The sequence below is a fragment of the Saccostrea echinata genome, unplaced genomic scaffold (genome assembly GCF_033153115.1).
Source record: "Saccostrea echinata isolate AGI-Se365-2 ecotype Australia unplaced genomic scaffold, CSIRO_AGI_Sech_v1 ptg000034l, whole genome shotgun sequence".
NCBI classification, from domain to species: Eukaryota; Metazoa; Mollusca; class Bivalvia; order Ostreida; family Ostreidae; genus Saccostrea; species Saccostrea echinata.
The window spans coordinates 6794350-6866438 of NW_026889783.1; the positions used below are offsets into that span (position 1 = coordinate 6794350).

The 72089-nt window shown below is 34.6% G+C and overlaps 4 protein-coding genes across 4 annotated transcripts in view; 2 read left to right on the forward strand and 2 right to left on the reverse strand.

Annotated features, from left to right (window-relative positions):
- The first annotated feature begins 4434 nt into the window (after window positions 1–4434).
- LOC133199656 (transforming growth factor-beta-induced protein ig-h3-like) lies at window positions 4435–15568 on the forward strand. Its single transcript, XM_061335529.1, has 15 exons — window positions 4435–4607; window positions 6085–6159; window positions 9933–10055; window positions 10335–10429; window positions 10581–10777; window positions 11019–11213; window positions 11306–11456; window positions 11689–11826; window positions 11977–12195; window positions 12321–12457; window positions 12667–12834; window positions 13447–13545; window positions 14416–14562; window positions 14736–14826; window positions 15039–15568. The coding sequence occupies exons 1-15, from the start codon at window positions 4450–4452 to the stop codon at window positions 15269–15271; spliced, it is 2226 nt and encodes a 741-aa protein (XP_061191513.1). The 5' UTR covers window positions 4435–4449; the 3' UTR covers window positions 15272–15568.
- Window positions 15569–23973: 8405 nt separating this feature from the next.
- On the reverse strand, window positions 23974–31159 carry LOC133199456 (internalin I-like). Its single transcript, XM_061335257.1, has 11 exons — window positions 30973–31159; window positions 30474–30629; window positions 29894–30083; window positions 29535–29603; window positions 29129–29260; window positions 25720–25830; window positions 25273–25415; window positions 25053–25118; window positions 24865–24958; window positions 24645–24710; window positions 23974–24046 (listed from the first exon to the last, which is right to left on the reverse strand). The coding sequence occupies exons 1-11, from the start codon at window positions 31134–31136 to the stop codon at window positions 24002–24004; spliced, it is 1236 nt and encodes a 411-aa protein (XP_061191241.1). The 5' UTR covers window positions 31137–31159; the 3' UTR covers window positions 23974–24001.
- Window positions 31160–31693: 534 nt separating this feature from the next.
- LOC133199457 (glucokinase regulatory protein-like) lies at window positions 31694–42597 on the forward strand. Its single transcript, XM_061335258.1, has 20 exons — window positions 31694–31824; window positions 32248–32322; window positions 32424–32485; window positions 32614–32682; window positions 32829–32897; window positions 32981–33054; window positions 33225–33291; window positions 33377–33525; window positions 33861–33901; window positions 34072–34136; window positions 34243–34355; window positions 34541–34645; window positions 34727–34824; window positions 34938–35014; window positions 35572–35662; window positions 36359–36435; window positions 39119–39318; window positions 39908–39947; window positions 40360–40494; window positions 41824–42597. Exons 1-20 carry the CDS (start codon window positions 31800–31802, stop codon window positions 41953–41955), a joined length of 1764 nt encoding a protein of 587 aa, XP_061191242.1. The 5' UTR covers window positions 31694–31799; the 3' UTR covers window positions 41956–42597.
- Window positions 42598–48431: 5834 nt separating this feature from the next.
- The window catches only part of LOC133199321 (uncharacterized), a 59353-nt gene continuing 35695 nt past the window's right edge, over window positions 48432–72089 (reverse strand). Inside the window, exons 20-40 of the mRNA XM_061335133.1 lie at window positions 71757–71975; window positions 70914–71002; window positions 69310–69527; window positions 67098–67255; window positions 65274–65431; window positions 64087–64181; window positions 63790–63984; window positions 63268–63545; window positions 61980–62296; window positions 60615–60772; window positions 56268–56441; window positions 55723–55947; window positions 55515–55626; window positions 55142–55332; window positions 53977–54127; window positions 53011–53170; window positions 52397–52722; window positions 50613–50793; window positions 49542–49698; window positions 48694–48870; window positions 48432–48572 (exon numbers count right to left, since the gene is read on the reverse strand). Of these exons, the coding sequence (XP_061191117.1) occupies window positions 48432–48572; window positions 48694–48870; window positions 49542–49698; window positions 50613–50793; window positions 52397–52722; window positions 53011–53170; window positions 53977–54127; window positions 55142–55332; window positions 55515–55626; window positions 55723–55947; window positions 56268–56441; window positions 60615–60772; window positions 61980–62296; window positions 63268–63545; window positions 63790–63984; window positions 64087–64181; window positions 65274–65431; window positions 67098–67255; window positions 69310–69527; window positions 70914–71002; window positions 71757–71975 (3880 nt within the window). The remainder of the gene's footprint in view (window positions 48573–48693; window positions 48871–49541; window positions 49699–50612; window positions 50794–52396; window positions 52723–53010; window positions 53171–53976; window positions 54128–55141; window positions 55333–55514; window positions 55627–55722; window positions 55948–56267; window positions 56442–60614; window positions 60773–61979; window positions 62297–63267; window positions 63546–63789; window positions 63985–64086; window positions 64182–65273; window positions 65432–67097; window positions 67256–69309; window positions 69528–70913; window positions 71003–71756; window positions 71976–72089) is intronic.

The window sequence follows — 72089 nt, forward strand, 5'->3', positions numbered from 1 at the left end:
TCTGTTGGCTCGATTCATGTCTTACAAAGACCAGGAAACTGATAATTTTAATATTGAAACTTTAAATGATTTTACAGTAGACAGAATGAGTTACATGTAACAATTTGGATTTTTACCAATATTTTAAAATTGTCGTCCGGGAGATACTTGTAGATGTACAGGGTGAACTGTTCGAAATGAAAACTGGAAACCTAGTAAGATTTGTAGACTAATTTATTTCTCGCTGAGTCGGGCTATCAGAGATAGTGACCAAATTCCAACTGCTGTTTAAAATGATATTAAAAATGTCAAATATATATGAGTAGTATTTGTCACGCCACAGCGAGATCCAGATTTTCGTATGGAAAACTAGATTTATTAATCGTAAACTATACTTTAAGGGGCTGAAACATTGCTCCAAATAGTTTTCGACTAAATTCCTGTTTCACAAACTTGTGTAAAATATGCCTAACAGTGAAAACTATATAATTTACAAGAGCGGAACATGGTTTAATCTGTGAAATACAGTTTTACTATGGTTATCAACTCTAAACTGCAGTTAACGTTTGTGAATCATAGTTACTACTCTAAAATATGGTTTACAGCTTTACAAGATTCCAAATTCACGAGAATCGATAAACACTATTTAACTGTTTTACTTTTTAAAAAAACATAAAATGACAAAATCTATTTTGTGCATTTATATGCAAAACTATAGAGTCTGGTTACTATAGTTAGCAAAGGGTTCGTTCATTAATCCTACTTGCGAAAAACCCTAGTTAAGCTTCGTAAACTGTATTTTAAATTGATCGTGATTAACCTAAATAACAAATTTAATTAATGTCATATCTATATTCATTTTGAAAGTCAATTATATGTAATAACGTACTACGAAGCTTAATTTACTTTCATCATAATGAGTTCAGTTGATATGTATGAATGAGCATGTAAACGAACCAAAGTTTAAATATTATTCACACGTGTGTGTTCATTATTTTTTTAGGAGAATACCTTGAAATACAAAAAAAGCGTACATTTTGATATAATAAAAATTTAATTTAATCAATATTTTATCATGTAAGAATGATAACATATAAATTGCTTGGACATCAGGCTTTGCCTAACATAAGTTCTCTTCAAGAGGATCAAGAGTTACAAGTGTTTAGAAGCAATAATTAATTGAAGGGATTGGCAAATGTTGATAAGTGCATAAACAAATATACATCAGCAGAACAAAAAAAAAAAAAAATGGAAGAACTAGATAGAGAGAAAAAAGACCAAAAACAAGCATTCTAAGAGCATTGCATTAGTAATACTGGTCCTCCACCGGCATGTGTAATCTAGTTCCCCTAAAAAAATTTAAAAAGTCGCAACTCCGTAAAAAATCACACGACGTGCAGAAATCAAAAAGGCCATATTTCCACCAAAAGTCATCAAAGCGGATTGAAATGCATACTTGATCTGTAATGCATCAAGATTCACTCACATACCAAAAATCAACTCAATATCTTAAGCTTTTATGGGACAGAATTTAATAACCCGAAATGCCAGCAAAAATTAATCACACAGTTTAAACTTAACAACAAATTATTTACATTAATGTAGTATAAACTTACAACAAGAATCCAAATACATACAATAGGGCTGTGTTAATATATCGAATATTCAATACGTATCGATATTCAGGAATGTATAGTATCGAAAAAATAATTTCCAATACGTATCGGACAGGCAGTTTTCCTTATAATTTTGTATAAAAGCTGGGAATTTCAGTTACCAAAGATTATTTTTAACTGTTTTGAATTAAAACTGGTCAATGATGAAATAAACATGAAGGAGATAGCACATCTTAAATAACTATTACAAAATACATAGACAACTATATTTTAACATGTTATATTAGACTCACCCATTTTTTATCAAATATATGCATTAAATGTCATTTACAAGATATTTTTGAAAGACTTGATAAATAATCCAATATATTGCATATCGCTTTATAAAATATCGTATCGTATCGTATCGAAATATTTTGCTCAATACACAGCCCTAAGTCATACAATAGAGTGGCCGTTACTGTCCGTTACTGTACACACAATGTCCCAGTGAGAGTATATCCAACACTTATCCTACCCCAGTCTCTTTGGTACTCCATGCAGTCTTCTTTTTAATCCCATTCTTCTTATGCATACAATCGGCAGTGCATTTATACATTAACAGAAGAGAATGATCGTTATAACAGACTGAACGTTTTTAATAGACTGATCGTTATAACAGACTGATCGTTATAATCAGAACAGACTGATCGTTATAATCAAAACAGATCAAGAAAAATTTATGAATATCTTTTGGATATCCACTATCATCATAGGATTCAGCCCCACTTAATAGAATATTGCGCCCCGTTATTAGCAGATCTATTTTTGTATTCATATGAAGCAGAATTTATTCTAAAACTTATACATGAGAAGAAGATCACACGTATTTTGGCCTTGAACTCGACATTTAGATATTATCTATTAACAATATTTACTTTAATTCATATGTCGACTCGATATATCCTAGTGAACTTTTAATAAAAGATACCACAGATGTTTCATATTTGGATATTTTACTAGGAAAAGACGTTAATGGTAACCTAACAACAAAACTTTATGATAAACGTGATGACTTCAACTTCTATCACCAACTTCCCTTACTTATGTAGTACCTTATCACCTGCATAATAGGGTTTATATCTTCCAGCTGATGCGATACGCAAGAGCGTGCTCCAAGTGTGAAGAATTTTTAAAACGAGGCAAGCTATTGACAAACAAGTTGATGCAACAAGGATAACAACAGTCTCGTTTGAAGTCGTTTCGCAAGTTCTATTGTCGATACAATGATCTTATCAGCAAATAAAATCTATCATTGTGTCGAATGCTGACTGACGTTTTTCATACTAATTGTTAGGTCATTTTCTAAACACTGAATTGTCTACGGATTTTTCCCGATCATGACGATGAGCACACGGCAGGTGTGACCGGTCGACAGGTGGTGCTTACTCCTCCATGGTACCTGATCCCACCTCTGATGTTTTTTAAAGGTCCTTGTTTGCTCTGCTCCCGATTTGTATTGTTTCAATGGAATTTTGAGCTTGATTACTGTTCGTTATCTCCATATTTCGTGTGAGACTTTGAAGGTTAAATTGTTCATACCTCATACATAAACGTCATTTTGGGATTGAATGTTGACAAAAGTCGGAAACCATGAAAATTGTACATATGCATTCATTTTTGATTGTACACTTCAGTGGTTGAAGATGTCCATTCACTTGTTTCAGCATTGCCGAGACTTGAAACTTCCGTCGGTTTGCTGGTAATAATTCTAGTGGAGTTACAGGTTAAAGTTGTGTGACTGGAAGAGAAACTTATTCAGCTTATGTAATTTTGAGTAATCTAAAGAATCACATTTGGTATATCCCTGCCAAAATACTGATGATGAACTTTTACCCAGTACTAATTGTAACGAGGACTGTTACAGGTGTTCCCCAAATGACTTCCATATTCTCAAATTCTGTACCATAGAATCATTTTAAAAATTAGACATAATATTCGTAATATATACGTTCGTTTCACTTTCTAAGCATAAACCACTTCGATACATGTAAAAGGTGATGACATACATATAATTAGTTACAGATCCAACGTGAGTTTTAAATTCCTCTCTTATTGCTTACTTTGAGAGGAAAAACGGTCCTTGAAATTTGAAGCAATTAACTTTGGATTAGAGCATGACATCCGTGTCATACTTGTATTTCTTATTTATTCTGGTCTAATAATAGGTATTTCTTCCCAAAGGGAAAAAATAAAACTCAGTATCACAACTGTGCTTTATAAGAGGAGGGGAAATGGTTAATATTATACTTAGTATTCATAGAGTGCACAATAGAATTGCATAGTGTTGATCTGATTTTTCGCTCCTTCACAAATACTCACAATCAGTGGCAACAATTACATGTATATATTGTATTCACATATCTTTCACTAAGAAGTAATTTTTAATTCCGTATTACGTATTTATATTATTTGAAATGCAAAAGAGAAAACATCTATTGGTAAAGCTGACAATTGTTTTGATAAATGCACGTATGTCTCACTTTTTTTGCCTATCGTAAACACTCTCTTGCATAATCAAATATTTGCATAATACCATCAGCACTTTCATAAGTAAATACACACATCAAGAGGCCATCAGATCCTTGTTTTCCTCTTAAAACCCCAAAAGTTGCACTCTCCTTTGAGATGGGCTGATTCATAGAGCTGATGTTATAAAACACAGCTTATGAAACCAGTTTTCTTAATGTGCACTACCATCTGTATCTGGAAAATTCTTTGCTGCATGTTTTATTTTGTAAACACTTAAGTTAAGCCTCCTGTCTATTTACCCAGTAGCCATAACTGTAGATTGTCGGACATTCTTTTCATTGGGATGTCGCGGTTTTGCTTCTTGTTATGTTTTGTCCTTTTGCTTTTGGTGGCAGACGAAATCGAAAGCAGACGTCATCGACGTCACCGTAGCAGATTCGGACGCAGGCTCAGTGATGGACTCCGGGGTCTGAGAAGTCAAATACGTCGCTGGAACCATAGGTAAGAAAATCAACTAATAAGTGAATTCAATGTGGGAAAAGATTGAAAAGTATTGCTTGTGTGTATTTAAGGGAGCCGACTGGGGTTTTATTGTGTGAAAACTACTATAGAGAAACTCTTTAAAATTATACCATATGTACCTTACACTGACTTCAGTATACATGCCAAGTTTAGTGAACATCTACCGTCTGGTTATTTTTTAGGGACCATCTCAAAATACAGGTACATTTACTATAGGATTATATAGGAAAATACTATTTTTTCGCACTTCGGAGCAAATTATACAAATGCTACTTTCTACTTTTTGCTCAAATTATATTATTTGATGGGTAACACTTATATTGTACATTTTTGGCAAGAAACACAAAATTCTATCGTCTGGTTTCCAGAGGGGGCATCTCAAAATGTCAAAAATCGTGATATTTTCCTGTTTTATGGAGTGCAACAAAACATGACGGATACCACAGATTTACATAAAAAATAATAAAAATGATTGTGAGATTCTCAATTTCCTACGTTTAAAATTTCAAGAGCATCTATTTTATACTGTTTATTTTATGACATAATTAATTACCCCGCTTTAAAGAACTTCGGTTATTCATAACGTCAAAAACACGCTATTACGACGTCTATCTACTCATCATTTGAAAAACTGTTTAAAAAATCAGTTATTTAAAAACGTTATTAGATTTTTTAAACCTTAGATTTCCTAAATTTGTTAATTTTTATAAATTATGTAAAAATAGTTGCTTTAAAGAGTAAATACGCTTATTTTACTATGCTGCGCTAAGTATTGCGCAATGAAAACTCCAGTCGGCCCCCTTAAGATAATGAACCAAAAATTCGTATTTTTATGCCTACAGTGTATAATAATCTTTAGAATGTTATACAATGTATTTGTTCATAGCACATTTAAATATCTTAGTAATGATTAATCTTTATATCTAATTTTTACGGCAAAAGAGTTAAATAAATATAAAGAAAACAAAAGAATAAAGTAAAGCCCAACAATGAAAATCATCAGTCAACATTCGACTTATTGATAGATTGTATTTGCTGACAAGGTCATTGTATCGACTTAAACAAGACTGTTGATATTGATTTCTTGTTTCATCAATTTGTCAATAGCTTGCCTCGTTTTAAAAATTGTTCGTACATAGAACATGCTCAACTCCATATGCAAATGATAATGGTATACAGCGTGCAAAGCCCATACCGCTTGCAGAGAAAGTCGCCATGATAATTGACTAACGTATAATAATGTAACAAACTCTTCATCAAACATCAAAGGCATAAAGGTATAGATTAAATTGAAGAAAAATAAATAAGCGTGTCTCTGAATGAAGAATTAGATTTTTTACGAACCCTGGATTTTTCAGAAGCACATTTGATTTAACAATGCAATTTTTTAAACCTCATGGACACATGCGAGAAAGAGAGAATTTTAAGAAACATATATAATCCATCTTTTATATAGATGGCGTTTACCTTGGGCTGACATCAATTTTGCCTTTAACTATGGAAGTGGAGGATCCAGAGATTGGTGGGACGGGTATGTACTGCTTTACAGTTCATGTATAGGTTTACTTCCTTCAAGATGCATATATGTCCATGTGTTTTGTCCTTGAAATCATACTTTGAAGAACTTAAACTTAACAATACAACCTAAAGCATTATAGTATTTATTTTGGACCAAGAACTACGCACGCTAACTCTCGATTCCCGCCTACATTTTACACTCATTTAATTCGATACTAATGGCAATTTGACCGTAAAATCTTTGCTGAATGCAAAGGACAGTTCAATGGTAATTGACTGATAATTTTAATGCTAGTGTTAAATAGTTAACTACCCCTAATTCCAGCTCTGAAAATAAGGTGGTAGACGATATTTTCCATTGAAATCGGGCTTTAAATCATCAACACATTTTAAAGTATTCTTGGATTTGAATAAATATTCCTTTTAATCTTTTCTTATGTTTTACGCATATAAAATCAAACATATATTATTAATAAAATACAATACTTTAGTTGTAAAACGCTTTGAAATTGGTGAAAAAATAAGCATTTTTGTAGTTTTTTGTCTGTAAACATATGTTCCCCCCCCCCCCCCGTGAAACACAAAAAGCTCTGGTATGAATTTGTGAAATGACAGTCCATATTACCTGTAATAAGGAATTTTTGTTTCACGGGGGGGGGGGGGGAGATGTTTTAAAAATATTTTCCGTTTTCCATTGATTTCTATAGTGAAAAACACAAGTTTTACCCAAATTATAGAGTTATCACTCTTTGTTTTCCCAAAGAAGTAATGTTTTATGAAAATTCATATAAATATCTATATAAATATGAAAAATCATTCAAATATGTTAACTTTTGAAAATTGACTTGGAGGTAGGCGGGAGAACAATGCTATCGTTCGCAGTTCTTTGAACAAAGGATGACTGCACTTAACGCCTGTTTTTGGGTCTTTTTCGGTTGCTTCTGTTGCTTTTATATCTAAACCTTATTTCACTTTTGTATGTTTATTAAAGAATCCTGTCAATTTGGAACCAAATTTAAATCTTAAAATGATTTTAGTCTGTGATACAATAAAAGGATTCAATGTTTTTTGTCCTTACTGCTTTCCAAATATAGTGAATTTACACTTACCTCCCCTTGATTTAACATAAGATATGCATGAGAGGTGGAGCTAACATTGTAAGAATGAGTCTAAAATTAGACTTGATAAATAACAATGACATGTTTGGGAAAAAGAACGCGATCACTCTTTCCAATCTCCCTCTCCATTCTGTATGGCACAAATACTAGTACACTTCTGACAAAGGTTTCAAAACGAAATTAACAATATGAGCACGTCAGTATAATTAAAGCAGATTTTATATCAATGCCAGATGACTTATCGTGTTCGAACACAATGTCCTAGTTAGCACAAAACATGCTACCTTACAAGTCACGTGACGGAATTTAGTATTCACAAAGTTACCTGAGGTAAGAAATCACGTGGTGAATTATAATATTCAACATGTCACAATCCTTGGTTACAACACAGAGAGCGAATGTAAGAAGAAGCATTTTTTTTCTCTTTTTAACCATGAGCGCATGTTTGTCTATTAATCTCCTTTTGACACATTATTATTTATGCAAATATACAACTACTGTTAAACGTAGAACAATAGACAAACATGCGCTGACTATGTATAAAGTCCGTAAAAAAGTGGGCGTCCTCATTATCGAACAGAGATTTAAGAAATTGTGATGACCCCTGCCTTTGAAAACAGATTCGAACTTCGTAAATACACACTTTCATTAAACGTAATTAGATAAAGTTGTAGATTGGATGTTGACCATTCTTGCAATGAAAAGAAAAATGCTTGTTTTGAAAGTTTATTTTGTCGAAAATTTTGCATGTCCTTAAGTGCAGTCATCCTTTCAGCAGTTCTTGATAAATGTTTATTTTATTTACATTGTTAAATTTATGAAATGTATGATATGTCGGTTAAAATCATTAAAACTCCTCACATGTAACACTGAAAATTCTTTTGGCCAAACACTTGTTCCAATTCTTCCCCGATGACTCGTCCACCTCTCTGGGTTGGATTAGTTTGTAGTGGATTCAGAGCACTTGACACACCGCGAGTGTACTTCCTCCGTAGCTACCGTTTTCCCTTCACCATCAAAATACATTAGTATTGACGGTTAGATATACCTACTTTATATGATCTAAGAATGGTGTACTGATTTCGTAGAATCGTTCAGCTGACCTACTGATGGATCATGTATAAGTAATATCCAATGCTGTCCGAGGATCATCTATTTTGTTTATGTTTCACTATTTAGAGAAATCCATTTATGAACATAATTGGGATTCACAACGTAATGAATGCCAATCAGTTTCCTCACACTCTGATCATTTGACCTTTGAACTTTTAGCCATCATTCACGTATTTCATGTAACAAGTAAGAGACTGTAAAGTAAAGCAAACTTATATGTATATTGTTTAAAACTATCAAATTTTTGACCTTCATTTGTATAGACATGGTTTCCTTTTCATTTATCACTTCTTTAAAAAGTTTGAGACTGGTCATATCACGACTACATAATGCTGGGAGGAGATAATCAAACCATCTTTTATAAAACACGTCTTTTTAAAATAGCTGAAAATAGCTGAATACCTGAGCTGAAAGCTTAAGTGAGCTTTTCTAATCACATTTTGTCTGTATTCCGTCTGTCCGTCCGTCTGTCTGTAAACTGTTCATATTTTCGACTTCTTCTCTAGAACCACTGGGCCAATTTCAACCAAACTTGCTACAAAGCACTCTTGGGTGAAGGGGTTCAAGTTTCTTCAAATGAAGGGCCACGTCCACTTCCAAGGGGAGATAATTAAGAATTGGTGAAATTTTGGGGTCATCTTTTAAAAATCTTCTACCCAAGAACCATTGGGCCAGAAAAGTTGAAACTTATGTGAAACCTTCATTACATAGTGTAGATTCAAGTTTGTTCAAATCATGACCCCGGGGGTAGGGTGGGGCCACAATGGGGGATCAAAGTTTTACATAGGAATATATAGAAGAAAATTTTGAAAAATCTTCTTCTCAAGAACAACAATTAAAGTCACAATTAGTCATATTGGTATGGAATCATCCTAAGGTAGTGTAGATTCAGGTTTGTTCAAACATGACCCCCGGTGGTAGAGTGGGACCACAATGGGGGATCAAAGTTTTACATAGGAATATATAGAAGAAAATTTTGAAAAATATTCTTCTCAAGAACAACAATTAAAGTCACAATTAGTCATATTGGTATGGAATCATCCGGTAGTGTAGATTCAAGTTTGTTCAAATCATGACCCCCTCCCTATGCCCCCCTCCTTCCCAGTGGGGTGGCAGACATCTTTAAAATTCTGTTTTCAAGAACAGCAAAGCCATGATTAGGTAAATGAATATAGAAGCATCCTCAGAAAGTTTAGATTCAATTTCATTCAAAACATGGCACCTGGGGGTAGGGTATGCCTAGAACAGGCGATCAAAGCTTTACATATGAATATATAGGAGAAGAGAACAGCAGGACCATATTGACTCAGGTGAGCGTTGTGTCCAATGGGCCTCTTGTTCTCCTAACAAATCCGATTTGTACTCTCGCATTATGGATATTTCCAGAGAATTTTCTGGTCTGTCGCATCCTCAGATTTACCAAATCATTAAATCGTATAATGATCAAAATTCAAATGAATTCTAATCAATATCCCCTCCAGTAAAACAGAGACATTAAAGTCGTATACTACTAATCAGTCGTAAAACTGTTGTCAAGGTTTTTTTTACGTTGTAGTCCAAATGTTTGTACGGAAGAAGAGCGCAAAAATGAAACCACGTCAGATGATATCAGCAGTCATCATATGGCGACAACGGTCATGTGTGATGACAAGAAGACGTCCTATATATGTACTAAATCGTAAGTCCATCTTATCACATATCAACAGATCGAATACATGCTAGTGTATATAAAGAAAAAAAATATCATCAGATGTTTATAAGTGTGCATTTCATTGTATTAAATTCACATTCATTTTTTTCAAAAACACAAATATTTGGAATCATATTAAAATGTTAACGTGGATGTGCATATGTGATGACAAACTGTATTGATACATGAACATTCTTGAAAGACATTTGAAAAAAAAATGGAATTAAAACTATGTTAACATATTGAAACTGTCATTGTTTACAAAAGAATGACGATCAATGGGAAGAAGACAACACTTAGAGAGGTCAAAGAATGTTGCCATGGTTACAGCAGGATTTCAGGACAATACGGGTGTCCAACTTGTAAGAAAATCTTATGAGATCAATCAGTACTGAAATGACTTTTGTAAAGAATCTAGAATTTAGCGAGTAACTTGTACTGGTTTCTAGTCACATAAGTCTGTTGTAAAACTACAAACATTACTTTGTTCCCTTTTAAAATATCTTTCTGCAGATCGTCAGTTACATGATATCGTAAAGACAGCAGAGTCTATGAACTTGACAGAATTCCTTAGAGTCGCTAGGAGTGTTGGTTTGGAGAGTAAACTATATGAGAGCTCTGGAGCGAATTTCACTGTGTTTGCTCCAACCAACGACGCTTTAAAACAAACCCCGACTTTGTCTCCAACCTACGAAAACGTCATACTTAGTGTAAGCTGTTAAATTTCCCCTAGGTTCTCGATACAGTTACAGTTCATGTATTGTGTTTCACAGAAGTCTGAAGGATGGTAATTGTTCATTTCAAAAATACCTGTCGCGTTGAAAGAATAAGCAATCATAATTTTTGGCAAGGTTACATGTACAATAATTCTTGTCAGGAAATGTAAAGGACAAAAATAAATTTCTGTTGCATATGCATCACCTTCTTCTGTACGTGATTTTTTTCTATCAGGATATGAACTCTGTCATAAGAATCTCACCACCTGTAAGCACCCTGCTCGTCAGTGATGCTTCGGATCTTGTGTTGGGACACGTAACAGGAGGTATTCTGACCACCACAAGACTTGAGGACGAGCAGACGATAACCTCCGCAAATTCCAAATCTTCCACAATTAGAGTCAATTTCTATGACATGGTAAACGATGGTGTAAGTAGAGTCGATACTTATCATAAACGAAACTTACAAATATATTTGTTTCAATTTGTTTCCCTGATTTTTAAAACTAGTCTGATTTACAGATCATGACTGCCAATTGTAAACGGGTCACATCACGTGACAATCTAGCAACCAATGGTGTCATCCATGTTGTTGAGGATGTTCTGCAGCCAGTAACTAAATCACTGATGGACATCGTAAGCAGCAACCCTCAGCTCAGCTACTTAAAGAAAGGTAAGTGATATTACTGTCATTCTTAAGCAGCAGCAACACACAGCTCAGCTGCCCACAGGTAGTGATATCACTGCCATTCTTCAGCAGGAGAAACCCGTAAGCTCAGCTACAGATATTTAAGACTGCAGGGTGAACCTATCATACTTGTGCTTTGAGATAGTGTTTTACCTTTTTTAATGTATCTTATGAAAGATAATATATTTGTGATTTTTTGGTGCATGTTTACTTTCAGCTATTGGTCGCAGTGGTCTTGGTGTCAATCTTAGAGGTGATGGACAGTTTACCCTCTTTGCACCAACAGATAATGCTTTCCAGAAACTGGATGGAGGACTTTTACAAAGAATTCTAAGCGACCAACGTTGCTTAAAAAGTATTTTGTTAAAATATTCGAGTCATTAAACTTACTAATACTAAACCGACATTTCAGTTGCGTTATTGATTATGCTTCTTTTTCTTTTCAACATTACACAATACAATATGTAAAGAATCCTGTTTGCAATGGTTTCCCTCTTTTTTCCAGAAATTTTATTCCACCATCTTCTTCCAAATGTTATTTGCTCCTCGGCTGTGTCGGATAAGCACAAGTCTAGAACGAAAAATCAGTTGTCTAATTATCTCCGTTTGTCACGTGATCAGAATAACAAGTACTTCGTGGAAAACGCTCAGATTGTCGACCGTGACGTCATGGCTACCAATGGCGTGCTTCACCTGATTGATGATGTTATTCTTCCAGATGAAGGTCCAGACAATGATTATTAAATATTTCGAATCCTTCTTTTAATCGTACAGTAGCATGAGTGTTGCTTTTTAAAGTGGTTAGTGTTTCCGGATTTTATAATGAAACTTCTTAATTTTGATGTACAGCTTTAGGGGTACTTCATGCTCTACAGAAAAGAAACATTACTAGACTTCCGGAATTGGTTGTCGAAGCAGGTCTCAAGAAATCTTTTGAAACGGCTGACAATATTACCGTACTAGTGCCAACAGACGAGGCGTTCTCAGTAAGCTATGATCGATACTGCACTGGTTCTCAGTAAGCTATGATCGATACTGTACTGGTTGGGCACAGTAATATCTTTACAGCTTATAGATAATTGTGGAAGGCAATTTTAATTTTTCCGATTTAAAGTTTTTATTATTTCATTAGAACTATATGTATACATGGACAATACCAATTTAGTAATGTTGCCATAAAATTATCCGTCCACAGAAAATGACGGAGTTTGCTGCGAAAAGACTGAATGAGTCAGAGACAGCACTGGCTGATGCACTCCGTTATCACGTGATACCCACTACGTCTACGTGTCGCGCTTATGATGGGTACCAGTTTCCCACGTGGAACCCAAGAAGGAACCTTACTGTCCACAGAGATTTCTTGGTAAATTTACTTTAAACTATACACCGAACTTTGGATCTTTTCCCCACCATTGATAAAGCAATTTTCAATCAGTCACTGTAGAATTTGCCATTAATCAAGACAATAGTACAGTACACTGTGTTTTAAAAACAGATGTTAATTATCAATACATCTGAATCAGAGGCTAAAGAAATATTATTATCGCAACGAAGTTTGAGGAAGTTACCCAAGTAATACTTTGTATCGGGATCGATGTGCCCTTTTGGAGGAGATGCTGCCCGTTGCGGGTCCCTTTTCCCCCATTTGTGTTGTCAAAACTTAATACATTTTTATCTACCCCGAATTCTATAAACCAAGTCAAATTTGTCAATTAAATGATTTTGCATACCTTTGTAGAGAGAAAAATGTTACTTTTTAGAATTATATGATTAACTTTTGTGCAGTTTCATTTTGCACTTTTCATTGAGAAAGAAAAGAATGTCGACAAAATCAAGATGCATCATGTAGGCTACTGCTGGTTACAATTCAGATCTGGAAAGCCGCACATAATTGAATTGATCATTATTCAATATGCATGTAATTGTGTTTTGTATCCCTTTAACCACCTCTATATTTTTTTTTCAATACCACCAGTTTCCATTCCATGGGTACAATAGAGAGACTATACAGTGTGCTACTATTTTGAAATCCAACATCCAAAGCTGCAACGCCGTTATTCATCTCATAGACAAGGTTGGTAAGCTGTTTTATTATTATTTTTTACTGTTCAATGATTCATTTTTCTTACTCAGTATATCAAAATAATTGATTAGTTATCAAAAAAGGCTTTTCTCTAGGGATATTGCTACAAAGCTCTCCACAGCTTGAAAAAAGTAAGTAGTGACATTGGATATGTGGAATATCGCAAAAGCAAACACTGACTCTAAAGCAATGTCAGTATTTCAGGGAAGAAAATTTTATAGAAAATATATTCGTTTGAGAGGTTTTATTAAAAAAAATTGTAGGCGTTTCAACAATGATAACTATAAGGTATTTCAGACTTAATCCTAACTAAAATTTACTTTAGTTAGCTATAGTTAACTGTAGTTTACTAAAGTTAACTATAATAATAAAAACTTATATCCTATGATTTACTATGAAACTTTACTCTAGAACTTTTTCAGAGATTTTAAAACTTAAAATACCTTATATACGATAACAGTGGTGTAAAATTTTAAAATAATGTTTCAATATACAAGTAATGATTCCATTTATTATTAAAAATGTGCATGTATGAATTGGAGAACATAAGATATTATATTTTTGAATCCATGGTAAGAATGTTTCAAAATTGATTAACTATAGTAAAAACTTTGATTTAATATAGTAAAACTTTGTTACTAAATTAAACTATAGTTACATTGTAACTATGGTATTTTTTCTATGGTTAATTAATTGGATGTATCACTTTTGCAACATTTTTTTCTTTCGTCCATGAAATAACAAAACTCTTCTTTTATATGACAGAATGACATACACACAGACACATATACACAACCGAGACTGGATTATCCACAGATGACAGTACATGTATTTTTTTTTATTTCATCTTCAATGTTTCAGGTTTTGGTCCCACCAGTCGGTACCGTTGTTGATGTGCTTGAAGTGAACAGTCGGTTCACAGAATTCGTTCGCTTGTTGAAAAACTCCGGTCTAGCTGACCAGTTACAGGGAAAAGGGCCATACACAGTGTTGGCACCAACAAACGAGGTTAGATTATATATCCTTGAAAACAATTCCAATCTTTCATTAAAATGATTTTTAAGTTTGAGCACCTATTAATCTTCCTTATATTAAAGTACTAGTAGTAATATGTACTATTTACATAGAAACATTTACATTTTCTTCAAAATGAATTAAGTCATTTATTACTCAATTCCTAGGCATTGAAAGAAGTTTCAGAGAACGATTTGAAGGAACTGGAAAGTCGTAAAGAAAACTTGCAAAGTTTAATCAAAGACCATATCATTAAGGGTATACCTCTCCAAACATTCAATTTGTTAAATGTTTGATATAATAAATTTATAGGATTTTCTTTCTAATAATTAAATAAGTTCACATATATATATAACCGTCTTGTGTGGGAAAAAGGGAAACGTTAAAAGATTTTGGTAGCTATAATACACATACCTATAAGTAACGAATATATATGTATTTTGATTAATCATTGTGCTTTTTTTTCTTAGGACACCGTTGTTGCTCCCAAATTCAACGGTACAGTGACAGATTTAGTATATTCACCAGAAACTTGAGGTCAGTGTCAGGAATGACCATCGCTGTTGAGAAGTCCAGAGATCAACTCACCGTGGGCTCCGCAAGCGTTGTCGAATGTGACATGGTCGGGACAAATGGAGTTGTCCACGCTATCAACCAAGTCTTACAAGAAGAAGACTATTACGATCCCTTCGACTTCTGGTAACGCGTTTTCTGTTGAGAAGCACCACTGGCGAGCATTTTTTTTCACGAGTGTTTTACATCCATAGAAGCGAACGATTTAAAAAAAAAACATTTCAATAAAAATAAAAAATCTGCATTAAATATGTGAAGCAAAAAAAAAATCTGTGATTTTTTCGTTTCATGGCATACATTTTGATAGGAAAACCTTTTTGTTTACGTGTGTGTGTGCTTTTGTTAGATTTTATGTAACTTTTTATTGAATGTCCTTGATAACATTGACGATGGATATGCAAATAAAACATATTATTTTCTCTGTAAATCATTCACTCTCTAGCCGCACTCAATTTTGTTGATTATCTTATGTCGTGTGTTTCTCCAAAGCCGCGGAAAACATTCAGTGTATACTTCCTTACAATTAAACTTTTGACTCCTCGGCATCAACATCCTTCTATGTTAACCCAATCTCGTAAGTGTTTGTTCAACTAGATTTTAAATTAACTTTGGGTCGAATGATTTCCTGTGTTTAGTGTTCATCACTAAACTGATCACTAAACTCATCACTAAACTCGTCTACTGATCGAGAACCTTAGAACTGATTCAGTTTCTCTGTAAAGCAGCTTTTAGGATAACAAACTGATTTTCAATGCCTACCTCATCTAAAAGGTGTAGGAATGAGCTAATGATTAAGACTAGCAATGATTCAATATTGTAAATATCATATTTAAGGGTGGATTTTTTCCAAAATGCATTCACCAAAAATTATGAAATCATACATCATCTTGGTAAGGGGAAGACCCTTTGATTTTGAGAGGGGGTGGCCTATTTTGTTAATAAACATTCTGTCAGAGAAAATGTTGAAAATAAGAATCTGTCCTCAACTGGCGAGAAAATAAATATGTCCCTGTCTAGTGCTACTAATCCCCCTCCTAAGAAACTTAATTTGAAGAATTTGTATCTATAGTAGCTAGAAAAATAGTTGAGCAACGATTTTATTTGTCAATACGTTAATTGATTTGAAGAAATTGTTGATTGATACGTAATCAAAGAACGGAAATAAATTCATAAAGCCAGAGGAAAATGAGGTCATTTCATTTTCTTTTATTTTTGTAAATAAACATTTCGTTTTATAGATATCATCAATAATTAGATTTCATGTTTTCCTGAAAAAGTTCATGGGCTGCATAAGACAGCATCTGAAAGAAAATCAGATTCTTCTAAAGTAATACAGTACCATTGTTGCGAAAAACATGTCCAAAAAATTCAATACATAATCACATTAAAAGTGAGAAAGTGGATGTGCTCCGTCTCTGTGCATTTTGGATGAAATATGTAAACGCATCAATTTTGTTATTATCATATAGCGAAACACTAAATATAATCCCCAAATAAGAGTTCAGGAAATTGTCGGAAAAAATGTCAAACTCTGTGTTTACGAGGTGTAAAAGCTATCTACATCCTGAGAATGACATCGTAAATTCATATTTCACTTTTCAGTAGTACACACCTAGATTCATAAAATGGATAAGATGATGTCGACTGAAAGCTTAACACAGAAAGACTGTTTTGGATGACATCTTTTTATGCACCCTACCTCGTCATCTTTGCTATGCAAAGGGGTTTCGACAGCACCGCTCCCAATAAACGTTTGTTAGATGCAAAGCGGATCGAAAATGTTATGGCTAGCGAAGATTTACATACAATGGATTATACAATGCTTTAGTTACATGTACTAGGTATCTAATTGAGTCAATAAATTTGTCATTTTCTTTTGGTTTGGTCAAGAAACGAAATGTCTATCATCAAACACAGACTTGGGTATTTTTTTAACCCATATATTCGACTTCTTTGTCTTCATGTGTTGGTGCCCTCTGGACTCGAAGACTTTGATCTAGAACCTTACCCTGACAGTGTCTTTGGTGATAGAACTTACACTGACGGTGCCTTTGATGAGAACATAAGCCTGACGTTTCTTTGATATAGAAATTGCCCTGACGGCTTCTTTGATGATAGGACTTACCCTAACAATACCTTTAATGAGAACATTACCCTGACGTGTCTTTGATGCAAGAACTTACCTTGACAGTGTCCTTGTTACAAGAATTCACCGTAAAGATGTGTTACCTTGACGGTGTCTTTAAAGAGAGACCTTATTTTGACGGTGTATTTGATGTAGAATCTACCATGACGGTGTCCTTGTTACAAGAATTTACCCTAACGATGTGTTACCTTGACAGTGTCTTTGAAGAGAGACCTTATTTTGACGGTGAATTTGATGTAGAATCTACCATGACGGTGTCCTTGTTACAAGAATTTACCCTAACGATGTGTTACCTTGACATTGTCTTTGAAGAGAGACCTTATTTTGACGGTGTATTTGATGTAGAATCTACCATGACGGTGTCCTTGAAAAGAAAACTTACGCTGACGTTGTCTTTGATGAGAGAATTAACACTGACGATGTCACTGATAAGAGAACTTATTCAAAAGGAGTCTTTAATGTAGCACTTACCTTGACAAAGTTTTGTTGTAAAAATTTATCCCGACGGTATCTTTGAAGGTGTATTTGATAAGAGAACTAACTGGCTTACGTTGTTTTTCAACAGCACTTATCCTAACGGTGTCTTTGATGAAAGAACTTACCTTGATTCTGTCACTGACGGTGCCCTTATTGAGAAAACATATCCTAACGGTGTGTCTGATGAAAGAAATTACCCTGACGAAGAACTTGCCCTTGCGGTTGTTTGATGAGAACTTACCCTGACGATGTCTTTACGAATGAAATTACCCTGACATTATCTTTTATGAGAATTTACCCTGATCGTGAACTTGATAAAAACATAATAGGGAACTTACCCTGACATTGGCTTTGATGAAAAATTTAAAAGTATGTTTGATGAGAGAACTTACCCTGAGAGAGAACTCACTCTTACAGTGTCTTTGATGAGAAAACTTACTCTGACGGAGACCTTACAGTTCTTTGATGAGAATTTCCCCTGACAGTGTCTTTAACGAGGAAAATTACCCTGACATTGTCTTTGATGAGAACTTACCAGTCTTTGATGAAAACATACACTGATGGAGAATTTACCCTGACATTGCTAATGAGAACTTAAACTAATTGTGTCTTTGATGAGAGAGAATTTACTTTTATGGTGCATTTCGTGATAACTTATCTTGACGGTGTCTTTGATGAAAACGTAACCAATCTTATGAGAAAACTTACTCAGACCTAGAAATTACCCTGATTGTTAGATGTTTTAATGATAGAACTTATTTTCACGCTGTTTTGGTTGAGAAAATGTACCCGGACCGTGTCTTTTACGTAGAATTTCCCTGATCGGTTTCTTTGAAAAGAGAACTTACCCTGACTTGTCTTGGATGAGAAAACTTATCCTGTCAGTGTCTTTGGTGATCACACCTACCCTGTCGATTTCTTTGATGAAAGTACTACAATGACATTGTCTTGGTGAGATGATGTTTCCCGATATAGTCTTTTACGGTGACTATGACTATAGAACTTACCTTTACTCTTGGATGAGAGAACTTTCCCTGACTGTCTTTTTAAGAAATATTTACCTTAAAACGTCTTTGATAAGAGGATACCTTGACAAAGTCCTTATTGAGATAACGTTCCCTGACGGTGTCTTTGATGAGAGAAGTTATTTTGACGAAGCCTTTGATATAAAACACCTTGACGGAACCTCTGATGTAGTACTTACCTTGACGGAGCCTCTGATGTAGTATTTATCTTAAAAGGAGTTTGTAAAACTTACCCTGCCAGCGACTTTGATCAGAGAACTTACCCTGTAGATGTCTTTCACAAAGAAATTCCCTTATAGTGTTTTCGAGAATTTTAGAGAAAATTAATCTGATGAAGTTATTGATGAGAGAACCTAACCTGACGGTGTCTGTGATATTTAAACTTCCCTGAGAGTGTCTTTAATGAGAGAACCCTGACAGTGTCTTTAATGAGAGAACATTCCCTGACGGTGTCTTTGATGAAGAACATTCCCTGAAGGTGTCTTTGATAAGAGAACTTACCCTGACTGTGTCACTGATGAGAGAACTTACAATGACGTTGTATTTCATACAGAATTTACCATAACGGTGAATTTCAAGTAGGATCATGATGACAGAGTTCAATGTTCAACTTACGAGGGGTGATCAAAAAGTTCAAGAACTAATCGAATAACTTCCTTAAAAGAAATAAAATTAGATTTCGGTGTTTTATTATTTTTTTAAGTAGTCCTGTCCAATTTTAATGCGTGTCTGCCATCGTTCTGCCCATGCGCGAATCACAAGATCCAGGCGGTCACGTGACATACTCCGTAGCGCTCTGTTCACAGAGGCTAAAAGATGTTTCCGAGTCTTATATTTCATACCATGTAAGTTATTTTTTAAAACAAGAATAGTCCATTTGTCACAAATAGCCAAATCTCGGTAATAGGATGGGTGGATAAGGATAACTTTTCCCAGAATGTGCATGGTGACCATCAAAACCCGACTTCTCTGTCTTGGGTGCGTCGTTTTTCCATTGTGGATAACCCATGGGCGCCTTCTTTTTATCATATTTGATATGTTTAAAGTCTAAAGTGTACTGCATTTTAGGGATGTAATAATTATAATATTCTTAAGATACTCAGCTATACTTCTAACTGTAACTTTGCGACCTTTTATAACAAATTGCTTAACTAAGGACACATCTCTTCCCCAGCTTACTTTCACTGAGCACCAGAACAAACATCATTTTCAACCATCTCCCTTCCTTCACTGTAACAATCAATCCAATTAATGACTGAACTTCTGCAAGTCTTTTGTCTTCATAAACCTTGTACAAATTATTATATGCTACTGCAAAGGAATTTCCAAGATATACGTTAAACTTTACAGCCTTCCGTTTGCTCGAGTACGACTGAGTCAGCCATTTTTTGTCACAAGTCATCTACATATTGACGTCATTTTCATATTGTGACGTCACAAACATGGAGCAAAACACTACGTTACAGCTGCTATTTATAAAACATGTTTATGACTATATGTGTGCCAAATTTCATTATGATCTGAATAGTGGTTTTGTGAATATAGAGATAGTTCGCGAACCTTTTGATCACCCCTCGTATGCTAACAGTCTTTGGTGAGAAAAATTATCTTTTGGTGGTTTTGATGAGGGAATCCAACAAAAAGTAATCTGATTTTTCAATTAGAAAACAAATCATGGTGGTTTCTTCTATCTATATATAAGCTTATCTTGATGCTTTATTTGGTAGAGAAAATTGCCCGACGGCGTCTTTGATGAGAGAACTTACCCTGAAGGGGGGGGGGGGGCTTACGATTCAGTGTCTTTCATAAGAACATATCCCTCGCGTTGCATTTAATGAGAGAACTTATCCTGAAGGTGCCATTACTGTCCATGACGGCTAACGTACCCTTACGGTTTTGTTGATGAATTAATTTTACTGGTATCTTTATCAAGGGAGCTTACCCTGACGTTGTCTTTGACGAGAGTTTACCCTGATCGTGTTTTTGATGAAAACTTATACTGATGGAGAATGTACCCTGACATAATCTTTGATAAGAACTTACCTTAATGGTGTCTTTAATGAGAAAACTTAAACTAACGCCGTCTTTAATGAGAGAGCTTACCATATCAGTCTTTAAGATGATAGAACAAACCTTACCTAACGATGTCTTTGATTACAGAGAGAAAACAGACTGTGTCTCTGATAAGAGAATGTACCCTGATAGAGTCGCTGATGAGAGAACTTACTTTTACGGTGACTATGATTAAAGAACTAGACCTAACTGTGTCTTTGGTGATAGAACGTACTCTGATGATGTACCCTGTCGAAGACCTTATTGAGAGAATGCACCCTGATATGTCTTTCATGGAAAAACGTAATCTAACGTTATCTTTGTTGAACGAACGTACCCTGACTTGTCTTTGATAAAAGAAAGTACCCTGACTGTTTCTTTCTTAAAATACTAACTTTCCCCGGCGGTGTCCTTATTAAAAGAACTTTCTCTAACTGTATCATTGATAAAAGAACATACCTGTCGGTGTCTTTGAACGTATCCTGACGCTGTCTTTGATAACAGAACGTACCCTGACGGTGTCTTTAATGAGAGAACTTTCCGTGTCGGTGCCTTTGGTGAAAAACATAATCTGACGGTGTCTTAGATGAAAGAATATTCCCTGACGGAATCTTTAATGAAAGAACGTGACCTGACGGTGAAATTGATGAGAGAAATTCCCTGACTGTGTTCTTGATCAGAGAACCTACCCTGACGGTGTCTTTGAAAAGAGTGACCTGACGGTGTAATTGATGAGAGAAATTCCCTGACGGTGTCTTTGATGAGAGAACGTACTATGACGGTGTCTTTTATAAGAGAACGTACTCTGGTGGTGTATTTGATGAGAGAACATTTCCTGACGGTGTCTTTGATAAGAGAAGGTACTCAGGCAGTGTATTTGATGAGAGACCATCTGACTGTGTCTTTGATGAGAGAACGTACTATGACGGTGTCTTTGATGAGAGAACATTCCCTGACGGTGTGTTTGATGAAAGAACGTACCCTGACCATGTCTTTGAGGAAAGAACATTTCCTTACGCTGTATTTATTGAGAAAACATTCCCTGACGGTGATTTTAATCAATTTACCCTCAAGATATCTTTGATCCCTTGCAGAGTTTTCATTGAGAAAATGTATCCTGATGGATTCAATGAAGGAAGATCTTAGTCTGAAGGTGATTCCGATGATCAAACTTTCCTGACGGTGTCTTTGGTGAGAGAACTTACCCTGAATGTGTCTCTGATAAAGAATGTATCCAGCTGATAAAGTCATTGATGAGAGAATTTACTGTGACAGTGTCCTTGATGGGAAAACTTACTCTTATGGTGCTTTTGGTAATATGATTTACTTTGACAGATTTTGATGTTGAATTAACTTTGACGGTATTTATTTTGAGAGAATTTACTCTGACAGTCTTTGATGTAGAATTTGCTCTGAGGTGTCTTTGTTGGGAAAACTTTCGCTGACGTTTTCTTTATTTGGAAAACTTTCCCTGACAGTATCTTTGAAGTAGAATTTACTTTGAAGATGTCTTTGATGAAATGATTTACCCTTACGTGTCTTCAATGACAGAACTTACCCTGGTGTGTGTGTTTGATGCAGAACTTACCCTAACACCATACTGATGCACATGGTTCTTTTATGAGACAACACACCTTGACGGTACATTTGATTAAATAGTTTATGAGACTGATCACTTTTCTTTATCTACACCTTTTACACATTATCCTTATGGTGTCTTTGATAGAAACTCTACCCTGATGGTACCTTTCATTGGAGAACTTACCATGCCGGTGCCTTTGATGTAACGTTAGACTCTATCCTGTTTGTCTCTCATATAGAACTTAATTACCTGAAGTTTCTGAAGTCTAGGAACTTAACCCACGGTCTCTGTTGTGAAAAACTTATCCTGATGTTCATCTGATCAGAGAACTTATCCATACGTGTCTTGATCAGAACACTTACCCTGACGGTGTTTTGGGGTGTCTTTGATATATGATTGATGACTCTGATTAGTTTATAACCTAACTGTGACTTTGACGCTGGTGGCTATCTGGTAGTACTTATTTTATCGTTGTCTTTGATTCTGTTGACACTCTGTTAGTACTTGCTTTGTCTTTAACACCAGTGAACTTTGTAAGTACTTACGGATCAGGTGTCATTGGAAGAAGTACTTACCCTGCCAGTATCTCTGACGCTAGAGTAGTCGGTTTTCATACGTTCTTTTGATCTTCTCTGTTTTCTCGGTCGTGATCTCTGACTCTAAAAGATGTACAATATTATACCTTTGGAGGTTGTGGTTTTGGCTCATTTTATCTATGCTGACGTTTGTAAAAGATAGTTTGGTATTTTTCATTTTCTTCATTAGACGTGGACCTTGTAATTGAGGAAAGCAGAAATTGGGAGAGTTTTGTTTGCTTTAGATGCTGGATAGTTTTCCAACTACAGAAAAGACTTCTTAAGTGTATGAATTTAAATTTTCAATGTGACATTTTCCAAAATTTCAATTAAAACCTTATTATAAAAGCCAAAAAAGTTTGATATCAGAAAACGATTTTCTGACATCTGGAAAATCGAAATTTTGATGTGAAATTCAAGAGGTTCATATAGGCCCTGACCAACTAAAACCTAAATGCTTAAAAGCATGAAAATTTGATTTATCAAAGATATTATGCACTTTCAATGTATGATCAGCATATCCTGTACCCTGGGGACACCATTTTTCACAGTTTGGTATAGATCTCAAAATGTGACGTGCCATTTTAGTATTTATTGCCTTTCAAAGAGATCATCAATTCCAATAGCTGGTATCATTTACTTGCATTGGTGATATCATTAATTTGAATCGTGATACAATGATCATGTGAAATACAGTCTTTATAATTCTCCTCATACCAAAAAGTAACCGCAATTTCTGTGAATTCTTTCAGGAACCATAATAATTAAAACAACAAACACATTCTATAATTCTTTTTCTGCTTTATTATCTTTCCTATTTATCTTTGATATTCTATATTTTAGTTCTGGTTACATATGTTCCTCAGTGGTTTATGTGATAAACGTGATGGACAAATGAGGAAAACACTTTCTGTTTCTTAAGCAGTGTTTTGTGAACATGTGGCTACTGCGCTCAGTGAAATAAATTATGGCATTTGTGATGTGATGATGCAAACAATCTCTGTCATGTGCCCTCTCGTGAAAGTTCTTTTGAAGCAAACTGTAGCAGCTGAAAATACACAAATAACGAAGTCAAGAATTGAGTGCAATGCTTTATGAAAGCAATGTAATGTCTATCTTTCTGTCATGTTATTTTGAATTTACTTCAGTAGGAATAAAATTTCAAAATTTACAGCATGATATTTGTCTTAAACATCTAACACAGTTTGTGGCTTTTTTGTAAAAATGTAGAATCAAAGCAAACTTTATGAATGATATTCACATCTTTATTTGACTTGAATGTATTTTTTTTAGTAAACAGATATGTTGTAAAGTATTAGAACATTATAATACTTGAAATATTAGTCATTTCGTATGTACTTAAATATGTAAAATGATAATTTAATGAACAGTAATATAATACGATTAATTAATTTGCTATTGTTCTAAATAACTTCAGATATTACAAAGAATTAACAAAGAGATAACTGAACATAATCCATGAATATCTCTCCAGACAAAAATCATGAAAACGATTCACATTTAAAATCCTAGATAATACTTATTATCGCTATGTCCTACACCTACATGTACCTACCCTATCTGTGTCCTTGATACTAGAGTAGTCTGTCTTATTAACACTATGTCATACACCTACATATACCTACCCTATCTGTGTCCTTGATACTGGAGTAGTCTGTCTTTGGATGGTGGTGATGGTGATGTTTTCTCCCCTACAAAAGTCAATGTATCAAAATCTGTCAAACCAATTCAAACTTTATAATACCCTCACTTCTTTTCAGTTGTTGGATAAATACTTCACCTGTTATAGTGATGACAAGTAATATAAAAAAGAGCTGTAGATTTATTCAGTGTGCAGTCACTGACCTGCCAGACTTTGCCATGTGGTGTGCCGATGCTATCTCTGATATGATCTCTGTGTACTCCTGATGATTCAGTGGCAGATAAATTGTCCAGATATCTGAACATACAAAGAAATAATCAAACATTCTGATATATTAATTATAATATCCAAGAAGCGGAATGATCCGGATTGTCCTCAAGGAATGCCTCACCTCAAACAAGCTTCCAGATCTGTCTTTAACTTTTCCTCATAATCCAAGTATTCATTTTGTAGACTCCTGTTGTAGACATTCAGACAAAACAAGTTGAAGATCAATATCAAGATCAAAGCTTGTGCCCAAAATAACACTTAAAAATACCTCAATGTACTATAATGTACTTACATACATATGCACCAAAACAAATGTGCTATAACATAAAATTAAATCCTACACAATCCTCCTTTGTAGAAAGTTGATGTTCTCATCCATCTTGGCTCTGGATTCTTTCATACGTTCTTCAAATGCCTGTTTGGCTGCATCTTTTAATGCATTGATGTTCTGAATGTGTCTACTAGCACCGGGATCATGTTCTACCTAGTACAAAGATTGTAATTACCAGTATACAATAAATTCTTTTTTACTCTAATAATATTGAATCACTTTAATATGTGGGATCAGTTTTGTTGATTTTTAAATTTACTGCTAGGGATATATTTCATATGTAAAGGCATTGTTATGATAAAGTTCATGAGTAAAAGGATTACAATGAAATACAGGCCTAACCATCCATAACATACAATGATTCCTTAGTATGTAGCACAAAATGAATGTGTGATAGATTAGTGAGAAACTCTATTCTGTCAGAGTGTTCTGTGGAATCCCTAGTTCATATACTCACACTGACTGTGGGTTTAGGTAGTGGACGGACAGCTATATTGTCCAGGGTTTTTATACTGGTTTCCTTCAAGATGTCAGTCTGGTACATTCTATCTCTTTCTATTGGGTTACCCTTCAAAGAATTAATATATTAATCATATTATTAGCAATATGATTTGCTACCAAATCAAAAACTTCAAGTATAGTTTTATTTTAAAATTAATGAGCAAGTTATATTAAATGAAATGAAAGAGTGTAAAAAACAAGATGTGTTTGTGAAACACTGATGCCCCCATATACATGTAACAGTTTGTGGGGCAGGTTAAAGTTTCTCAAATGGAAGTCAAACTCCAGGTCAAGAAATCAAAAATGTTGGTACCCAAAGAAAGGTCTTGTCTCAAGGAATATACTTGTGAAATATGAAAGCCATAGCACCAACTGTTGAAAAGTTATGGCAAAGGTTTAAGTTTTTTAAAAGTAAGTAAAATGTCAAAGTCAAGGTCAAATGGTGCCCAAGGGAAGGTCTTGTCACAAGTGATACACATGTTCATGAAATGTGAAAGCCCTAGAACCAAATGTTCGAATGTTATGGCCAAGGTTAAAGTTTTTTCAAAGTAGGTCTAACTCAAAGGTCAAGGTCAAAGGGTCAAAGTTGTTGGTATCCAAAGGAAGATCTTTGTCACAAGGAATGCACATGTGAAGTACGAAAGCCCTAGCACCAAATGTTTAAAAGTTATGGTCAAGGTTAAAGTTTTTCAAAAGTAGGTCAAACTCAAGAGTCAAGGGTCAAGGTCAAAGATGTTGGTATCCAAGGAAGGTCTTGTCACAAGGAATACACGTGTGAAGTATGAAAACCCTAGCACTAACTGTTAAAAAGTTATGGCCAAGGTTAAGTTTTTTCAAAATTAAAGTAGATCAAACTCTAAGGTCAAGGTCAAAAGGTCAAAGTTGTTGGTATCCAAATGAAGGTCTTTTCAAAAGGCATGCACATGTGAAGGATGAAAGCCCTAGCTCTAACTGTTCAAAAGTTATGGCCAAGGTTAAAGTTTTTTTTCAAAAGTAGGTCAAACTCCAAGGTCAAGGAAAGGGTCAAAGTTATTGGTATCCAAAGAAAGGTCTTACACAATAAATACACATGTAAAGTTTGAAAGCCCAAGCACCAATTGTTCAAAAGTTATGGCTAAGGTTAAAGTCTCATAAAATTTTGCAAAAGCAGGTCAAACTCCAAGGTCAAGGTTGAAAGGTCAAATATGATGTTGGTAGTTAAGAAAGGTCTTGTCACAAGAAATACACATGTGAAATATGAAAGCCATAGCTCCAACCAATCAAAAGTTATGGGCAAGGTTAAAATTTTTCAAAATTAAAGTAGGTCAAACTCCAAGGTCAAAAGGTCAAAGTTGTTGGTATCCAAAGGAAGGTCTTGTCACAAGGAATACACATGTGAAGTATGAAAGCCATAGCATCAACTGGTCAAAAGTTATGGCCAAGGTTAAAGTTTTTTTTCAAAAGTAGGTCAAACTCCAAGATCAAGGTCAATGGGTCAAAGGTGTTGGTATCCAAAGAAAGATCTTGTCACAAGAATTACACATATGAAGTTTGAAAGCCCAAGCACCAACTGTTCAAAAAATATGGCCAAGGTCAAAGTCTCACAAAATTTTGCAAAAGTGGGTCAAACTCCAAGGTCAAGGTCAAATGTGATGGTACCCAAAAAAAGGTCTTGTAACAAGAAATACACATGTGAAATATGAAAGCCATAGCTCCAACCAATCAAAAGTTATGGGCAAGGTTAAAGTTTTTGCAGACAAACAAACAGACTGACAGACAGACAGACAGATGGACAGGGCAAAACTATATGCCCCCGAATCTTCAATTACAGGGGCATAAAAACTTGTAACAATATTATAATTGCTCATTTGACTTAACCTTCAGTACAGGGAAAATAACCTGAGATCTTAGTTTTTGCTGTAGATAAAATAGCAAATTAATAAAACTGTGAATAAAATGCATGTAGAAGGTCATTATATGAAGACAAACTTTATATTTGTACGAATTTAAACACCCACCAGTACCAAAAGCTGGTAAAGGTCTTCAGGAATGAAACCAATATCACTAAGTTACATTATCAAAACCTCAAGTTAATGCCTACCATCTGAAATAGGTTCTGCCAGCAAGCCACATGTCCACCCCCCCCCCCCCCCCCCCCCCTTGTTGGTGGTCCTGGAATGCTTTTGGTAGTTAAGTGACAGTGGCAAAAGGCAAGTCTCCAGCACCTTTAAATAACTAGTACCTGTGACTAGGGGAAGGAAAACCCCAACAGAAAACCATTGGTCCTCTGGGTTCAGGGGGATTTGCATAGGGTTAGCAATCCTATCATGTAAAACCTCTCCCCACTACAGAAACCAGAGCAACAGAAGAAATCCAATGCTCAATTCAGGGAGACCTAGAGGTTGTAAGACACAGACTGGTGAAAGCCATATGGAAACCAGTCAACCAAAAGATATGACAATGAAAGCAGTAACAAGGATAGGGACCTGGAATGTGAAAACCATGTTCGAAACGGGGAAGGCAGTCCAGGTAGCCCAAGAGATGAGGAGGTACAAAATCCAACTTCTTGGAATATGTGAAAGCAGATGGAATGGAACTTGCATGTCTACACAGACTAGTGGAGAAACAATCATCTACTCTGGACATGCAGATGAAAACCACGAACACACAGAAGGAGTTACCATCACAATGTCCTCAGCTTCAGCAAGTGGGACTGATAGAATGGGAACCAATCTCAACAAGGATAATAACAGCAAAATTCCACTCTAAAGGATGGAAAGTAACTGATTCAGTGCTACTCACCAACATACACTGTAGATGACCAAGATGTGACATCAAAATCTTGACTGGTGACATGAATGCCAAGACAGGTGCAGACAACTCTGGGAGAGAACTCATCATGGGCACCCAGGCACTTGGGGACATGAATGAGAATGGAGAGTTGTTCACAGATTTTTGTGCATTCAATGACCTTGTGATAGAAAGAAGTGTCTACCAGTACAAAAACATCCACAGAGACGGGGGGTTTCCCCTGATGGAAAACCAGAAACCAAACGTACTTCATCACTATCTCTAGGAAGTGGAGATGTGGTCTCCTCGATACGAGCTGTGGACAACTGAAAAAGGCTGCCCAAAACAGAGTGCACTGGAGGACTGTTGCTGAGGCCCTAAGTTCCACCCAAAACCAAAAGAAGCCATGATGATGATGGGTATCAAAGGAAAAACAGCAAAAATTTACGTTCCCAAATTCTAAAACCCATACAGACTTTTTTTCTTTAATTTTCATCAATTGTTTAAAAACAGATGACTTTACAGAGCACTGACAGTAGACCCATTTTTGGGAAATGTGTTTCAAGAAAAAAAAGTTATTGAAACTGTTGACTTACATGTAGAGAGAGAACATCAAGCCTCTTCAGTTGACCTAGAACCCCTACAGCATTGTGAAGGGAGTGGATTCTGTTACCGGACAAATTCAGGATTTGTAGATGAAAGCAGCTGGTCAGGGGAATCATTTCTGTCTGAAGGAAATAACAATGTCAAGATTCTATTAACATCTGAAAATATTGTTATGTTTCATGGAAATTTCAAAGGTCATCTAAGTTTGGAATGATTAGAACTCATGTCAGTATCACTGACTTAAATCTGCAAAAATTTGTTACCACTGCACAACCTAAATTACCTCATTTAGCAGTTACTTTCACTTGTTTATAAGTCTTTACACAGTGACATTTTCTTTCTTCAAATTCATACATTCATCTTGAGAATTAAGTTATGTGTATGCCTTGTACCTACCACTTCATTCCTTTGTGCGTACAATTCTCTTAGTTGTGGTAGTGCTTGGACACCATCCAGAGACTTGATCTAAAACAATGTATGTACATGATATATAGTCCTAACATCCTGTTGTTTTTTATTTATTTTGTGAAAGGAGAGAAAAATAACTCACTGAACCATTTTAAACAATTGAGAAATCACTGCTATTCAGTTTTTTATAAAATAAATAGGGGCATTATTATGTTTTTGAGAATTTCATCAATTAAAATTATCTAGTTTATTCACCAAGAAACGTCAGTACTTTACTTAAATACGAAATTCTCCTTTGGCTTACCGTACACATGACAAAAAAAAAGTTTTAAAGTATGTACAAGTACCTTATTATTATTTAAGTTAAGGATCTGCAGGTTCATCATGCTTGGCATGTATGATATGTCCTCCAGTTCATTCATGCTGAGATTCAACTCAACCAAGGAACTACTTCTCACAAGGTTCTCAATTTGAGATATAGAATTGTGGGATAAATTCAAGGAATACAACTTTTTACACACCTCTATACCTATGAATCTGAAATAACAGAAAATTGCTATGTAAACTAAAGCATTATATCAGTAAAAGTTAAGAGATAATAATATTTAAACTGGATGTTTTATTCACATTTATTGATGGTTGTAAGTGTTGAATAAAATTTCCCCACATAGTTTTATTTGAACATCATTGTTAAGATTAATTTAGCTAATTTTTACTTTTAAGTTCTTTGTCAATTATTTTGGAGCAAAAACTTTACACAATCAATATAGATTAACATAGTACAGTGTATCTAATTTTCCTCCCAAAATGTAGAACAAATGAAAACTGCATTTCTACATACTTTGTATATTTTAATGAAACATTTTTCATATAACATTTCTGTATCCATGCAAAGGAAAAAGTACTGAATTGAATATTCATGCTTACTTGTTTATTTTGTTTAATGATGCATTCAGTTCTCGCAGATTCTGAAATGGTAGGAAACTCTCATGCTCTAAGGAAGACAACTCATTTAAAGATACATCCATCTTGAGGATACGAGAGGGTGTATCAATCACAGAGGACAATCTGGCCTGTGGCTCCCTGTAAAAGAAATGTGTTTTTACAATGAAAAGAAAAGTAGATGCTCTCATTCGAATATATGGAAAATGAAAAACTATCAATGAAAAATACTGAACATGAATTTCTGGAGCCTTAACTGGCTTAAGACATATTAAATATAGAGAGACACACAAAATAAAAAACTAAAAATCGATAAATGAAGTGCATGAAGAAAATTTTATATAAACAAGTAATACGTATCAACAATAAAAAATTTCTTAATCAAGCTTATAAATTCTTTTAAAAGAAAAGGACAGACTTTTGCCTTCATACGAGATGGCAAAAGCCTGTCCACTTCTCTAAAAAGAATAAATCAAGTTCCAACCTTTCATCTCCCCAGTGGAAGCTGAATACAATATCTCTCAACTGGCACATCTTTAAATCTAGCTCATAGTTGCTTCCCCTTGTTTCTACTCCCCATTCACCAGGTTGTATCGTAAGGGGGTGAATTCTTCTTTCTACAAAATCTCGTGTCAGTTGCTTTGCCATGCTACCACTTGTTGTGACAGCCCCGGAAAATCAATTTCTTCGGTAACAAGTATGATAATTTTTTCAAAATTGAAAAATTGTTTACATTAGTTTCCTTGGAGCGGAAGTACCTGTTCATCGAATTACGATCCCGATTTAAATATTCAATTCTTGAATTGTTCATCGCTTCAGCACACAGCTCTGATTATAACTTCTTTTGATAAAGCACATTGATTCAGGATATTTAAACATGGTAATATGTATGGTTGAGATATAAATATATGACTTTGTCAATTATTTTTCATAAGCTAATTTAAGGCCATCTGAACATGCTGAAGTAGGCACAAACCAACTTCCATACCAGAAAAGACCAGCAGCACAATATACGCTTTAAAAAAATTCTATTGATTGAGGTTTAGAAAGATAACATTCCTCTGTTTCCAGATTCTTTGTAAAGTGACTGTCGAATGATATTACAGACTAATTTGTAAGAAAAATATGTGCTTTACTTTTATGACACCCTGTAGGCAATATGTAATAAACAGTTTGTACACTTGGACTTGTTTAAATGATCATTTTAGTACCAGGAAGCGCGATACTCGTGTTACTGCTAGCTAAACATGAAAGTAAACATGATGTCAGATGACCCCAAAAACCAGCCAGTTGAATTGATAAGAGTTTTACATGCAGTCTACGGCAGGACTGGCAGGTAACGTTGTTTAATACAGGATATGACATCGATCCCTATTTCTAGTGTTTGTTGTCAGTAAAAGGTGTTATTTTCTTAACAGAAAGAAAATTGCAATGTCCTTTTTACGCAGTATATATATATTCTTATGGAAAAAAAATCATTCAGAGGGGTGTTTCAACTAGTATAAAATGGCATCATGACATAGTCATGTTAGCAGGGTTAGTCTTATAGGCATAGATATGCATGATAGCTGAGAAGAGTTATAATGCAAGGTTTCGATCACTCTACCTGGTGCACCAAAGAAAAAAAATGAAATCAAGTCCTTGCAATATTCCAAAGGGCAAAGCAAAGTAATGTGGGCCAAAAAAAAAAAAATGTGTTTCAAGGGAAATAACTCTGAAAGACTTCAGTTAGGCTGATAGTCCCTTTGCATTCTTGCAGGTGAAGAAATGCCTACTCCAGTAACAGAGGCTGCCAACCCCATCACAGAGAATATTGATGTTGCCAGCCCTTTAGGTAGGTGTAAAGACAATTGTTCTATAAAATCTAATTATCAATTTATTGTGCATAATCATTACCTGAAACTGATTTTGAGTACATTTTTTTCTCTCTTGTAGATATAGTTTCTTTGCTTCATAAATGTGATCAAGAAATATTCGAAGGTTGGAATGAGTATAAAGTAAGTATAAAGTAATCAATTGCATGTATAGTGAATACAGAAGTATGCCTAAAAGTTTAGAAGGCTTCTAGAGTAAAGGTATAATACGGATTTCATATTATAAATGTTAAGTTTTCCTTTATTTTCAGAGTTTATATGATGCAGATGTGTTGGCAACCTTAGACAAATTAATCACCGTTGCAGCCTCTGTTATCAAGGTTTGTTTATTACATAGATCCTGTGTCAGTGAAGTACAATTTTTCACACCCCTCTCTATATGATATAGTTGTTTTTATCCAAAATGGGTTGAGGTAGGATTCGATACAAAATCTTTAATGCATAACATCACTGAATTTTATTTCAGAATCCCTCAACAGGTGCTGTAGTACTTAGTGGCTGTGGAACCTCTGGCAGGATTGGTTTTATTACGACAGTAAGTTTAACTTGTTTCATTATTATGGGAATGGTAAATGATGACTATTTAAAGATAATGATAGCTGTCTCTCCTTATTACAGAGAACTTTCAATGCAAAGCTGTCTGAATTGTCCAGGCTGCCATGTTTCAAATATCTTATAGCAGGGAGGGATAAGTAAGTGCCTGCACCACTTACAACTAGTCAAGGAATTATCATTTGTTCACTGTTTTTATGACAGCTCTAGCAATTCTAGTTTTGTGTCATAACAAAGACACCCATTTCTAGATTTAGATTCCCTTCATTTAGATGATTGTAATTATTTTCTGTTTCTGTGTTGGATTTAGAGCCCTGTTTACCTCCCAAGAGGCCCCCGAAGATGATCCACAATGTGGAGTGGAAATGCTGAAGGAGGTCTGTATTGAGCGTACTACATGCTTAGCATAAAATATAAGGACAGTTCTCTGTAATCCAATATAAATTCTTGATTTATTGTCAGGCAACAGCTGGGAAGAAGCAGGTGCTCTTTATTGGAATAACATGTGGGTTGTCTGCCCCTTTTGTGGGAGGTCAGCTTCAGTACTGCCTAGATAACCTAGATGTGTTCACACCTGTAGTTTTAGGGTTCAATCCCACTCATCTAGCAAGGTAAGGTCAGGTTCTACCTAGATAACCTAGATGTGTTCACACCTGTAGTTTTAGGGTTCAATCCCACTCATCTAGCAAGGTAAGGTCAGGTTCTACCTAGATAACCTAGATGTGTTCACACCTGCAGTTCTAGGATTCAATCCCACTCATCTAGCAAGGTAAGGTCAGATGCTATCTGGTCATCTGGATAACCTACTAGATGTGTTCACACCAGTAGTTTTGGGGATTTTTACAGCTCCTTTCTTTTTCTCAGTTGTTTAAGTGGCACCATTGTAATGGACTGAAAATGAAAACAAAACTGGTGTAGTATGATCATTATTTTTCTTTTCTTTCAGAAATAATCCAATAGAAAAATGGGATTCCACTTTTTTACAAGGCAAGTTTTAAAAGAAATGTACATGTATGTGTCTAACAATCTACTGTTATCTGTTGTAAATTGATCAACAGAAAAATCTCCCAAATCTGTGATAGAAGGAATTTAGAATGGAGAATAAGAATGATAAGGTATAAGCTGCATGGTTACAAAATTTAATTTTTTTCTTGCAGTGGTGAACAAAATGGAAGAAATGAAGGCCTCCTCTAAAGTGTTTATTCTGAATCCCGTTGTTGGGGTATAAGTTTTAACAAAACTGTTTCTCACAAATAATGTATTGCAAGTTAAGAGAAACAACGAAATATAGTGTAAATGTTTTTTGCACTTTTTTTTTTTCATTTCAGCCAGAGCCAATCACTGGGTCTAGTCGAATGAAAAGTGGGTCAGCGACTAAAATCCTTCTGGAGACAATTTTTGCAGGTGCTACTTTATCTGTTCTGCCTGTGGAAAGGCCTTGGTAGGTACATGTATGTTCATCTATACTTCATGAATGTTAATAGATTTATAAATAGAGAAATCCATTACTGAATGTGAATTGTATCTGGTCCTAGTATATTTATTTTGTCAGTTCTGAACTGCTAACAATAGTTTTTAGTTAATATACATGTATGCTCATATTATAAGAATAGTTCTATATTGTAGGCAGACAGAACCTTTCCTTCGGTGCTATCAAGCTGTATGTGATCATATTTATACAAAAGAAAACATAAGGAATATTGCTCAGATAGTAGAACTGGCAGGAAATAGGTATGTAGGCAGTATTAAAATTAAATTATCAGTATGTCAATAAATGATCCCCTAAAACTAATAATTTTTATTTTTCTCCAGTTTGAGGTCTAATGGCAGCATATACTACGTTGGTGAGGACACACTAGGCATCATGGGAATGATAGATGCCTCTGAATGTCCTCCAACTTATGGATCTTGTTAGTTTCTCTTATCTTACTTAAAGCCCATCAGTTTTCTGGCGGTAGATTTTCTTAATAAGAAATTTTTTTGTGGATGATAGAATTTTATGAGATAATTTGAACTATTTTAGCTCTTTCTGATGTGAGAGGATTTTTGGACCAAGGTTACAAAGCTTTCAGGAACAATGATGGAGACCTCAGCTTATTGGTGAGTACGTCAGTGTGTAGGTGTATTCTGGAAAATGTTAAGTAAAACAAGCTTATATTAACAAAAAGTCAAGGACAGATGATTTTATTTCATTATAAAGATAATTCGTTATATCTGTTAAATTCACAATATATTTTAAAGCCACAGAAAATGAAAATTGCTTTGCTGTAAGCATCGGATTATAAGATGTTTGCTATGAGTGTGTTTTACAGTTATGAAATCAGGCAGACTGAAAAATGTAACGAAATTAAAAGATCAACATAAATGCAGCTTATGCAAGGCAACAAATTTAAAAAGGAAAATTTCCACGTCCTTTGATAACCTATCAGCATGCTCATCTGTCCACTTCCTGTCCAGGCCATACCTTTTAAATGGAAAAATTTAATATTAAATGCTCTTTTGTATCGGAAACAAAGTCTTTTAAAAGTAGAGAATGTGTAATGACCTTGAACTAACATCATTTAGAAGATCAATGTCAATGGTATTTTTAGTGTATGAATTATTAATTCTTTATTTCTGTACTCTTATGGTTTATAAATATTTCCTTAATATTTCAGGGTAAACACTTCCAGATATCATTTAATGATATGAAGAAGGACATCCTACCTTTTGTAAAGCCTTCTGATCTAGTCATTTACTTATCTCAGGGTATATATTTGTCACTTTCAAGGAAGTTAAACTAATGATATTCTAAATGTTATACAAAAAGAATGTATTTTGCTGTAAGGTAAAAGGAAAAAAAAAGAAGATTTTTAAAGAAAAAGTAAAAGGAAAAAGATTTATAAAGATAAAGTTTGAAAATGATATTCAAGTAGTACTGTACATGTACACCTGACCTATAAGGAAAAAAATGTGCCAATCAAAAAGTTGCTATATTGAGAAAAACAGCTTTTTACTTCTGACCTTGATATATTGAGGGGAAAAATAGCAAACTTTGCTTATTTTATTGAAAATGAATATTAAAGTTCAGAAATCACAAAAGCATAATTTAATCATGTGTATGATATATCACAACTGACTTAACATTTGCTTCAAAATTGTAAAAAGAAAAAAAAAATTGTCTAAAGAAATTGTAAAAATTGTAAAATTAAAAATCATTAAATTTTCACAATTTTGAAAGATAAAGTTGAAATTCACTTATTGTTTCAATTTTTACAATTTTTTTTTTTTTTTTTAAAGAATTTTCTAGATTTCTAGGTTCTTCAGATATTAATTAAAGTACTTAGTATAAATTTAGACATGTTCTGTATTGAATGAATTCTTGACATAATTTTTACATTGGTAATGTATATTGCATGTTTAAGTCATCTAAATGCCTAACACATGGTGATATGAATTTTTCAGATGGTAAAATTGATGAAACTGTGACAAAATGCCACTGCAAGAAAGCCCTTATTTCTTTTGCCAGTAATTCCCCTACAGTAAGTATTATTACATGTAGCTTACCTGAGCTAGAGACCACAATATTATCAGCTGAGCTAGAGGCTACAGTAAGTATTATTAGCTCACCTGAACTAGAGGCTACTGTATGTATTATAAGCTCAGCTGAGCTAGAGACTATATTTATATAATAGTGTTGTACTTTGCATGCACTATGCCTAAATAGTAGTCAGGGTTTGACACATGGTGCACGAGCCGGAGGCGAGTGCACTATGTGTCAAACCCTGACTACTATTTAGGCATAGTGCATGCAAAGTACAACACTATTGTTATTATTATGCTGACTGTTGTATAAAAATGACAATATTTTCTTCATTTCCAATGTTTCATCACCTCTTACATTCATGTTAGTACACCCCTATTATGACGTCACGTTGTGCTACATGTACGTCATAATCTTTTTTCTTTAATTTTGAATGTTCCATGAACAGATAGTTTCAGAGAATTTTTAATTAGTTGTGGGAAGCGTAAAAAATTACAAGATACTATTTTTATTATTTTGTTTATTTTTTTTTCTTTTAGTGTAAAATATTTGAAACTAAGTTTATATATATTATAATACAGTGCTATAGATAACGGCGTCTGTGAGGTAATCGGTAGCGTGTCGGACTGAAAATCTCGGGGTCATGAGTTCAATACCCGGCGTGGGCACTGTCGGATTTTCTTCAGAAAAAGAAGCCGTGCTCTATTTCGGCATAGTATGCTTACGCTATATAAATCCTTAGACCACTATGCGAAAATAGTTGGGTATTGACTATAAAGAGACAAACTGACAGGAAGCATAATAATATGTAATATTTGCATTTGCAAATGCTTTCCTTTATATAGCACTATTGAAAGCAATGTGTATCTATATCTGTATAAACACTAAACACAGGTTCCTCATGTCATAAACGTTCGACGTAATTTCTCAGTGACGTCATAAAGGGTCGATGCGCAATCAATGGATTAAACACGTGTCGTTGAGTTTGAAAAATAAAACACTTCACACGTTAAAGATTCTAATCAGGCAAATATAAAATATAAATAAGTCACAAATGTAAATATAAGTAATAAGGTACTATTTTTAAACATCTGTCGGGATATAAATACGGGTTGGTACGAGATCAAATTTGCCATAAAGCCCTTCGGGCTTAATGGAATTTGATCTCGTGACCAACCCGTATTTATATCCTGATAGATGTTTAAAAAATGATACCTTATTTCTTAATCATGAGCTCACCTGAGCTAGAGACTCGTATAAATCTTTGTCCAGTGTACATTGTATGTACATGTATATCAGTATGAATGTTAAGTGGTGCATATACATGTATATAGATTCAAGTTAGTTCAAATCATGACCCCAAGGGGTAGGATGGGGCCATGATAGGAGATTAAAGTTTCTGTTATGAGAATGGGGAAAAGTCTTCCTTTAATAAATAAAAAAAAACAATTTTTACTCATTTATGTGCAAACATCCTCCGATAGTTCAAGATGGTTCAGATCAGGGCCCCCAGGAATAAGTTTAGGCTACAGTAGGGGATCAGATTTTTTAAAAATGAAGTATGTAGGAAGAAATCTTTTTCAAGAGTGGCAAGTTTAGCTGGGTAAGAGCTGAGCAAAAATCAGTGATCCTGATTCTTCATAATGCCTATGGAAAAACAGCAGAGGCAAGCTATTGACAAATAAGTTGATGAAAGAATATCAAAAATCTCATTTAAAGTCAACATTTTGCAAATTCTATGTCAGTAAAATGACCTTGTTTGAAGATACAGCCTGTCATTAAGTCAAATGGTGGCTGGCATTTTTCATACCAATTGTTAGGTCATTATTTTCACCCTCAAATGTCTCCAGATTTCTCTGTTTACCCAGTCATGATAAGTAACACATACCAGGTGTGACCAGCCGACTGGGGATGCTTACTCTTCCTTGGCACCTGATCCCACATCTGTTTTCAGAGGTTCTTAATGGCTGTGCACACAATTTGCATTGTTTAAATGAATTTTGAGCATGATCATAGTTGGTTATCTTCACATTTCATTGATGCATCCCAAATTTGTGTGGATTCAACTTTGAATAAATCATAAATCATAGCTCCCAAGGACTAGGCTTTGGTCCAGAAGATTGAGTCAAAATTTTAACGAAATTAGGAGATTTTTTTTTTTAAATCTGATGTCAGGACCATAGTCACTAAGGTGACTATTGTCACCCTTGGACCTCTTGATTTTTTTTCTGTTTTCACCAACTCGCTGTTAAAAATTTATCTGAAAAGATAAAAATGCTCAGTGTATATGGAAGGGGGGGGGGGGAGGAGGAGAGATATGCCATGGGGAAAGAATCATTTAGCTTTGCAGAAGCATTCACGGGCAGATATAAGAGGATTTTTTTCTGAATTCTGTGAATTTGCATCCAGATAGGCCACAATTTGACGAAGAAAGAGAAGTAATTCAAGTTTGTGTACTTGCATTGCTAAGTTTGGTAGAGAAATAAGTTGAACGTGTTCTCTAGGTGCCCTTTAGTTTAAACCTTTTCCATCTCTGCAGCAAATTTGTTACATTATGTTATAGCAGATTTTGTGCCAATCGTAACTTCCTTCAGACTTTTTGAATTTGTCATACTAAAACTTTTTTAAAAGATCAAAAACAGTTTTTAGTTCATGATCTAAATAATAGATGACTTTTTCAGAGAGATATGATGGATGTTGAAGTTGGTATATCATTGCCAAAAGATAAGTTAGTCTCCCTGATTGGGGAGGAAGCCGTAGACCATTTCCTGATGTTGTTTGAGGAGATCAGCTTAAAGTGGATTTGCAACGCCATCACAACAGGTGCTCATGTCCTCAAGGGGAAAGTCTTCCAAAACATTATGGTGGACCTCAAAGTCAGGTTAGCACAGTCCTTTACACAGTATTTCATGTTTCTTTTAAATTACCTGTCAACTTATTTACTTCCTATTCCTGGTAATTCACTTTTAAAAGAAATGTATTTAATTTTTGAAAATTCTTGAGGACATAATTATGACACTATATAAATGCTGGTATTTTCTTGATGCGTGATAAATATGCATTAAGCATTATAGTTTAAAGTACCTCATGAATTTCCAAAACTAAATTCACATTAAATTATGCCATTCATCTGTTTAAAACAAAACAGTTTGCACTAAAGTTTTGACATCCAGTAGGGTATTATGACGTAACAATATATAGAGATACTCATGCTCATTATAGTTCATGAGAAAATGAACTTTTTTCTAATTTGTAAAGACTAATTGAAAAGTGTAAATATTTGCCACTAACCACAGCTACCAATCAGCAATAATAATAAAATGTAATTTCACTTTTCACATATTTACAATCATGCATACTGTAAAAATAATGTTAAATATTTTGATTCAGAAAAATGAAATTATTTTGATTCATTTTGTACTAATTAAAAGGTTGAAATAAAGAAACTAATTTTTTCAATTTTTTTCCAGCAATAACAAGCTTTTCCACAGAGCTATTGGCATCATACAGGTTACTTCCTTACTTTAGTTGTTTGAATCAGTATTATCTGGAGAAGTTTTATCAGAAGAATGTGTGTAAAACCTTATCGTAAAAAAAAACAACACCTTTTTGCATGTAATACTTCATTGTCTTGTAATACTGTGGAATCATTAAAATTCATGGGGACCAGTTTTTGTGGATTGCTTAAATTTTACAGGTTCATGGGGACATAATTTCATGTATTCACTCATATTTACAATTAGAAAAGATGACTTTGAAACTCCGTTTTTTTTCAAATTCATGGAGGATGTAAATTCATAGATGAGAGGCACCCACAAATTCCACGAATATTGAGTCACCATGAAATCTAATGATTTCACTGTCTGTATTAAGTCAAAAGCTCCTTTTTGCAAGTCCTACTTCATCATGTTTAATATTGTAGAGGTTCTCAGGGTTGTCCACAGAACAGAGTAGGGATTACCTGCTTCAGTCTATTTATAACACAGATAGCCTCACAGAAAATGTCAGAAGTTATAACATATCTAGTCATATAGAAACCGCTACACCTCTATCTCAGGTAAAGTGTAATACATGTATATATATATAAAGTCAAATAGAACCTGTTGATCCTATGCCTCAGGTACAAGGCAATAAAGATTTCTATGTCTAGTACAGTATGATATAGTTATATTGTCATTGTTATTCCTCTATCTCAGGTGTAGTACAATAATGTCACATAAAAACTGTTACAGTACCCATATGGTCATAAAGGAAAAGCAGCACATCTATCACAGTTTCATCAAATATACCATTTCTGAAATTTATTCATTATCAGAACTCCTCTGAAAAATAGAGCAAATCCAAATTGGACAAGGGAAATAACTCTGAGGAAAACATTCATAGTTAACGTTCAGAAAATTCTTTAGAGTCTAAAGAGGCTATAATGTCATGAATGATAGCATAATTTATTTTTTGTGAATCTAGTAGACAGCATTGAATTAAAAATACATATCTTTGGAGGTAAAATTAATCTTAACTTTGTTACAATATAAACAGCAGAAGAGCTTATGTATTAGTGCTACTCATCCTAAACTTTGGGTTTGATTTCATTTATTTTGAAATTTGGTTTAAATTTAGTTAACACCAGGATACATATTTGTGTAAAATTGTGTTTCAAGTCCATATTGTAAGCAAATCAGTAGAGCTACAGTCTTATTAGAAACTTCAAATTAAAAAATATTTTAATAGATTAAAAAAAAAAATGTAATGTTGTAACGGGGAAGAGAAAAATGTGATGGACCAGACCTGGATTTAAACCCGATGCCCCCTGAATCTCTAGTCAGGCGCTCTACCAAGCTCTCTGGCCACCAGCAATCGAACCTGTGTGATTGCCACAGTATTAGTTTGCTTTTCGTAAATTATGCATATCATTTGCAATTTGAACAGCCACAGCTACTGCCCTTGAAATACTGTAGATAATAACAATCTGAGCTCTATAGCCAGTCAAAACAAGCTATCCTTATTACTCAGCCAGTCAAAACAAGCTATCCTTATTACTTAGCCAGTCAAAACAAGCTATCCTTATGACTTAGCCAGTCAAAACAAGCTATCCTTATTACTTAGCCAGTCAAAACAAGCTATCCTTATTACTTAGCCAGTCAAAACAAGCTATCATTATTACTAAGCCAGTCAAAACAAGCTATCCTTATTACTAAGCCAGTCAAAACAAGCTATCCTTATTACTTAGCCAGTCAAAACAAGCTATCCTTATTACATAGAAAGTCAGACCATAACCAGTATAATAAAGGAATACAACACTTTGGAATTTAAAGGTTAGGAAAATTTGTTCATGAGTAATGCTAAGTAAAGTGACAAAATGATTAAATGATTTATGTTTTATCTCCAGGTTGTACCTCGAGCTCTGCTGTCAGCCATTCTACACTGCAGTGTGTCAGAATCCCATAAACTGTTAGAAAAAGAACCAGTGATACAAAGGGTTATATCTCAAACACTGTCTGGACTACAGAATAACAAATAAAACCAAAAGTTACCTCTCAAAACTGTCTGCACTATGTAATATCAATATTAATATCAAGTTTTGTGATTTCTCCAACAGTAACTGGATTACAAAACAACAAATTGTAATATGTAATACATAAGAAGATTTTATTTCAAAATCTGTCAGGGCCAGAAAAATAGCAAAAAGAATGGGTCTGAAACTCTGGATTTCAGAATTTTGACATATCTGCTTCAGTAATGATTGTTGGATAATCAGCTCAAATGAACTAGAACCCAGTGCAACTTACAGTTTACATTATATTTATGAAATTCTCTTTTTTGCACATTTTTAAAATGTATGCTTGCTTATAACATTTTTGAATTATTCAGGAATTGTACACCATTTCAGTTGGTTTTATGGTATAATGTACATGTGTGAATAGTGACTATGAATAGTCTTCTTGGTTACCATTTTCATTGTAAACTAGACTGTGGTCCTTATTTTTGGAGTGCTATCCTCCATTTTGGGTACAGGTTCTTTGGTATGAGATCTAGGGCATTAGAACACATTGATTAATTCAGGTAACTATAAATTATCCAGCCATAACCAATCACTGCTCTCATAGTCATTGATTTTATGAAATTTTATGTTTTTTAATTAATAAAATTCTTGCCAATTGATTGTGGTGGTGTTATTCTTCATAACATCCAGTGGGCTCTGTGTGTACTGATATTCCAACGTAAATGTAGTAATAATATATTGTACTGTGATCTACTTTCTGAATTTTATGGTTAATCATTTTCAAAACATTTGGATACTGAGAGGTTTAGAATCATCAAATCTTGTAAGTTGATGCATCTTGGGGCCTTAAAACATATTTATCAAAAAGTAGGTGACAGTGACCTACCAGTACTTTCTGAATTTTGCAGCTTTTCATTTTTCAAATTGTTTTAGAGGCATATTTTGGAGCTTTGAAGCCTATGATCATTAAACCTTGTCAGCTGATGCATCCTAAGGACTCAAAGTATTTCAACCAAAAAGTAAGTCAGTGTGACCTACTTTTGGAATTCCATGCCTATATTTAAATATTTCAGATACTAATTGGTTTAGAATCATCAAAATTTGTCAGTTGATGCATCTTGGGTCCACAGAATGTGTCAACTAAAAAGTAGGTCATGGTGACCTACTTTTGGAATTTTAAGGCAATATCTAAATATTTCAAATAATAAGAGGCTTAGAATCACCAAACTTTCTCAGTTGATGCATCTTGGGGTCTCAGAGTATGTTAAACAAAAAGAAGGTCACAGTGACCAAAATTTGGAATTTCATGGCTATATTTGAATGTTTAAGATAATAAGCTTAGAATCATCAAACTTTCTCAGTCGATGCATCTTGGGTTCTCATTGTGTAAACACAATGTAGGTCATGATGACCTACTTTTGGAATTTCAAGGATTTTTCTAAATATATAGGATACCAAGAGGCTTAAAAGTGATAGGTTGTACAATTTATCAGAAGAGCGATTCTAGGCCCTTGGGCCTCTTGTTAACTTTTGGCTTGATGTCTGTGGTTGAGCACTTGGATTAAATTGTCAGAATGACGGAGATGAGATTTTACTGCATATATGAATTGATGGCCTCAGGACTATAACAAAAAAAAAAAAAAGACAACATATAAACAATTGTTTAAGGAGGAATTTACTAGTTTCTTCATGGTCTTATCTGGAATAAGGGAGTTACCCTCTACAATCCATGTCTTTATATATGTATATGATTTTAAAATATGATGCAAAAAAAAATGGTGCCAGACAAGTAATTTTTAAGACCTAATTATTTTATTGTACATATCTGTCAACCTGAAATATTTACGAATAATGATTTTAAGTGTATGCAAGACAAGAACATATTACAAACACTAGATCTAATATTAAACCCTGTAGCAAAATCAAGAGTTCCATGAGCCACAACAATTGCATGTAAATAATATGGAAATCAAATGCAATTTTTTTTAAAGAATTTAGATATAAATTACACAAATTACGAACTGGATTTTTTTAAAAGTGTTTAATATACATCCCATTGTTGCCACATTCTGCCTCGGGCAATCATAATCCTGATTCCCAATCATATGAACCTGAAATACTCCATAAAAAAGCAGGCAAACTAGAGCAATATCTGTCCTAATTTGACTAACATATCCCCAGAAAAGCAACAAGAGAAAGGCCATATGTGAAAAAAGCTTTTATAAATAAAAGTATTAGCCTCTAAAATACAGAGCCCAAGCAAGGTTTAAAATTTCTGGGTCATGTGACCTTGTCTCAATGTTCAATACTTAGAAACAAGGTCACAAGCAATCTTTTTGAGAGCATTAATTTTTCCAAACCCTCTGACCTTCACCTCTTCTAAATGACCTTGGTTCAAGGCAGACACATTTAACCTAAGAGTAATAGTAAAGAGAAGAACTGTGTTCTGATGAATTTAATGACCTTGTTTCTGGGTCAACACATACCTATTGCAACCCCAACACCAACCCAACCCCCTCCCCCAATGGAGACAAGACTTAATTTCAAAAATACAGGGAACCCTGTATTTCCATTAACCCTATAGACTTTGTGTGTGTATGTGTGTGTTTGTGTGTGTGTGTGTGTGGGGGGGGGGGGGGGGGGCTATGATGTTTTACCATTAAGAAGCAAGTACTTCTAGGGGAAACAAACAACCCAATCCTACTTGCACTATATTCTTATGATCTTCCCTTATAGATTTGCCTCATACAAGACCATTTGTTTAAATAAACTTATGACTCTTTACCAAAAAAGAAACAAAGAAAAGAGGCCCAAAGGGACTGGTTACCTGAGTATAATGTAACACTGTCAAAGGATCCAAAGATTGAGTAGAAGGGGCCGCATCGCTCACCTGAGCACTGTGGCTAGGAAACAAGCAAAAATCAGTTTAGTATTGAAAAGCTTAAATGCAAAAGAGGTTCCGACCTACCCCTAAATGGGAGGGTAGGGGTATGATTTGAACAAAATTGAATCTACACTAACTAAGGATACTTACATATTTTTTGACTGTGACTTTTTTTTCACTATAATTTGAACTTTCATTGTGGCCCCACCCTACCCCCAAGTGTCATGATTTGAACAAATTTGAATCTACACTATCTGAGGATGCTTCCAAATAAATATGACCAATCATGGCTTTGGTGTTCTTGAGAAGAAGATTTTCAAAGATTTTTCCTATATATTCCTATGTAAAACTTTGTCCATTGTGGCCCCACCCTACCCCTGGGGGTCATGATTTGAACAAACTTGAATCTACACCACCTGAGGATGCTTTCACATTAATATGACCAATTATAGCTTTGCTGTTCTTGAGAAGAAGATTTTTGAAGATTTTCCTATATACTCCTATGTAAAACTTTGATCATCCACTGTGGCCCCACACTACTCCCGGGGGTCATGAATTTAACAAATTTTAATCTAAATCACCTGAAGATGCTTTCACATTAATATGACCAATCATTGCTTTCCCTTTCTTGAGAAGAAGATTTTTAAAGATTTTTCCTATATATACCTATGTAAAACTTTGATCGTCCACTGTGGCCCCACCCTATCCTCAGGGTCATGATTTTAAGAAACTTGAATCTATACTATCTGACAATGATTCCACATGACTTTCATCTTTTCTGGTTTAGTGGTTCTTGAGAAGAAGATTTTTAAAGGATGTTATTGATTTTTCACTAATTCTTAATTATCCCCCCTTGGAGGAGAGTGTGGCCCTTCATTTGAACAAACTTGAATTCCCTTCAACCAAGGATACTCTGTGCCAAGTTTGGTTGAAATTGGCCCAGTAGTTCTGGAGAAGAAGATGAAAATGTGAAAAGTTTACAAAGACAGACATCAGACAAATTTTGATCAGAAAAGCTCACTTGAGCCTTCGGCTCAGGTGAGCTAATAAAATAAAACAAAATAAGCTGATAAATGAAGCTATGTTGCCCAAAAGCAAGAGAAATAGGATGGTCAGGGATCAGCAAAATAATTTATTTATTGCTCAAAGTTAGTCTTAAAGTTGATCTACTTTTTTGCCCCCATTTGTCACCATCCCCATGCTGATTAAATAAAACAATAGTTCTTGAGCAATATTAGTAAACCAATGTCATTCCCTCTCACACTGGCCTAACTTAGTCTTTGAAGAACATTTAATGTACAAATGCAAGATATTTTTGTACTGTTTTTATTTATTTACTATTTACAAGTCTACCTGACCATTAAAAACTATGAAAGTACTTTTTGTATTAATTATTAAATATTCTTGTATAATTTTTTTTTTCAATTGACCTTTCAATTACATTATTTACAATGTAAATTATAGGTGAATAGCAAAGGGGAATAACTTCTTTCTGTAGAATACAAATTAATAAATTCACCAAGTGGTGCAGAATTTTAACAATCTGGTAACAATACCCTTGCTCATTACAACTTTATATATTCTGTTTGCTGCCTAGATGCCCAGGAGCATAGAAGAAGATTTTCAAAGAAATAATGCATTTTCATTAGATTCAACAAAGTCCCACCCTAACACCAGAGCCCCTGACCCAGGGGCCAAGAAATTCACAATTCATGAGACACCCTTGCTCATCATAACCATTCACTTAGTATGTTTGCTAATTATCCATGGGCAGAGAATAAGAGTTTCAAAGAAATAATGCAGTTTTACTATATATTCAAGAGTCCCACCCTAACACCAAAACTCCTGAACCCATGAATATCAAACTTTTTGAAAAGACATCCTTGTTCATCACAATCATGTAATTAGTTTGACTGCCTAAACACCCAGGGGCAGAGAAGAAGATTTTCAAAGAAATAATGCATTTTCACTATATATTCAACATCTCCCCCACCTGAACCTGAGCCCTGGGGCCACCAATTTCACAATTTGGGAAGGGGCATCCTTGCTCATCATAACCATGCACTTAGTTTATCTGCTAAATACACAGGAGCAAAGAAGATTTTCAAAGAATTAATGCAATTTCACTATATAATCAATACAGCCCCACCCTTACATCAAAACCCCTTACCCAGGGGTCATGAAATTCACAATTTTGGAAGAAGCACTCTTGCTCATCTTAACTTTGCACTTGGTTGTTCAATACCCAATAGCAGAGAAGAAGAATTTCACAGAAATAATGCACTTTCACTATATAATCAACAGAACCCCATCCCCTCCCATAGAACCCTGACCCTGGGGCCACAAATTTCATAATTTTTGGAAGAGGCAATCTATTAACAATAGAGACCCACCCTAAGACCAAAACCCCTGACCCAGAGGCCATGAAATTCATAATTTTGGAAGAGACTCCCTTGCTCATCATAACTATGCACTTAGTTTATCTGCAAAATACCCAGGAGCAGAGAAGATTTTCAAAGAAATAATGCAGTTTCACTAAGTATTCAATAGAGCCCCCCCCCCCCCCCCCCCAACTGAACTCTTGCCCCTGGGGCCACAAATTTCACAAATTTGGAAGAGGCACTCTTGATCACCATAACCATACACTTAGTTTATCTGATAAATATCTAGGAGCAGAGAAGAAGATTTTCAAAGAAATGCATTTTCACTACATAATCAATACAGCCCCACCCTAACACCAGAACCCCTGATCCAGAGGCCATGAAATTCACATTTTTTGTAGAGGCACCCTTGCTGATCATAATTATATACTTGGTTTATTTGCTTAAGAAGAAGGTATTCAAGAAATAATGCACTTTCTCTGTATAATCAATAGAGCCCCCCCCCCCTTTCCTGTAGAACCCCTCAACCTGGGGCCACAAATTTTAAGTTTTAAAGAGGCACCCTTGATCACCATAACCATGCACTTACTTTATCTGCTTTACATACAGGGGGAGAGAAGACAATTTTTAAAGAATTTATACATTTTCACTATATGGTCATTAGAGCCCCATCCTAACTCCAGAACCTCTAACCTTGGGGCCATGAATTTTAAAATTTTGGTAGAGAGCTCAATGCTTATTACAATCATGACAACAGTTTGACTGATTGATGTCCAGGAGTAAAGAAGAAGATTTTTAAAGATAGCATTAATTTTGATGATTTTAGCCTCAGGGACCATGAAATTCATAATTTTTATTCCCCTTCACTCATAGATGTTCTGTGCCAAAATTGGTTGGAAATGGTTCAGCAGTTCCAGAGAAGAAGCTGAAAATGTTCAAATATTAACGAACAACAACAGATGAAAACAGATAGCAATAGATCACCTGAGTGATCAGGTGACCTAAAAAGGAAAAACAAAGGAAAATGTGAATTGATATTACAAGCAAACTTGTATTAGATAAACTGATAAACTTTTGTGAGCTTTCAACTAATACTCTACAATCATGTTATACATCATACATATCAATTTTTCCAAAAGATAAGAGATAGTTTTGAATACTTTTTATGACATACACACAACCATGTTAGTTTGAAAATACCCAGTATAAATTTCAAGGTCAAGGTTCATTCACTCGCACTGACTGTTATTTGAAATTTCTTCATACAGATATTGTACCAGAGCATCAATTTCCTTTCTGTCTTTTTGGATGATTGCTTGAATTTTAAAAAGTGCTCCTGATGTGTCTTCCAAAAGTTTCATGGCCTCACCCTAAAAAGAGCAAAAGAAAAATTCAAGAAGACCAAAATTGTGTCCTCAAAATTTTGCCCAAATGTCACTTTAGTTATCGGGCCTCTTGTTTTTTACAAGCATGTATAGAATCAGGACTTGCCTTTGGGAAAGACAGTGGATTGAATCTGTCAGATGGGTACATGATGGCTCGATTGTCCCAGCTGATCCCTATTACTTTGTTTTTCAGTCTTTGATATACAGTTGCAAGGTATAGAGTAATCTTGCTGCGTTCCAACAAAATCTTCATATCTTCAGAGCTGGTGGAATCTAAGATATCCTGTTTAAGACACCATTATTTTCTCAAAAATATAGGGAGCTTCCAGAAAAATTGCATTGTTAAGAATGATTCTTTGGTTATAAAAATTCCTTTTTTGTTGTTGTTGTATAATTACAAGATGCTAGTATTTAGTATATTACAATGTTACAATGAAACATCATATAGCAAAGTCCTTGAGGCCTATAGATCAACTTCACTACATCCATTCATTATATCCATGTAACAGATTTGTATAACTTAAATAAAAGCAAATTCACAAATATGTTGCTTCTGATTACCAAACATACTCAAAATATTACATTAAAAAACAATCTTGGAGAACTAGAATGTCCCTTTTATAAAATTTCTATTATAAATGTTTTTAAAAAAAATTATATATTTAAATTTTAGGACCCTAAAAATGTGTTATGAAAGATGTTGATTTTTTGTTATTTCTATTTTTGACCTCTGAGGGACACAAAATTAACTTGTTATATCAGTAAATTTGTTAGACCAGGGTTCATCATAACTGAATATTTTATAGGAATTGTTAAGAATGTTGCTTGAAACCCAACAAACATCACTATCATCTGTAAATTTGCTATATCTATGTTTGTACAAAAGTTTTACTGTACTCTAAACCTGCAGATTGTAAAAGCAATATTTGACCAAGTGCTTGGTTGTGTACTAACCAGTACTGGAGAAAGCAATAGTAGGACTTTATGGCTGTGTATTCTGTAGGGGTAGGAAGCTGCCACAGGTAAAATTAGAGCTGCTTGTGACTCTCTCTCTCTCCCACAAACCTGCTTCAACGTAGTGTCATTGATAGACTTCACCTCCATAAAGTATCTACAATCACATGTGTTCAACTTCCGAATGACTGCCAATCTTATTAAAATTCAATCTTAATTGTTCCCTTTTTCAAAAGTATCTGACTTGTAAAAGAAAAGAAGAAATTAAATTTTAATTAGCATGTGTCAAGCTGAAATGAGTTTCCTTTTTTTAAAAAAACTGCTTTTTGATTGTCATTATTCAAGAGTTTTTGAAATCTTTTGAAATATTCTTGTATTGAAATTATCAAAACATAATGTAATACAAGAAATATTTTCCTAAAACTTTTGTTTTGTAAATTTGAGGTTAGGAAGGATAATTTAAGGTTAAAAAACTCTGACATTGTGGGAATGCTATCAGCAGGATGTATCCATATATAAAGTTGTATTCAAGAAAGCTACAAAGTGTTGACAAAAGTGAGTGGCAAAATACAAATGAAGAAAATAAATGGAGACCATATTGAAAGTCAATATCAAAAAATTTTGATATAGATTATTTGCCTTATCAATATGTATCCACTTATATGTATGATGTTGCTGAAAATACTCATGAAAACACTTTCTTAAAAACTGAGCTATTTTCAAACAAGAGATGATTGTGAAACACTTATTCCCCCCCCCCCCCCCCCCCCCCCCCAATAATTGGAATTTTTCTATGTTCAAGGGGCATAACTCTGTCAAAAATTGCTCAATCGTACCCAAAACATAACTTGACTTAGATATTTTTATGATAAATCTACCAAATTTCATTTCAGTATGTGCAACCTCTGCGAAGAAAATGAACAGAAACTACTGGTGGACTGACTGACTCACAGACAGCAGCAAAGCAATATGCCCTCCCTTCTTTGAAGGGGGACATAAAAATCAGAAAAAAATAAGGTCAATATCATAGGGAAAGGTTGAGGTTTGAAGCTTTTGGTGCTTTGAGCTTACTGAGAGGGTTTTGTTGTGTCCTTACTGTCGTAGATCAGAACACCGATTTGTGTGTCTTTAAACCTCCTCTGTATGGACTGGATCAGCTCTATAAGTACAGAATCTAAATCCTCCATACCATCTAATGTCTCCGGAACAACCAGGACAATATCTACTGGTGTGGCACTAGGGTCAGAGTTCACTGTAGAATTGTAAATGGAAAACAGTCCAACCATAGGGCTCTAATATTGATGGACATATAAATTAATAATGTACCAGTGTCATATAATATACATGTATTGAACCCCACAATATTTTGAACCTGGTTTGAAATATCACTCCAAGATATTGAACTCCCTGATATTGAACCTAGGGTTCAAAATATTATAGCCATATTTTGATCCCCTTACTAAGGAGAGGGGTGGGTGGGTGGGGGAGGGGTTCAAAATATTATGCTATGACATACTGCACCCCATTAGACTTACATGTAGTTAAGAGGAGGGGGTTCAAGATATTATGGTTGCAAAAGATTGACCACCTCTACATTTAATTTCTTTTCATTGGGAGTTGAGGTTGGGGGTTCAGGACAATATGGCTGTAAAGCTTTACCCTTATTTTTTTTTAAGGGGATGGGTGTCAAGATATAATGGCTGTGAAATATTGCCCCCCCCCCCAAAAAAAAGTAGGCTTTCATAGTTAGAAGTTCAAGACATGGTAGTGAAATATTGACCCCTCTACATCTGGGGGGGGGGGGGTAAGCATATTATGGATGCAATATATTGAACCCCCATTAGAATTCAAAAGTTGGGAAATAGTGATCATCCTAGAGATTTTTTTTAACAGGTGGAGGTTGGTTTGTGTGTTTAAGTTATTATGGCTGCAAAATATATAACTCCCTACAGGTTTATTATGCAAAAAACTCTAATATGGGGTTAAATAATATTTACAGCCATATCTTGAATCCCTCTCCTCTTAACTTTAAAACACTTATGGGGTTTCATTATTTCATGTCATAACATCTTGATCCCCTCTCCCCATTTCAATAAAATCAAAATGAAGAGGAGTCTATTTCCCAACCATACCTTGAACTTCTCCTCTTAACCATAAAAAATCAATAGTGATTCAGTAATTCAGAGCCATTATATCTTGAACCCCCTTCTCTTAACTATAAAAATTTAATAAGGGTTCAATATTTTTCAGCCTGAACTTGAATCCCCCTCCTCTTAACTATAAAACTCTAATGGGGATTCAATATTTCACAGTCACATTATCTTCCATCAACACCACCCTTTCTTACCGAAAAAAAGGTGTAAAGACGGTCAATATATCATGTCCATAATATCCTGAAATAACCCCCCCCCCCCCAAAAAAAAACCTCTTAAGGAGGGTCAATATTTCTCAATCATAATATCTTTAATCCCCTGGCCCTCGTTTAAGTAACAATAGTTTAATGGGTGTTGAATATTTTGAGCCTCCAACCCCTTCTAATTCACCCCCCCCCCTCTAAAAAAATGGTAATTGGGGGGAGTATGCTGTTGTAAAAAAATGAACCCAGGGTCAATATTTTATAACCATTATATTTTGAATCATTGGATCAATTTTTTTTTTTGGGGGGGGGGGGGGGGAGTATTGCAACCCAGGTTCAAAATATTATGCAATATATTGAATCCGTGTTCAATGTTTTTTGGGGGGTCAAAATATTACCCTATACCGACATGCATTCAATGACTGCCTAATTTCTGAAATCTTAGTTAATAAGAATTTTTGACAACTTGATTTCGGTGGTTAGTCAACAGATAACTTACAGGTGTGAATATATTGCTGAGTGACATTCTGCATTTTTTCTTCTTGATGACAGTACTTGGGTCCACCAAGAGCAAAAGCTGGGAGGAATTGACTGAGTTTCTGTAATATCACTCCCTCAGGATCTCTCCAGTCTGTTCCCTTCTGAGAGTCCGGATTTCCCAGCAGACCCAGTGTCTCATTTCTAAACTCAGGCGACAGCTCCACATGGCATTCATTTTGGAGAATATGGAAGGTTAGGTTAATGCCATGATTTGTTCCAATATTTATGGTGTGGTTGTTCGGTCTGGTTATCTGTATGTCTTTTTGAGCAGGTGGTAGCATCTTACTGGTGAAACAATACAAAATGTATACATGTATTTCCTGACCAGACTAAAGAGTGCATGTATCTTTTATTCTTAAACAATCTTTACTGAATTGAAAAATATTTAATAACTTTTTTATTTAACAGACAACTCTAGGACTGATGGATACTGAGTATGCAGATGTTGTCATCATCCTAAGACATTTAATAATGATCTTACTGGATTATTTTAAAATTGAATGTATAGAATACCTAATTATGATATAATTTTTATAAATAGTTTGCAGATGCTTGTATTAATCTCTGTCTTACACTGGAACATCACAATCTCCATGGAATAATCTCCCCTTGTTGTCCACAGTAACAAAACTGTCCACGGTAAACAGAGAAATTTCACTGATAGACATGATAACAGCAAACCTTCCACGGTGGAAATCAGCTGTTAACAGGTGTTTACATTCCAGTTTGTTCTCTGAAATGTAAAATTAGGCTCTTCTACTGACCTTATAAAATCATTAATAAATCATCTCATAAAATACAGAAACAAGTCAGGAAATACAATCTAGAGGCTCTTATACAAGATTCTGAATCCACACAAATGTCATGTCATAATGCTCATTTATTTAGCTAAATATGTGGACTGTTAAGGAGATTGTAGTAGTATAATTGGGAAGTACAAGTATAAATGTCTCAAATAGGAATGTTTTCTTAAGGAAAAAAGTATGGGTGCTCCATACAGGATACCCTCAGTTAAGTTTAATGAACTTTTTTTCATTTATGAATTAAAATATACATGTCTAAGTCATAATACTAATGTTTCAAATGGTAAAAACCTAAGAAATATCTATATGCATAACTTCTTGGAGTTTGTCTGCAAATCAAGATTACCGGTACAATTTATTGTATCTACAAATTACATTAAATATCAGGTATGTTAAAACAAAAAATCATCACAAACTACTGTATACAGGGAAAATTTCGCCCCGTTTTATTTTCGCCCCTTTCGCCCTACACACAAGTGGGCGAATTTAAAACAGGGCGAATTCAAAAATCACAGTATAATTTGTTAAACAGAATTGTGACTGGGCGAATTTAAAACGGGGCAAAATTGTTTGCAAGTATGAAAGGGCGAAAATAACACGGGGCGAAAATAACCCTGTATACAGTATTATAATTTACCACACTGTTTCAACAAAGGAGACTATAAATATAATAGTTCTATTTTATTTGCTTGGGAATAAATACTGATAATTCAAGTCTGTGAAACCTGTACAGTACCTGGAATTTCAAATGATTTTCTATCAAACGTTGTGATTTGTCTGAACCCTTTTATGATGGCTTTATGGTTTGAAGGCTGTGAAGGTTTCCTTCTCTTTAGTACAGATAAAACATTAGACAGGTACCTCTGACCAATTGTTTCCTTCCAATACTAATAATACAAATAATATGGTTATAACAACAGGAATAATAAAACTGGCATGTATCAAGAATTTACATGTATAATATAATTCCACAATCATACATTGACAAAAGGTTTTAAAATTTTCCTTCATCCAATATTTTAATTGGTTTCCATCAGACCAATGACCCACTGACCTGAAAAATACATAGGGTTCAACTACATGTACTAGTTTTGACTTACATGCTAAATCACTTTCATGCAATCTGATAGGTCTTGTCACAAGTAATGCACACGTGAAAAAATATCAAAGCCCCGTCTCTTCTGGAGAAAAAGTTATGACCAAAGTTAAAAGTATTGATAAGTAGGTAAAACTTCAAGGTCACGTGGTCAAAAAACAGTACATTTGGAAAGGTCTTGTCACAGGTAATGCACTTGTCAAATATGAACACCCTATCTTCTCTCATTCAAGTTATCACCAATGTTAAAATTTTTGAGAAGTAGGTCAATCATCCAGGTCAAGGTCTTGGGATCAAAAATCATAAAAATATTAAATTTTTGTCACAGGTAATGCACATGTCAAATATGAATGCTATATCTTCTCTCATTTAAAAGAAATCATGAAAGTTAACATTTTTCACAAGTAGGTCAAACTTCAAAGGCAAAGTCATGGGGTCAAAAATCATACTAAATTTGGAAAGTTCTTGTCATAGGTAATGTACATGTGAAATAGGACAGCCCTACCTTTTCTCATTCAAATGTTATGTTAAGGTTCATCGACACTCTGAATAAATTTCTATTATTCCTGTCTTTTTTTGTCCAATTTTGCCTCGAAAGCTATACTATAATTGTTTTTTATTTCATTTGTAAAACACATTTCTTTTGGAAAATCATTAGAGTTAAAGCAGCATTTTATATGAGTGAGCAGAGGGTTTATGAACCTTAAAGCTACTGTGACAGACAGACTGAAAGACAGACAGACAAAACAGATTTAATTTCCCCCTGCTTTTATGAAAGCGGGGACAAAAATACATTTCAACTCACTAGAAATGTTTTAATCTTGAAGGGGAATGGCTGTACCCAGACTAGTTTGCCCTCCTTTAAGATCTCAATGATCTTCCTCTTCAAGCTGTTTGTGATCCCTACCATAAGGCCAGGGGGGTTCTGGAGTGAATGTCCAGTTATCTTTAGCAATTCAGCAATGTACACATCCAAGTGCCAAATAAATGCTGATCCTTAATTAAAAATAGAAATCAGAAAAAAAAAAGTTTAATAATACTTCAGGATATTTACTAAGGTGATCAATTTTCTCTCAAGTTCATTACATAGAGATTCCTGTTGATAAATTTTGGTTCATTAACATACACATTTGTCCTGTGATATTCATTGATATATAATATTTTCTAAAGTACTTTACCTGTTTCATTCTTAGAAATCAGTTTAGACTTTATTGTACTTCTAATTGGCCTAGTAAGAGGTATAGTTTGCAGAAATGGCTCCAGATGATTCTTGTAAAAAGTATTCACTGTCTATATAAAAAGCAATCATTCTTAAATTGTAGTATGTTACTCAATTAGCAAGAACAATTATTTTTAAAGAATTCAATCGGAAAAGTCCTTAATTACCATGTTCAAAAAAGGAATTTCTTTTTCTGGGAATGTCTTTCTAAGATTAGTCATCATTGTTTTGCTTGCTGAAATGAAAGCCTGTCCCACAAAGTGTACAGATGACCTGATGGCCCTCAATTGATGGGGTAGAGTTGTTTTATCTGTGGGCCAGGACAGGTTGTTTGTGATCTGGGTAGACCCAGTCACTTCACTCACCAAAGTCAAGACATCGCTCACATTGGACTGTATAAAAAGCAAGGAAAAAATTTTTCAATGAAATCAAAGGTTTCAACAAGTATAAGTTTTTTAAGGTATGAATCCCAAGTGAAGACTGGTCCATTCTTTCATATAATGATTTATCACATCTGAAAGCTTATTAAGGCCAGAGTAAAAAGGAGACTTAAATATTTACATTTATACATGTACACTACTATATGGATTTAAATGAGAAATGTCAATTCATCATTTGATCTCACCACAAGTATATATCACCATAACACAATTTTCTGATGGCAAAGGCATTATATGATTTCTTTTTATTATATTAAAGAAAGTTCATTTACCTGAACTTCTGAAGTCAGTGTTACATTCATGAGTTTGGGCATAACAAACTGGACATTCATTACATAGTTTTTGTTCCCTTTGGAAAATTTACCCTGGATACCAAGTTGTCCATCCATTCGATAACCAAATTGCCAATCAATACCAAATGTCATATCCACAGGAATAAAAGAGATCTGCAAAACAAGAGGCCCAGGGGCCACATCGCTCACCTGAGCACTCTGGCTAGGAAAAAAATAACAAATAATGACAAATAATGGCTCTGTTCTTAAGAAGAAAATTTTGATTGATATATCCTTTGTATTCCTTTGTATGATCCCTTGTTATGGCCCCTCTATTCTCCAGGGGATCATGATTTGTACAAATTTGAATCTACATTACCTGATGATGCTTCCATTTAAATATGACTAATCATAGCTTTGCTGTTCTTGAGAAGAAGATTTTTAAAGATGTTACCTATATATTCCTATGTAAAACTTTGATCACCCATTGTGGCCCCACCCTACCCCTGGGGGTCATGATTTGAACAAACTTGAATCTACACTACCTGAGGATGCTTCCATATAAATATGACCAATCATGGCTTTGCCGTTATTGAGAAGAAGATTTTTAAAGATTTTTCCTATGTTTTCTTATGTAAAACTTTGATAGCCTTGTGGCCCCACCCTACCCCCTGGGGTCATGACTGGAACAAACTTGAATCTACACTAACTGAGGAGGCTTCCATATAAATATAACCCATCATGGCTTTGCTGTTCTTGAGAAGAAGATTTTTAAAGATTTTTCCTATGTATTCCTATGTAAAACTGATCCCCCATTGTGGCCCCACCCTACCCCTGGGGGTCATGATTTGAACAAACTTGAATCTACAATACCTGAGGATGCTTCCAGATAAGTTTCATATTTTCAAGCACAGTGGTTTTTGAGAAGAAGATTTTTAAATGATGCCATTAATTTTTCATGAATTCATAATTATCTCCCCTTGGAAGAAGGCGTGGCCTTTCATTTGAACGAACTTGATTCCCCTTAACCCAAGGATACTTTGTGGCAAGTTTGGTTGAAATTGGCCCAGTGGTTCTTGAGAAGAAGATGAAAATGTGAAAAGTTTATGACAATGACAACGACAGACAACGGACAAATTTCAATCAGAAAAGCTCACTTGAGCCTTTGGCTCAGGTGAGCTAATAATAATTGATTTAAACCTTATTCACACAATTTAATGTTGATCACACAAGAGTTGCCATTTTATTTAATGCTCCTTTATTTTAAACCATAGTTTGTTTGTATATATATGTATATACATGTATATTGTACTCCAAAAATCTCCTGCGTATCATACATTTCCACAAATGTTTCTTTCCTTGTAATCTCTGCATACTTATTACTACATGCTAAATTAATTGAATCTGTGATTAGATATTACCTAAGTTTCTGATAACCTTACTTTCAACATTTTCAGTGCTTACTTTACATTCAATGTCTCAACTCTGTTTCCTTTCCACAGTCACACCTTTACACACCTTGATTCTCCTCCTCTGCTTCCTTAGTTTCAACAGTCAAACCTTTACATACCTGAGTCTCCCCCTCTGCTTCCTTAATTTCCACAGTCACATCTTTACATACCTGAGTCTCCCCCTCTGCTTCCTTAGTTTCCACAGTCACACCTTTATAATACCTGAGTCTCCCCCTCTGCTTCCTAAGTTTCCACAGTCACACCTTTACATACCTGAGTCTCCCCTCTGCTTCCTTAGTTTCCACAGTCACACCTTTACACACCTAAGTCTCCCCTCTGCTTCCTTAGTTTCCACAGTCACACCTTTACATACCTGAGTCTCCCCCTCTGCTTCCTTAGTTTCCACAGTCACACCTTTATAATACCTGAGTCTCCCCTCTGCTTCCTTAGTTTCCACAGTCACACCTTTATAATACCCGAGTCTCCCCTCTGCTTCCTTAGTTTTCACAGTCACACTTTTATAATACCCAAGTCTCCCCTCTGCTTCCTTAGTTTTCACAGTCACACCTTTACATACCTGAGTCTCCCCTCTGCTTCCCTAGTTTCCACAGTCACACCTTTACATACCCAAGTCTCCCCTCTGCTTCCTTAGTTTTCATAGTTACACCTTTACATACCCGAGTCTCCCCTCTGTTTCCTTAGTTTCCACAGTCACAACTTTACATACCTGAGTCTCCCCTCTGTTTCCTTAGTTTCCACAGCCACACCTTTACATACCTGAGTCACCCCTCTGTTTCCTTAGTTTCCACAGTCACACCTTTACATACCTGAGTCTCCCCTCTGTTTCCTTAGTTTCCACAGTCACACCTTTACATACCTGAGTCACCCCTCTGCTTCCTTAGTTTCCACAGTCACACCTTTACATACCTGTCTCCCCTCTGTTTCATTAGTTTCCACAGTCACACCTTTACATACCTGTCTCCCCTCTGTTTCATTAGTTTCCACAGTCACACCTTCACATCATTAGTTATCCAGGTCCAATCAAGGGTGTACGGGGATTTACCTCGGGTGTTATTCCATACACTCTGAGGCCAAAGGCAGAAGTGTGTATGGAATACAACCGGGGTAAATCCCCATACACCCTTGGACCTGGATAACGAATTTATTTCCTTTGTACCCAAATAAATTCTTTGTAAACAAGTACAATCAACTGTGTTTCAAGCTATCAATTAGATTTACTACATCCTACAATGCACCGCTACATCATATTATTTGCTTTTTATCATAGTGAAACTATGCATTGTGACGTCTCGTTTTTTTACCCCCGGCTCAAGTCGGGTGTACAGAAATTTACACCCAACTTTGTAACCTATCAAAGCTTGTGTGACAAGCTACATAGGAAATAAACCCTAATACTCCTCCCTTTGCTTCATTAGTTTCCACAGTCACACCTTTGCATACCCTGATTCTCCCCTCTGCTTCATTTATTCTCAAAATCTTCTCTGCCTACCTCACATTCAACAACTTCAACTCTGCTCACTTTACTTTCAACTGTGCATACTCAGGTTTACTGGTTAATTCACATTCAACAGCTTCACCCCTGCTTACTTTACTATAAACAGTTCCTACTCTATCTAAGCCTCACCCCTGCTTACTTTACTTTAAACAGTTCCTACCATATCTAAGCCTCAACCCTGCTTACTTTACTATAAACAGTTCCTACTCTATCTAAGCCTCACCCCTGCTTACTTTACTATAAACAGTTCCTACCATATCTAAGCCTCAACCCTGCTTACTTTACTATAAACAGTTCCTACCATATCTAAGCCTCACCCCTGCTTATTTTACTAATAGAACAGTTCCTACCATATCTAAGCCTCACCCCTGCTTATTTTACTAATAGAACAGTTCCTACTCTATCTAAGCCTCGCCCCTGCTTATTTTACTATAAACAGTTCCTACCATATCTAAGCCTCAACCCTGCTTACTTTACTATAAACAGTTCCTACCATATCTAAGCCTCACCCCTGCTTATTTTACTAATAGAACAGTTCCTACCATATCTAAGCCTCACCCCTGCTTATTTTACTAATAGAACAGTTCCTACTCTATCTAAGCCTCACCCCTGTTAACTTTACTTTAAACAGTTCCTACTCTATCTAAGCCTCACCCCTGCTTACTTTACTATAAACAGTTCCTACCATATCTAAGCCTCACCCCTGCTTACTTTACTATAAACGGTTCCTACTGTACATAAGCTTCACCCCTGCTTACTTTACTATAAACAGTTCCTACCATATCTAAGCCTCACCCCTGCTTATTTTACTAATAGAACAGTTCCTACTCTATCTAAGCCTCACCCCTGCTTATTTTACTATAAACAGTTCCTACCATATCTAAGCCTCACCCCTGCTTACTTTACTATAAACGGTTCCTACTGTACATAAGCTTCACCCCTGCTTACTTTACTATAAACAGTTCCTACCATATCTAAGCCTCACCCCTGCTTACTTTACTTTAAACAGTTCCTACCATATCTAAGCCTCACCCCTGCTTACTTTACTTTAAACAGTTCCTACTCTATCTAAGCCTCACCCCTGCTTATTTTACTAATAGAACAGTTCCTACCATATCTAAGCCTCACCCCTGCTTATTTTACTAATAGAACAGTTCCTACCATATCTAAGCCCCACCCTTGCATATTTTACTAATAGAACAGTTCCTACCATATCTAAGCCTCACCCCTGCTTATTTTACTAATAGAACAGTTCCTACCATATCTAAGCCTCACCCCTGCTTACTTTACTATAAACAGTTCCTACTGTACATAAGCTTCACCCCTGTTTACTTTACTATAAACAGTTCCTACTCTACCTAAAGTCCCAGTTCTGCTTACCTTGCTTTGAATAGTTCCACTGTGATTGAGGAATGCTTCAGAATTATTTAATATGATTCTAATATTGTGTCTGGCTGTCCAATATGAGTTGGAGTATCCTAAGAGAATATCCACAATGTATTTCGGATAGCCACCAGTTTTATTAAGAATTATAGTATCTGTAATAAGTTGGAATCATTGATCATTAAGAAAAAAAATACCAATTATGATTAATGTATTTCAATACTGTGTATTACATGTATATATGTCCATTTATTGAAAGACAATTAAAATAAATGAAGGAGTCAAACAAACATGTTTTGGAAATTCTACTTACACACTAAATTGTCCTGATGGAACCAATACTCCCACAGGACAAGGAAAAAAAATGCTCACTTTAAAATAGCTTTAGAAAGAGCCCTGCCATTTTGTCAAACAATTATAATTCAAATTCCCATGGCCTGAATCATATGGAATGTACAAACAGTCTGAATGTTGTAACACCTCAAAAACAATGCTTGTGTTGAGAATGAAAATTCATCTACAGCCCAAGTCGCAAAATAAACAACTTCTCAGACCATGACTTTATACTATACCTCCTACAAAAAGTCTTATCTTTTAGAATTTTACATTACGGTCAAATTCAACTGTTAACCTCCAAAACATGCACCATTTATATAATGTTATGAACAAGAATGTTACACTTCAAACCCAATGACCTTGAACTTGTCCAAATGACTATGGTGTATTGTTGTTACACACCCTTTAGGTACAAGCATCCTTTGGGCTTAGCAAAATCTTCTCATGTTTTTTTTTCCACATCAAAGTTATAGCTATAGCAAGAATTCTATACTTCTACAACTGGTGAAATTGATCTTGATTTTCTCCAAATTACACTGGTTATGGTCAGGACATACCCTTTAGTCACAAGCACCCTTTGTCTCAGTTTAAGCTTCTACTGTTTTTATATTTTAAAGTTGTGGCTAAAACAATAATTTGATACATATGTACACTGTGATCTTTACCTTGTCCAAATGACCTTGGTAATTTTGACAAGTCCATCTGAATACCAGATGCTCAAGTTCAAATAATATTTATTAATTCTAAAGGTTTTTTTTAAATATTGAGTAGTTTCAAAGATCATTTTCAAACAATAGAAAAATGTCTACAGACAGATGGACATGGTGATTCCAATATATCCCCCCCAACAAAAAAAAAACTTTGTTTGTACGGGCATAACAAACATGGCATCACACCAAGATATGGAAGTTTTTTTTTATTTGTTTGTTTTGTATTTCTTTCTGTAAATAATTATTTAAACAATTGACACATGATGTCAATGGTTGCTAAAAATGACTATAAGTTGTCCAGAAAATGATACTTTACTATTGGTCTGATAGTCCAGGAACTTCCATGGAGTAACTTGGTGAGCTTTGAATTGCACTGTGACAGTCTTGTTTTTCTTCTTTTGTTCTTGTTGCTTCCATTCTTGTTGTTTCAGTAAGATCTTTTTGGACATGTTGAAATTCCAACTGGGTTGCACAGTATTTGTAATATTTAAGGATGAACTTAATTCACAATCCTTAAAATAAATTTGTTTGGCAAACAAGTTGATATCTGCAGTAACCGATGCATCTAAATCTTCTCTAGATACATCAAATTCCTTCTGTCTTCCATACAATAAACTTGAATTAAACCAATGCCTACAAATTTCAAAATTGTATCCTTCTTTCAACAGTTTAATAAGTATTCTTTGTGTTTGATAAATATTATCTATCTCAAAAATAAATTTAATATCAAATATCAGAGATGTCTCCAAGAAAGCCAGCACTGCTTAACAGTATAGTCAGACCTTGTTTTTCAAACTCAGTGGGGGTGTGAGAAAACTGAAATATCTGAGGATTCAAGATATTGGGGGTTGCCATAAAAAAAGTATCTGGGATTTTCAACTCACTTGACAAAAGCATGGTATTTGAGATATAGATGACTGACATACTGAAGTTCAACTGTAGTTACTGTATATAATTCTGTGCTAGGCATTGACCACACAACTCCCCCTCTCTCTGAGTAGAGAGACCTGACTTATGGACTTAAGGGTTGATCTCATCACATATCTATTATCGATAAATCCACCCACCAACATCCTGTTATCATTACATATGATTTTGACAATTTGAAGACTTGTATTCTTATGTAAAAGATATTTTTTACATATTTCTACATAAAAATCTGGATTCCTATGTGAACCCATCCTTGATCTGGGGCTCATATTTATGAACAATCTTCAATAAACCTTCGGCAAATAAACTTGACATTTTGTGGCCTTGAGTTCTTGACTGGATAATATTTTTATCATTCTGTAACAAAAAATAATAACAATAGGGTACTTTAGTGACTCAGACCTTTTAATTCCTTATACCGGTAGTTAAAATTATTTTGTGAGGGAAGGAGTGGGGGGAGATGTGAGAGGAAGGTGGGGGGAATAGGATGAGGGGGGAGTAGGAAGGGGAGAAAAAAGAAAGAAGTGGGATTGGAAAAAGGAGAAGAAGGAAAGAGGAGACTGAAAAATGAAAAAAGGAGAAAAAGAGGGGGAGAAAGGGAAAGGGAGAATGGCCACCATCTCCTCTACCTTCAAATCAGTTTATCAGTTCTTTTTCTGATTAAGAAGTCCTACCGGCTATTTAAAAAAGTGTTTCTGATCAGTTTTCCAATAGATCCTTTGCCAATCAAGTACTCAGAGCTGTCACAGGATGGGTACACAAAGATTAGTTTGTAGTCTAAGTTTGTTGCAGGACCCTGTTGTAAAAGTAGAGGAGTTCTTTTTGTTGTCAGATTTGCCCTCATTCTCCAGTTCTGTTTACTTAATATTCCAGACCATTCACATTCAGAGTATGCCCCCTTCTTTTCACCATCCTGTCTATTTGTGCTTGTCATTGACATTGACTTTAAATTCTGTAAAAATTAGCAAATTATTGAAGAGTATCAAAATTATTCTTTCATCATGGCTATAAAAATATCCTAAGAATTAAGTAAATTTACAAAAGCAATTTAAGGTTATTACTTTTTTACTTACATATACATGTATTTCAATTCAGTATTTGGACACTTACTTCATTTATAGCAAAAAATTATTACATGTAAAAGTAAATTTTTTAAAATAAGGAATTTCAATTTGAAATAAACAAGGTATGTTTACCTTGGATTTGTGTGGGTTTGTTGTATTGAACAGTTTATAGAACACATCTATATCAGCTCCTATATTCTGAGCCAAACTGATATGGCTTGAGACATTCACGCTGTATCTGTCTTTCTGTTCAAGCAGAATGTTAAACTGGTATCCTGATTTCTTATTCTCAGGTTTTTTTATCTTTGCATTTACCATTAAATTAACCTAAACATAAAATAAATCACTACAGTGATAAAACGTAAACATATTTATGTCATTCTTGGTGTCAGCAAAAAAAAAAATTATACTAGAATGATGCACATGTACCTGTTGCTGATGCTTTCCAAGGAATGAAACATCTGCTGAAATATCAACAAGTGTTTCATTGTTTTCTTCTCTGTACTCTATTTCAACATCTTGACCTGCATCATCAAAAAATGCATCTGGTTGACTGTAATGTTTTTTCAGTCTATGTAATATGAATACAATGACAAATAAATGACAGTTACATACTTAGAGATAATATAAATGTATCTCAATCTCTCAAAAAAAGCTCTCATATCATAAATATTTACATTATATATGTATTTTTCTTATAAAGTATGCTGAAAACTTTGGTATTCATAACACCAAAAACCAGACAGGGAAATTAAAAGGTAAAAGTAATGATTTTTATTTTGATGTCAACTTTGAACACTGTAAAAGTGCAGCGTCATTAATGAAAATCAAATTCACGCTCACCTTGAACAGAAATGGCTCAATTTAGCTATACAAGAGTGTAGTGTGTATCATATAATCAGGTATGATGTATTCAAGGATGCAATATTTTATCAATCTACTGTGTATTCATTAAATGTAAAACATAACACTGAATCGTAAATTTCGGACATTCATCATGACAAAAACAATGCTTTTGCTCGGGCAGCTTATTCAATTTGTCAGCACATGTTATGACACAAAGAAAGTCCAAAACTTATAATTCAATGCTTAAATGAACTAGTATTGCAAGGAAAAACAGATTCATGGACCAGAATGCTCACCTAATTCAAATTCTTCACAAATCTGACTTACATGAATTACATTGCAATCCAATCTAATTCATGTAAAAGTGCAAGGGCTATGATTTGAACAATTTGAATTTACATTTATAAGTATACATATTCATTTATTCAACAACTTTAGCTATACTGTAAAAAAATCTTTCTTTTCTTTTTTTAATACATATTAAGAAAGTTATTTTGTATTCTGATCAACAAAGTGACAGACGTGAGCATCTGGCTCAGGTTCTTAATAAGTCAGCGTAAAAGTCCAGATTCTCTAAGATGATGGATTAGTATGTTACAGTAATTCTTTCCTAACTATGCAGCCAAATTAAGCCTTGAGTCCATCTAAATGGATATTAATCAACTTATGTTTCTCTCTGGATGGACCACTCTAAATTGTATCAGTCAGTAACAAGTCATGAGTACATGAACTTAATATCAGCAACAACAAAAAAAAAAAAAAAGAGTTACCTGGATATCCTACGTGAAAAGTGTAATTTCTTATAGAAGTTTCATTTTTGTTGAGATCACTCAATTCCATTTCAATAAATACATCACTCCTGTCTCCATCCTTTGATGCATATTCTGTGTTAAAGTGTAGTGGATATAGGGAGGGCCAAGCCTTAGTGCTAGAGCAGAAAAATATAACAGTCCTCAAAATAAAATGAAATGAGTTAGATTTATTATAAATCAATTATTATAGTTGTCAAGTTCCCCAACTGAAATTACCGGTAATAATCATTCTTGATGGCACAGATGTAGGTGTAAGAAAGTCATTAGTGTGGGAAGAAGCCAGTTAAATGTGCTAACCACTAAGCCTCCCAGACAAACAACAAGAGGCCCATGGGCCACATCACTCACCTGAGCACATTGGCAAGGCAAAAGCACAAATCAGTTCAGTACTGAAAAGATAAGGTGGGGGGGGGGGGGGGTGAATTGAAAACTACCTGATGATGCTTCCATGTCAATATAACAAATGGCTATGTTGTACTTGGGAAGACTTTTAAAAAAAATTTTCCCATATATTCCTTTGTAAAAATTTGATCCCCAATTGTGGCTCCTCCCTATCCCAGGGGTCATCATTTGAACAAACTTGAATCTACACCACCTGAGGATGCTTCCATATCAATATGACTAAACATAGCTTTTCTGTTCTTGAGAAGAAATATTTTTCTATATGTTCTTATGTAAAACTTTCAATCCCCCTATTGGGCCCCACCCTACCCTCGGGGGTCATCATTTGAACAAATTAAAATTGAATTTACACTACCTGAGGATGCTTCCACATCAAAATGACTAAACATGATTTTCAGTTCTTTTCGGGGGTCATGATTTGAACAAACTTGAATTTACACTACCTGAGGATGCTTCCATATAAATATGACTCATCATGGCTTTTCTGTTCTTGAGAAGAAGATTTTTAAAGATTTTTCCTATACATTTCTATGTAAAACTTTGATCCTCCATTGTGGCCCCGCCCTACCCTCTGGGGTCATGATTTGAACAAACTTGAATCTAGACTACCTGAGGATGCTTCCACATGAGTTTCATCTTTCCTGGCCCTGTGGTTCTTGAGAAGAAGATTTTTAAAAGATGCTATTAATTTTTCACTAATTCTTTATTATCTCCCCTTGAAAGAGGGTGTGGCCCTTCATTTGAACAAACTTGAATCCCCTTCACCCAAGGATACTTTGTGGCAAGTTTGGTTGAAATTGGCCCAGTGGTTCTTGAGAAGAAGTCGAAAATGTGAAAAGTTTACAGACGGACGGACGGACAGACAGATAGACAGATGGACAGACGGACTACAGACAAAATGTGATCAGAAAAGCTCACTTGAGCCTTTGGCTCAGGTGAGCTAAAAATGGAATGCACAATCTTGTATACAATAAACTGCACAAAGAGTGCTTTAACATTAAAGATAATTACAAAATAATCTCTTAAACATGTTTTGAGATAAGAATTTAAGTTGGCATGTACGCAGTATATTAATAGCAAATTGTACCATATTTTCATATGTAACTTCAATGTTAAGTACAGTGGAACTTGTTTAAACTGAATGTTGCCTGATACAATGTTAACCTCAAGTCCTTTTCAGTAAATTCAATTGTTTAATCTGTCTAATCCAGAATGTTGCCTGGTACGATCAATATCTATGGAATCAGTGGTGTTCGGATTAGACAAGTTTTACTGCACATATAATATGATTGCAGAATTGAAGTTGCATTGGACTTAAAGAAGAATTACCACATAATATTGTAAAGACAGTAGTAGATATGTACATTAAATCTTATTTACCAGAAAAGTTTTCTTTGTAGTTTCCTGTATATATGGTCAGAGCTGTATCTTATTTTATCCCAGATAAAGTCCACTTCAAACTCTGGAGCACTTATTTCAAAAGATTTGTTTCTAGATGATGTTCCTCCTAAATGAAAATGACTGGATGTGGATGTTTCCTGTATTTAAAAAATAGCAAAAGTACAGGCCATCAGCCTTACATGAGGTGAGTATACCTGAATAAATACAAATCTCCCATGTTTGGAGATTGGATATTACCTTTTTTAATCATATAGTTTTTTTTGTTTTCTATCTAACATTGGTGAAAGAAAACATACAATTTAGATAAGAAAAATTTATATCAAATCATAAAACATGAGATATTCTTTGTATTACATGTTTTAATGAACTCTTAATGGTTCCCTTTCTTTGCCTTCGCTCTAGGCCTTAATGCATTACCTAAGCAATTTGTGTCAAACTAGAAACATGTCCACAGGACATGAATGCCCAACCCAAGGTACTGTACATTTGTATTCAACATGAAAAGAAATGTACTTCAGCTTCCTTCTATGGTCGGAAATTGATTCATCTAACAGTTAAATGAAGTCACATTTAGCAAATTTATATGTGATCTCTTTAGTTTATATGGTAAAAATGCTCTACAAAGATTTATTGATGCATGGAGTTTCCTGAAGTAATCCTGTATGGAATTAAATAAGACAAACTAAGAGCAAAATAAGGGAAAAAAAATTAAATTCATGGTCATAGCAATATTCAAGGTCAAGAGATTATGACATCTTTAGTTGTCCTCACTAATTTGTACACTGTTTTAAGATACAAAGTTTGATGGAAATATTTTGTACAAAATGAAAGAAGAATGAGGTCAACATCATTAGAAAGGTCAAGTTAAGAAAATAATGACAGAGTTGAATTGCTCTAACCAATATGCATCTTAGTAAAGTATATGCAGCTATATCAAAAAATCTTCTATGATGAAGTTCAATGTCATGGAAAGGTTATAAGGAAGAAAAGTAACAAAGGAAATTCAAGGTCAAAAAATTATGACAGAATTAATTGCTCCAACCAATAAATAGTTTCGTATAAAGTTTGATTAAAATAGCTTGAAAAGTGAAATCAAGGTAAAGACCAGAAAATTGTGCCACAGTTGAATAGCTTTCACCATTTTGTATTAGTGCTATAATTTTTATGAAAATTCTAAACCTTGCTAAAAGCAGAGCGATGATGAGGTCAAGGTCATTCGAAATGTCAAGGTCATTTAAAAAAAAAAATCTTTGCATGAAGTTTGATGAAAATACTATCTTGAACAGTTTCTTTGAAACTAAACTTGAACACAAGGAAGGTCACCATCAGAAAATTAATTTCCATCAACATATACATATATCAGTGTATGAGTTTTGATAAAATATCATGAAACTTTTTTCTGAACTTTTATAAATGCAAATGAAGTAATAGTTAAGTCAAGCTAATTGAAAGGTCAAGGTCAAAATAAGCTTCCAATGATGCTTCATTATAAAGTTACAGCCTGAACATGATTGCCAAGACAGACAGAAGGACAAGGTGATCCTCCAAAACTTCCTTTACAGGGAGTAGAATGACTTAAAGGCAATGTATTTTTTTTTTTTAATCTTTTTTATTATCTTTTATCTTATTTCATTACTTTATTGATTTAATCATTCAGAATTCTACCTCAGTCTTTCATGTTTAGACATGCACACATGTATTCAATGGTTACTTGATATTACTCAGTATCAAATTTAAAGCGTAGGTTAAGAAAAATTGACCTTTTGACTAAATATTAGCTGAATATAAAGAGATTTATGAGGGTAGACTTAATTATTACATACTTTAGATACAAATTATTTTGAAGACCAACACATTTTCTACAAGAATTATCAAAATTCTATAATTTGTTTAATATACTTGGTACAAAACTTTAATCATAACTGATTTTCATGATTTTCATGCATGTATGTACCACTAAGTAACAGGATGGGGAAAAATCACAGGACTGACAACCTGAACTGTAGGATCTTCTATAAGCTTTCTGGCAACAGCAAACAAAAATTTCTTACTAGTACATGTAAGTAAAATCTTAACCATTAACTACCGGTATTACTGATTTCATTTTCTGTTTTCCTTTTCTTCATGATATATATTAGCGTACATGAGTATATTTAATGATCAACGATTCTCAAAGTTTATTTTATTTTACCTTCATAATGAACCCATACAAATGACGTCCATTACTATAAACACGGACTCCTTTGGCTCTTTTATGCAACCATGTATTATTTACTGGACTCCTGTCATTTTCATTAATTGCATCAAAGGAAAAGTTCCTGCTTGATGTAACAATATGTGCAAAAAATGAATAGTCTTCTAATTTCAAGTTTGTCAAGGTGAAGTTTAATTTTTGACTTTCTTTACCACCTGAAAAAAAAAATATTTCTGAGAAAGATATTGTGACATTGCTTAAAAATAAAGTGAATCAATTTTTATAGTATTAAGACTGTCTTTAGATTGTATCTTAGCAAAAACTTTTCTTAGGACAAATGACACTGGGTAATTTTGCTTTGAGGGGACATAGTCATCAGACTAAAATGACTATATTATATTTTCCAATCCTATAGGATTAAGAATATAGTGATGAATTCTGAAATATTCTCAAAATAAACTTTTGTTCTTAGAAAATACAACAGCACAAACAGGAAAGACCCAATGGGCATAATACTCACTTGTGTCATATCTGTCTTCACAAATGAATGTGTAAATGAAACTCCTTGTTGACACAAACTTAATGCAAATGTTTTCAAAAGCATCAATCTACACTAATCCCCAACTAAAGGAACAGTGAGCACTGAGCTCATAAAATGATACCCCCCTCCTCCCATATGTTTATAATGGTAAAGTCCATGTTTTGCTATGGGAGATCCAAAATAAGTAAAATAAGAGGTGCACAATGGCATTTTGTAACAAAGATTCTGTGAAAGAATCATTAAATTTTATTCAGTGGTATGGGAGGAGTTGCAGATAAGAGATGGGTACCCCTCAATATTATAGAAAGAATGCCAGTGTTCTATGTTGTGCTATTGGAAACCCAAAATATGTGTCCGATCAAAAAGTAAAGTAGGAGGTGCACGATGGCACTATGTAACAAGATTAAATTTTATTCAGTGGTATAAGAGGAGTTGCGGATAAGAGATGTATACCCCAAAGCATAACAGACAGACGTACAGACAGAAGGATGGACGGACACCCCAATTTCAAGTGGGGGGGGGGGTATAAAAAATAAGTCATTCACAAAATAACGTTGATTTTAGTTGTAAGTTCTTTTGGCCCTGTCCCCTACTGTTGTTCTGCCCTGGCCCTCAGAGAGATACTTTGAATCAACACAAAATGATTATAGTTACTAAACTTAGTAATCTAAAACTCTTACTGAACATAGAAATCTGAGTAACTGTAGCTCTACTATTCTTGAATAGGTTTGAAGATTTTTTCATATTTCTCTGTCAAACTTTGATAAACTTGTTAAACTCTGTGGTCTAACCATTGCCCAATGGGGTCAAGATTTCAACATGTGCACTGATCAGAGTAACTTTGCCCTTGCTGTTTTTGAGAACATTTTTAAAAAGCGTTTCTTATATCCTCCAAATTAAAATATGCTGTGAAGCACCTTGAATTGAACAAATCCTTATTTAAACAAAGAGGATGCTAGCTGATTAAATCTGACTTAATTGTTCTAGAGAAGTTTTTATTTTTTTCCCCTCTATATAATTCTATGTCCAACTTTTATTCCCTAATACACAGTATACTGACCTGTAGTTTCTGTCAAAATTTCTATATGCCTATCCTTCAAATCTTTTCTCTCTTTGTAATCAGCAACTACTTTCAAATTCTTGAATGTGCTAAAACATCCAATTATACAGTCATGTACATAATCAGGGATGAATTCATTTTGAAATGGACTAAAAAGTAGATAATATTAGACAACAATACAAAGAGATGATGATTGTCATATTATGTGTTCCTTCTGCAACAAATATGAACATATTATATTCAGAACTAGAAATATGTCCATAGGACATGAATGCCCCGCCAAGGGTATATTAGTAATGCAACATTTTAACACAAATTGAGAAAAGTGAGGTCAAGGTCAAAGGAAAGGTCAAGGTAAAAAATATTGAAGCAGTTGAATAGCTCTCATCAGTATGTATCAGCATATGAAGTTTGTTAAAAATATCTTGAATGGTTTCATTAAAACAGAGCTAAACATTAATTTAAGAAAAGTGAGGTCAAGGTCAAAATAAAGGTCAAGGTAAAAAAAATGTTGATGCAATTGAATAGCTTACATCAGTATGTATCAACATATGAAGTTTGATAAAAATATCTTGGATAGTTTCTTTGAAACTGAGCTTTGAACAGAGCTAAACGCAAAGTGTGACGGAAGGACAGACGGAAGGACAGAAGGACGGAAGGACGGAAGACGGACATGACAAACACTATATGCCCCGGCCATATTCATGGCGGGGCATAATAAAAATGCTAGCACAGTATACATCTCTCTTAAATGATAAAAATACATATTCATAAAACTAAACTCCCTGTTTCATAGAATGAAGCATGTCCTCTGTTTTATTACAGGCTTCTCAAACTATGTACCTGTTTTTCCTTGTGACTGAAGCTGAGAAGGGGCCTGATAAGGGGAAGTAAGCATGTGATTTGGAGGCAGTAACATTAGGATACTCCGCAATAAGGCACACCTGTTGATCGGTAAACAAGGACCAGTTATAGCACTGCTCAAATTTCCCATGATAAGCTGGAAGGAAAGGAATCTCTTCTACATCTTTGTCATCACCATGCATCAAGAGAAGCCTGCTTCTGTTAGAGAAAATCTAAGTATCATGTTAAAACTGTTGTGCTACACTGTGTTAAAAATATTTATGCAACATATAAAAATAAAAAAAAACAAAAGATCTGTCTTATCTGAAATTA

Excerpts from the sequence above, each read along its gene's own strand:
- LOC133199457 (XM_061335258.1), top strand. The coding sequence starts at position 31,800 with ATGCAGTCTACGGCAGGACTGGCAG. Across the intron at positions 32,898-32,980 it reads GGATTGGTTTTATTACGACA|AGAACTTTCAATGCAAAGCT; the intron begins GTAAGTTTAACT and ends TCCTTATTACAG. Across the intron at positions 33,055-33,224 it reads CTTATAGCAGGGAGGGATAA|AGCCCTGTTTACCTCCCAAG; the intron begins GTAAGTGCCTGC and ends TGTTGGATTTAG.
- LOC133199656 (XM_061335529.1), top strand. The coding sequence starts at position 4,450 with ATGTCGCGGTTTTGCTTCTTGTTATGTTTTGTCCTTTTGCTTTTGGTG. Across the intron at positions 11,457-11,688 it reads GCTCAGCTACTTAAAGAAAG|CTATTGGTCGCAGTGGTCTT; the intron begins GTAAGTGATATT and ends GTTTACTTTCAG. Across the intron at positions 11,827-11,976 it reads CGACCAACGTTGCTTAAAAA|AAATTTTATTCCACCATCTT; the intron begins GTATTTTGTTAA and ends TCTTTTTTCCAG.
- LOC133199456 (XM_061335257.1), bottom strand. The coding sequence starts at position 31,136 with ATGGCAAAGCAACTGACACGAGATTTTGTAGAAAGAAGAATTCACCCC. Across the intron at positions 30,630-30,972 it reads TTCCACTGGGGAGATGAAAG|GGAGCCACAGGCCAGATTGT; the intron begins GTTGGAACTTGA and ends TTTCTTTTACAG. Across the intron at positions 30,084-30,473 it reads TCATTAAACAAAATAAACAA|ATTCATAGGTATAGAGGTGT; the intron begins GTAAGCATGAAT and ends CTGTTATTTCAG.